Source organism: Hibiscus syriacus, unplaced genomic scaffold, assembly GCF_006381635.1.
Source record: "Hibiscus syriacus cultivar Baekdansim isolate YM2019G1 unplaced genomic scaffold, ASM638163v2 tig00116959_pilon, whole genome shotgun sequence".
Lineage (NCBI taxonomy): Eukaryota > Viridiplantae > Streptophyta > Magnoliopsida > Malvales > Malvaceae > Hibiscus > Hibiscus syriacus.
Window position 1 is genome coordinate 524,041 of NW_024063485.1, and position 72,089 is coordinate 596,129.

A 72,089-nucleotide genomic window follows, 5' to 3' on the forward strand; every position below is an offset into this window, starting at 1 on the left:
GGTCAATATTTCCATCTTGATCCGGCTTACATAGCCAATGCCTTAGGCTTGGATAATGAAGGTTTATCAAATGAAAAACAAGTTTTAGGCTCTCGATATAAAAAAATGATAGTGCAGTTTCTAGATCTTCATGAGTGTTTTTCTTTATCTCATGACTTGGTGGTTTCGACTATCCGGGGGTCGATATTCTACTCTTAGAGCTTTAGATCTTTGGTGGTTGCATTATTTTGAACACAATATAAAAATAAACCTTTCCGAGATTATCTTTGCTGAGATTGTTGAAACCGTTAACCTAGTGCCAAATAAGAAACTATGTTCTTCACTAGTTTACGGTTGTATCCTTAGTAATCTTTGCTAAGCCGAGCTTCGAGTTGGTCTAGATGTCTTTTCCTCTTAAGAAACAAATCATCTTCTTTCTTTAACAAGAGCGGGATGGGTCAAAGATAAAGAAACCGATGATGGGTTCGTCTTCTCTGCAACTACTCCAGAGCTAGTTCTTCACAACAAGCTCCACTCGAAGCTGACGAAGATCCAGAGTTTGAACAATTAATGAGGGATATCGATGAAGCCAAAGATGAGCCTGAGCAACCGGAGCACGCACACAATCGACTCAAATGCCTCCATATTTTCATCCTTTATGGAGACATTTGTTTTCCGATATGCGATGGACTCGCGCTTACTTCTATAGAGTCCCATTATCCACATGGGAGCTCAACAATTAGAGATTCTCTGAGAGATGCGCACAAACAATGCTTCGATGAATGAACGTATTGATGCACTCTCACACGAGATGGCCGCTATGCGAGCTCGTTTTCCTCCTCCGATCCGGATGTTTGATTATGTGTTTAACTTTAAAACTTTGAACAAAAAGAATATTGTTTCAACATTTTGAATATTTTGGATTGTTTGATTTTGTGGAGTGTTAGACTTTGGATTTTTTTGAATTTATATATTTGGTTTAGTTAAATTTATTGCATCATTTACATCATTATTAGCAATATGACCATTTGCATATCACATTGTTATGAATATTGATTATGGAACTAATGGCTAACGTTTCTCTTGATTGATCTTAGCAGCTTATGCATACATATACCTAATCAATTTGCTAAATAATTTTCACATTTCTTTGACTCTTTTTGATTTAACAAAAAGGGGGAGAAGTGTGTGTTTTAAGTGTGCTTTAAAAATGATAAATGGGAGAAGTGTTAAAGTAAGGGGGAGTAATTTCAAAACTTGATTTCAAAATCTTAAAATTACTAAAATGTTTTGTTATATCAAAAAGGGGGAGATTGTTGAAAAAATTTTGATATTTCGATATAACAAATTAAGTTAAATGAATTTTAAGATTTCCAAATGATTTTCTAAGTATATTCGATATATTATTCGAATATAAAAACATTACTCCAATATTTCAAAATCATTTTTAATCCTTACTTAAGTGTAAAATTAAGTTTTAATCTTAAACATTTCAAATAATTTTACAAAGTATTCGAACCATTTCAAAGCTAAAATTCCAGATTGCTCAGAGGGAATCGATTCCCCCCAAGGGGGTACCGATTCCCCCTGAATGGTTTGGCTCCGAGATTTCCGAATGCTCGGAGGGAACCGATTCCCCCATGTTCAACGGTCAAATATTTGAATTTTACACTTAGGGAACCGATTCCCTATGAGGGGCACCGATTCCCCCACGCTCCAAGCTTTTTATTAAATGTTTTCACACTTAAACGGTATATTATCTTCACTAATCATCCCCAACGTTCAGAAGTGATTCAAGGTGTATTTAAGCAAACTTAGAAGCCATTGATCAACAAACAAAACATCAAGCAACTAGAATCAAGAGAGAATCAAAAAAAGCATCAAACCTAAGTTTGAGCATTTCAAGCCTATTTCATTCAATATTCATTTGCTTTCAAGAACACATATTGTGCTCAATTTTATTCATCTTTGAGTGTTCTTTTCTTTGTTCTAGAATTGTGCAAACAATCTACCTTGTGAGGATTTCCTTGTAAGTTTGCAAATTTGTATTGTTCTCTTTGGGAGAGAGTTTTCTCAAGAATTTGGGGTATAATTCTTGAGGGTTTGTAAGTTACTCTTTGTCCTCAAAAGAAAGACAAATTAGTGAATTTGTGAAACCTAGTGTGGATAGCTAAGGTAGTGGACGTAGACTTGATTGAGAAAGTTGAACCACTCTAAATCGCTGTGCAAATCTTTTCAATTTTCTGCAAAAGCTTCCACCAAAATTTTTATTGCCAATTCACCCCCTCTTGGCCGATTCCGTCGATCGATTAACTCAACAATATTGTACTGCCCTAAAAGTTATGGAACATAGCTTAAGTAGGTCGACCAACGCTAATTCTATGTCAGTACCTGAATGGCATATATACCACTTGAATGCTTGTTCGTCTCCTCAAGTTTCGATCAATGATAATTTTGGAAGTACTCAGCTCAGCTCAAATCTAGAGCGCATTCAGTACTAAGACGTGAATATTCATTAGACAAATCAACCACGAATACCAAAATGACTTTATTATATGACCAAATTGAACTGAACGGAAGTACAATATGTATCCGAAATTCAGAAACGTCTGAATTACTCTGAAAAACTCTGAAGTAACTGGGATAAACTTGACTACTAAATGAACTAAGTAACCTCAATGACTAAGGATTAAGTAAGTGATTTGGATGAGTATGAAATGTTGATGAACTTGCATGATGTACTATCCCTATGGGTCATGAAACACTAATTAAGTACGTCAACAATTCTTGATATTGTTGCAATGTGAAAATGAAATAAAGATCAATAGAATATCTGTTAGTCTCCTTAAGATCTATTCAGCGATGATTCTGAAGATGATCTATGGACAAGAATTTTGGTATTAAAGAGTGAATACCCTAGAAGGACAATGAATTGACCAGTCGACAAGCATCAGTTCTAGGAGTTGTTCAGCTCGAGTTGTTAGATAATCCGATCGATCGACATAGATTGTAAATGTTCTGAATCTTCGTTTCTCCCTTATCAGCTCAAATCACTATGAATTCTCCAAGAACCTAATACCCAAAATGCCTATGATTTTCCTGAATAATAGAATCACTCCGGTCATATCTGAACACACAAGTAACTTAGATGCAAAGGATTCTGAATACCCTTCTGATTACTTAGAGCCTCCGAAAAATGTCCGAATAATATATGATCCTGATAAATCACATTCTGAATAACTGATGATTATGTCAGCTAATGAACTCTTCCGATAGTGATTCTAACTTCCGGCATTCTATCGGTATACTAAAGATCCGTGTTTCCCCTGCCGATAATATTAGCATGTACCTCCGAATAGTATCTGGAACCTCTAGTGTGTTTCCTGATGGTGCTACCTTATTGTTTTAAACTATTTATATGATATCTGATTTACCGCATATTTTTGACATGATCTCTGGTTACGGTATTTTTGTACCTGGTTTCTGAATATGGATTAATTATCATTTTCACTCGAATACATACATGTTTATTAATGTCATTGGGGGTATTGTTGGAGGAAGTATTTCAGGCCTAGTCTATGACTTGTAAGACCTTACCGTTTCCGCAGGCTCCTCGACTTTGTGCTCAGGGTTAAGTCCTTACTGCAGGCTTCTCTGCTTTGTGCACAGGGTAAACCCTTACTGGGTGTACATGTGAGTGTATGGTTCTGGGGAACCTACACATTCTTGTGATGGGTAGTGTTCATGTTTTAGTGACATGTATTGCTACTATCTTGATATATTTGTATTACCAATATTTTGTTCCATAAATGTTTTATACAATTTTATGCCGTATTTTTATATGTATATGTTTTATACAATTTTTTGTTCCACAAATTATGACGCAGGCTCTCCCACTTTGAGGAGACTTAAGCAAGCACTTCGAGGGGACCTTAGGCGAACACCCCTCCTATGTGCAATAAAGGTCACTACCCTAGGCCATAGACCTTGTGTTAAAAAATCAATATTAGTCCACACCCAAATTAATTTAATGTCATTGCTTACATCAATTAGTAATAATATCTTCACCTAACTAAATTGATATAGGCAATGACATCAAATTAATTTAAATGTAGGCTAATATTAACTGCTCAACACCTTATTGATCACCCATTAACCCCGTCTAGGTATTTATGTTGTAATGTTGCTAGTTGGCTCTTATTTATGAAGGCTTGCTCGTGCTCCTTTCTTCCTTAGTCAATGTGGGATTAGTGCCTTGTCATAAATAGTCCTGTATATGAATTTTTCCTGCTGACGGGTGAGACTGAATGGAGCCACGGTGGTTTTACAAGATATGGAACACTAATAGATTATTAATCTGTTTCATTTTTCTTTTGCTGATCAAAATTGTTTGTAAATAATACATGAATTCGCTGTTCAATGTCCATGGCAACGACCAAGCATAGCTTGCCTTGAACTCGAATGATCAGAGAATGTTGAGACTCTAGGCAAATTGCTTCAGTCCTCTTTTGCTTTTAGCCAACTAATCCAAGACAGTATTTCACGATCACCAACATAAAATTCCAAGGAATAATCTTGGAGAGTTCCAAGAAGCTGCTTTGTTTCTCAGCTCAGATACATTAACCCTTTGAACAATTTTGCTTCAAAAATAATGTGTTGAAAAACCTCTAAGCTTAATATTTGTCCAGTAAGTTGAGAAAGAAATGGAGGAGAATTTCACTGCCAAAGATGTCACTGAAGTAAGCTGTTTTTCATCTTCTTTAATGATTTTTATTGGTGTTTAAGAAAACAATTCATAGCATTGATATTATTGAGTCCATAGGTGTCCATTGCTGTTGGAAACATGAGTTAAGCAACATAAATATGAATCTAGAGAACAAATATTGCATTTAAACTGCAACTACACATTGGAACCATTGAAAGCTGAGGCTTCTGAATTGGCTGTGTTTATTAATTAGTAACTCGGGTTTTCTTATACATCTGCGTTGCTGCCGATTGTATAATTATCAGGAGAATATGGCTCAAGCCTCAAGCTCTTGGAATATGGCTTCAACTTTTTTGAAAACAACCGGTCTTCTTACAGTGTTGGGAAGTTGTTCTATAAGTCGGGAGTTTTCGATTTGCAACCCCTCTCGTGGACTTATGTACTTTGTAGCAATGCTCCCCTCCTTTCTAACTTTTCCTTCAGGCAGGTGGTAGCTTTGGTTTTTGAACATGTTGTCTTCTTCGAGTCTCTTTCAGCTGAAAAGTTTGATATTTGCAATTTCATATACATCAATTTGTTAAATTCTGTATGTCTGTCCTGGACGTATGTGAATATGAGATTCATCAATCATTCTATCATCCCTTCTAGTAATAAGAGAGCTTTTATTGTATCTTAACGAGTATCAAGATGTCTTTACCCTAAAGAAAGAAGTGCAACTTCATTGCTTACAAAGATGCCCCAACTCAACTTAGGGATGAAATTATATAAAAAGTTAAATTTCTCCTTATTAGTCTCTCTCATCCCTTCTAGTAATAAGAGAGCTTTTATTGTATCTTAACGAGTATCAAGATGTCTTTACCCTAAAGAAAGAAGTGCAACTTCATTGCTTACAAAGATGCCCCAACTCAACTTAGGGATGAAATTATATAAAAAGTTAAATTTCATCCTTATTAGTCGAATTCAATTTAAACCTCATTTCATTGATTTTTAAATTTTAGTCCGTGTTCCATAGCCGCTGTCATCATCTTTGGCAGATTCAACGTTCTGGATGATATTAGCAATTTTCAATGCATCAATTTTAATTCCTGAATGTATCGAACAAAGAATGAGCAGTAGAGCAGAAGATTATTATAAAGTTCGACCATTTACAATATCCAATGCAGGCAAGCAAAATTTTTGAAATTACATTGGACGAGGGCCTCACGAACGCAGGCCCCCACTGCCATAAGTTAGGTAGGCTCTCCCACGTGGGGAGTCCTTAGGCAAGCGCCTCTCCCAAGTGCAATGGAGATCACTGACCTAGGTCATGGACCTTATTGATCACCCATAGACCCCATCCAGATAAGTATGTTGGACCGGAGCGATGTGCCTCTAAATAAAACTCCAGCTCCTGGTCCCTCCTCTTTCTCACTTGCTATGGGATTGAACTTCTCCTGATTCTCCACTCCCCAAAGAGTATAATTTGATTCCTTCTTTCTTTCTTTTTATCTCACTAATTAAAAATGACTGAAGATCAAACATTTACTATCTTTCGATTCATCATAATCCAAATGCGATGTAAGAGTTTACAAAAGCTTTCATCAGTGGTATTGGGGGGGGGGGGTTTGTAACAAAGTGTTCCAGTTCAATTACCATGGCAATATTCAAGCTCTTCTTAACTTGAAAATGAATGTTTATAGAATGTTGAGAATTTGGACAAATTGGTTTCAATCTTTTCTTGCTTTTTGCAGTGAATCAGTTCGATGTCCATGAAAACAACTCAGCATAGCTTGGCCTGAACATGAATGGTTAGAGAATGTTAAGATTGTGGGCAAATTGCTTCAATCATCTCTTGCTTTACTTGTCCAATAGAGCATCTCAGCTTAGTTCATCCATTTTGCTTCATAAAACATGCGTTGAAAAATACTGCCTTTCTTTGAAAAAACCGTAAGCTTAATATTTAGCTGTTCTGTTTTTTTGTTCATTAATGGATAAAACAATTTCCGGCATCGTACATGTTGTTGGGTTTGAAATGAACTGTTGATTGGTAAAACACCATTAGTACATATATATGAACTAAGTTGTAGATGGATGTGTGGTACGAATTGCAGCAAAGTTGGAGTCAATGGAAGCCTGCTCCAGTGTCAAGGACAGGTATTATCATAAACCACTGTAATCATGCTTCCGTACTTTGTCCTAACGAAAGGAATAAATTGCTTTAGCTTATCTTGGTGTTTAAAGTATGAAACACAACAAAAAGTGATATAGGTCCACAGAATAACCATTGATTAAAGCAAAAGAAAGAAACAAAGGAAATTCAAAACTATGCTTTCACCAAACAACTTAGTTTGGAATATTACATTCTTCCAGAGATTAAACGTGAAAGTGTAATTTGTTTATGGTTAGAGAATAATCATGGTATCTTTTCATATTATATCATTATCTAATATGAATTGGTTCTTTTCCTACACAGTTTTCAACAAGGTTGATGGCATCTTTGATTGCACAAGTAAACTGAAAAGTAATGTAGGTAAGGAATATGATCCCAAGCTTTGCATGGTGTTGAGAATTATGATGAAATGAATAACATCTGATATTAGTATTATGCTTAATGTGCAACTACATCACAACCAGCTTATATAGCAGCTATGACTTCAAGCTTACTCAATCTCTTAACTTCCTATAACAACACTCATAACAGAATCCAAAACGTCCTTATCCTTAACAATCATAACAACTTACACACACACTCAATGCACACATTAGCAGTGCATGCACACGTTACACATTAACAATGCATATTCTAGAATGCATATTCTAGAATGCATATTCTAATACATGGAGAGGACGAAAAGAATGTTCCAATAACTATTTAGCATTAAGGAAGAGATGAAGGCTTCCTCAATCCTTTCTCATTCCACTTTTATCTCTCGTCATATTACAGCAGTTATCATTTCCAACAGCTCTTTAGTTTCTTTCTCAAACCTTCACATTTTTTCATTAACCATTGTTTCTCTTTTCCTCCACACCACACCAAATACCCAAATTTCCCCCTTTAACACTATCCATTCATTCCAGACAAAAAAAAAAACCATTGTAAGCTGGCCTGTCGTCGTTTGCAATTGTTCTAAATTTTTTCTCTTCTCTTGTTTGTTCTCCCGTGCAGACCTGTTGTTGTTTCCTGTTTTGTCATTTGGATTATTTCATAGTTGTCTTTCTCTTCTAAAAGAAGAAAAAAATGCAATCTATTATAAGCAGTGCCGCCAGTACAGTTGCCGAATACACGTTTGGTGTCCTCAAACGTGGGATTGGGTACGTAATATATGTTGAGGACAATGTCCAGGATCTGAAGGAGCAAGTTGGAAAGCTGGAAGATGCTCGAGAAAGAGTGCAAGCTGGAAGATGCTCGAGAAAGAGTGCAAGCTGTAAGATGCTCTAGAAAGAGTACAATATTCCGTCGATAGGGCCATAAGGAATGCAGAAAATATTGAAGCAGATATCCTCAAATGGTTGGCCAACGTTGATAAGAAGTTGACTGAAAACGTTGGGGAAAAATGAAAGCAAGATGAGGAGAAAGCAAAGAGAAATGTTTCTTTGCCCTGTGTCCGAATGTTAAGTCTCGCTACCAAGTTGGTAAGAAAGCAATGGAAGAGGCTCAGGCTATCAGTGAACTCCTGGTACAAGGGAGATTCGACAAAGTTTCATATTCTCCTGATATGGAGGGGGTAGTAACCAAAGGTTACAAGGCATTTGAATCGAGAAAAAGAGCCATGGAGGGAATTCTGGAGGGCTTAAAGGAATCAACTCTTGAAATAGTTGGAATACACAGGATGGCAGGAGTAGGCAAGACCAAGCCAGAGTAAAGGAGAAGCGCTTGTTTGACAAGGTTGTAATGGTTGTTTGTTGTTAAAAGCCAACAATTCACGACTAGTGAATTCGGTGGTTTCAACAATTCACGACTAGTGAATTCGGTGGTCCAAGTTGGCAGCAACTTTTAGTTGAAAATTGGCAAGGGAAAATTATCCAATTTAGTCCCTGTACTTTAGGGTATTTATAAAATTAGTCTTTAACCTTCAACTATAAATACCCTAACACATTTAGCTTCAAAACCATTCCATATCATTCTAGCTTTCTCTCAATACTAGAGAATTTAGAGAGTTTTCTTGAGAGTTGTTTTCTCTTTTTATCAAGAGAGAATTATTATTGTTTTCTCTTTGTTAGATCGAGAGAAGTTATAATTCATATTTTCTCATAGTGAAACTCTTCTACCTTTGCCCGTGGTTTTTACCCTATATTATTTAGGAGTTTTCCACGTAAAATTTGTGTATTCTTTATCTTCATTTTATTTTCTCAAATTATCAGTTGCGATTTTGCTCTATCCGATAGTTGTATTCTGCAACAATTGGTATCAGAGCCAGATTTGAGTGTGTAATATCTACTTATTGTCTTTGTGGTTGCCACCAAAAGGTGGATCCTCCAACATAAGAAAGTAAGAAGGTATTACCCATTCTTTGAAGGTTCCATAGAACTATTCACGATATTGAAATAGTGGGAGCTATCAGTAATAGAAGCTATAAAAACGAAATTTGATATTGAAAAGTTCAATGGGAGAAATTTCTCATTATGGAAATTGAAGATGAAGGTCATCTTGAGGAAATACGGTTGTCTAACTATCAGTGAAAGGCCGATAGATTTCATAGATGACAACAAATGGATCGAAATGGACGGGAATGCTATGGAAAACTTTCATCTAGCATTAGCAGATGAAGTATTGTCAAGCATCGAGGAGAAGAAGACAACTAAGGAGATATGAGATTATCTCACCAAACTGTACGAGGACACATTGTTGCACAATAAAATTTTTCTTAAGAGGAAATTGTACAATCTCCGTATGCTAGAATCTATTTCAGTGACAGAGCACTTAAACACATTGAACACTTTATTTTCTCAGTTTACATCCTTAAGATGTACAATAGGAGAACAAGAACGTGTTGAAATTATACTTCAAAGTCTACCTGATTCGTATGATCAACTCATCATCAACTTGACAAACATATGGTAGATCAAAGTAAATCTGCAATAAGCAGAAGCGTTGACAACGATGAGAGGGAGATCAACAGAACGTGGCCAAAACAACAGTAAAAAATATGGTAGATCAAAGTCGAGAAACAAGAAGAATTTAAATTGCTACAACTGTGGAAAGAAGGGTCACTTGAAGAAGGATTGTTGGAGTCTAAGTAAAAACTCCAATCCACAAGGCAATACCGCAAACACTTCAGATGATGGAGATGCTCTATGTTGTGAAGCATCAATCACCGTGGAAGGTAGAAAAAGATTTACAGATATATGGCTTATTGATTCCGGAGCAACATATCACATGACCTCAAGAAGAGAATCGTTCCATCATTATGAACCTGTCTCAGGAGGATCTATGTATAGTTGCAATGATCATGCCTTAGAAAATCATTGGCGTTGGAACCATCAAATTAAAGATGTATGATGGAACAATTAAAGCTGTTCAAGACGTGCAACACGTGAAAGACCTGAAAAAAATTTATTATCCTATGGATTGTTGGATAATAATGCAAGCAAAATTGAAACACAGAAATGAATCATTAAGGTGTTTCGTGGAGCACTTGTGGTGATGAAATGTGAAAAGATAGCAACAAACTTATACATACTGAAGGGAGAGACTTTGCTAGAAGTAGAAGCCTCTGTTGCCTCATGTAGTTCAGATTCTGTAATGCTATGGCATCAGAAACTTGGACACATGTTGAACAAGGAATGAAAGTCCTTGTGGAGCAAAATCTACTTCTAGGCTTAACAAATGTATCACTTACTTTGTGTGAGTATCGTATAACAAGTAAGCAGGACCGGTTAAAATTCAACACGTCAAATTCTAGAGGCAAAAGTGTTCTAGAATTGGTTCATTCTGACGTATGGCAAGCACCAATTACATCCCTAGGCGGAGCAAAATACTTTGTCTCATTTATTGATGACTACTCCAGGAGATGTTGGGTGTACCATATTAAGAAGAAGTCAAACGTGTTTTCAACTTTCAAAAACTTCAAATCGCGGGTGGAACTTGATTCTGGAAATAAGATCAAGTGTTTCAGAATAACTAATGGAGGAAAAATACACAAGTGAAAAATTTGATGACTTTTACAAGAAAGAAGCTATCAAAAGACAGTTCACAGTGGTAAACACTCCTCAACAAAATGGAGTGACAGAGCAGGTGAACAGAACCTTGTTAAAAAGAACAAGAGCAATGTTGAGGGCTGCAGGCCTAGAAAAATCATTTTGGGCATAAGTAGTCAATACCGAATGTTATTTGGTGAATCGAGCTCCATCAACTGCAATAGAGCTGAAGACACCAATGGAGACATGGACTGGTAAACCAACTGATTATTCAAACCTCCATGTATTTGGAAGTATTATGTACGTGATGTACAACTCCCAAGAAATTTCAAAGTTAGATCCAAAATCTAGGAAATGTAAATTCTTAGGGTATGCTGATGGAGTAAATGGGTATCGCTTGTGGGATCTCACTGCCTGTAAAATGATCATTAGCAGGGATTTTATCTTTGTAGAAGATAAACTACAAAGAAAAGAAGAAGATAGTAGTGTTGAAAAGTCAGAGACTATACAGATACATGTAGAAAAGGAGTTTGAACAAGGAGATTCTTCTGAAGTAGAACCAGCACATGATGAACAAGAACCAGAGTGTTCTGAAGCTCCAACAACTCGTCAATCAAATCGTGTGAGAAGACATCTCAATTTGCACTCAGATTATGTTATAGAAGGAAAAATTTCATATTGCCTTTTAACAGAGGACAGAGAGCCATCAACATAACATGAGGCAATAAATAGCTCAGATGCTTCACTGTAGATGATGGCGATGCAAGAAGAAATTGAAGCCCTTCATAAAAATAATACATGGGACCTTGTGCCATTACCACAATGAAGGAAGCAAATTGGTAATAAACGAGTCTTCAAAATTAAGAGAAATGGTAACGATCGAGTTGAGAGGTATCGTGCAAGACTAGTGGTAAACGGATATGCTCAAAAAGAATGTATTGATTTCAATGAAATATTTTCTCCTGTGGTTTGACTAACAACAGTTCGAGTAGTTTTGGCATTGTGTGCTACATTGAACTTACATCTAGAGCAGCTAGATGTTAAAACAACTTTTCTTCATGGAAATCTTAAAGAAGAGATTTACATGCTCCAACCTAAAGGTTTTGAAGAAAAAGAAAAGAAGAACTTGGTTTACAGGTTGAATAAATCTTTGTTCGGTCTAAAGTAGGCATTGAGGTGTTGGTATAAGAGATTTGATTCCTTCATTATGTGCCTTGGATACAACAGACTTAATGCAAACCCTTGTGCTTATTTCATGAGGTTTAGTGATAACGATTTTGTTATATTGATGTTGTATATGGATGACATGTTGGTTGCAGGACCCAACAAAGATCATATTGAAGAATTGAAGGCACAACTGGCTAGAGAATTTGAAATGAAGGAATTGGGATCAACAAACAAGATTCTAGGGATGCAAATTCACCGAGACAGAATTAATAAGAAGATTAGGCTTTCACAAAAGAATTACTTGAAGAATATCTTGTCGCGATTCAACAAACAAGATTGTAAGCCAATTTCTACTCCTCTTCCTATTAACTTCAAATTATCCTCCAGTATGAGTCCTAACAGTGAAGAAGAGAGGATGGAGATGTCTCGAGTGTCGTATGCATCGGCAGTGGGAAGTTTAATGTTCGCTATGATATGCATGAGACCAGACATTGCACAAGCAGTGGGAGTGGTTAGTCTATACATGGTGAATCCAGGAAAAGAGCATTGGAATACAATAAAGAGGATCCTGAGATACATCAAAGGGACCTCAAATGTTGCACTATGTTACGAAAGATCAAACTTACTTATCAATGTGTATGTCAATTCTGACTATGCAGGGGATTTGGATAAAAGCAAATCTACTACAAGATATGTGTTCAAAGTTGCTGGTGGAGCTGTAAGTTGGGTTTTCAAAATTGCAGTCAGTTGTGGCTACATCCACAACAGGCAGAATATGTAGCAGCTACACAGCCAATAAATAAGCCATTTGGTTGAAGATGCTATTGGAGGAGCTTGGGCACAATCAAGAGTATGTCTCTCTCTTTTGTGATTTCTCTTGTGGTGTCAAAAACGTAAGAAACATGAAGGTACAAAGTAGAAAGAATGGTGTGAAGATATGATTATTCCAATCAAATCTTCAAGTGGGAGATTGTTAAAAGTCAACAATTCACGGCTACTGAATTCGGTGGTTTCAACAATTCACGGCTACTGAATTCGGTGGTCCAAGTTGGCAGCAACTTTTAGTTGAAAATTGGCAAGGGAAAATTACCCAATTTAGTCCATGTACTTTATGGTATTTACAAGATTAGTCCTTAAGCTTCAACTATAAATACCCTAACCCATTTAGCTTCAAAACTATCCCATATCATTTTAGCTTTCTCTCAATACTAGAGAATTTAGAGAGTTTTTTGAGAGTTGTTTTCTCCTTTTTAGGAGAGAATTGTTATTGTTTTTCTTTGTTAGATCGAGAGAAGTTGTAATTCTTATTTCTCATAGTGAAATTCTTTACCTTTGCTCGTGGTTTTTACCTTAATTATTAGGGTTTCCACGTAAAATTTGTGTATTATTTATCTTCATTTTTATTTTCTCAAATTATCAGTTGCGATTTTGCTCTATCCGATAATCGTATTCTGCAACAGTTGTCACTCATAATTCCGACATCAGAAAAATTCAAGGAGAAATTGCTGACATGTTAGACCTACATTATGAGAAGAAGACTGTTCGTGGAAGAGCAATGCAGCTACACCAGCGGTTGTAGTCCGACAAAAGGATCCTTATAGTTTTGGATGACCTATGGCAGAAACTTAGCCTCGATGAGGTTGGTATCTCATTTGAGGATGAAGCTGGTAAATGATCTTCTATTGCAGGATGCAAAATACTGCTGACTTCCAGAAGCCTCGACGTGCTTCGCCTCATGCATGCTGAGCAGAGTTTCAAAGTCGAAATTTTATCACAAGAAGAATCAATGATTCTTTTTGCAAAAACAGTGGGTGACATATCTGGTGATTATGAATTCAGAGTGAATGAATTGGTGAAAAAATGTGAAGGGTTGCCCGTTGCTATCTTAGCAATTGCAAATGTTTTGAAAGCTAAGGACCTCACGTCTTGGGATGATGCCTTGCTGCAGCTACTGTCGAAACGATTTTTTCTTAAATGGTGAAAAAGTGAGATTTAAAAAACCACATTAATTGTATTTACCTCTTTCAATTGAGTTCTATTTTAAAAAACAAATGTGTTTGAAAACCTCTCGTTTCGAAAAAAATCAGATTTCCTTTATGATCGAAAAATATAGTTCAAAGAGTCGCCACCAATCTTTGATTAGGGTGTGATTGGGCACCCAAAAATGTTGTTATTTAAATAAAAATTAATTTTTATTAAACAACAATTGAGGTCTGCTTACCAAAATCCGAGTTCGGGAGTCGGTACGTGGGGAAGGATTAGCACCCCCACAACCCCTAAATCGGTACCTATCGATTAATAACGTTTTGCAATGAACTTTACAATTCGAAATTAATTTGAATTTTGATCCCATAAAACAAAAATGTAAAATTAAAAACATTCAAGAACACTCAAATGAGTTAAATTAAAATTACCAAGCCATTTTAGAAAGATAAGAATGTTCGATTATTTACAAATATCGAGACAGATCTTAAAGATATAACAACCTTTTCTCGATATATTTAAATAAACGAACATTCTTTTTCTCTCATTCCCAAATTTTAGTGATGAATCAATTTTTTTTTGGTTCACTTTCGGGATACACTTTTAATTAAAATCATAAAAGCGGACCTCAAATCAGTTATGACTGCCCACTTAAAATAATTTTAAATTAAAAGGATATTACCCTTATCCAATTGTAATATGTCGAGTTATGCAAATGAAGCTATCATGCAATTTATAAAAGTAGTCATACCAAAAATTAATATGCAAAATTTAAAAATAACATAAAACATGACATGCGGAAAAAAAAATTTATATACATACGTTTTAATATTATAACCAAAATTAAATAAGCATGAAATACAAAGATCAAATTAATTAAGAAAACAACATATTGGACTTAAAGACTAAAACGCCAATTAACCAAAATTACATGCTAAATGCGAAGACAACAAAAAGAAAAAATAACATAAACTGATGACTAAAAAGAGACACTTACAAAATGAAAATCAAATTAAAAATATGGAATCCCAATTAAGTGATTAAAATTAAATGAACGAAACAATGGATAACTAATTAAAAAAAACAGAAAAGATTATATTCATCACTAAGATATAACATGAAAAGAATACGAGCCAAATGTAAGTAAAGGAAAATAAATATACTAGTGTCCAGGAAATTCAAATGTTCATGAAATAAAAGACTAATAAAACATAAAAGATTCGAATTCAGGACCAAAATGCATGACCTTGAAAGTGAATGGCTCACTTTGTGGATAACCCACACATGAAATGAGTACTCTAAACACCTAACGACGTCGCTTTATCCCTGTTAATTAAAACCTAAGATTTAACCTACAAATTAAGCCTTCTTTCTGTTAAGCTCAACCCCTACAACGTCGCAATGCTCCCTCTTCTCCCTCTCCCTGCGCAGTTCTCACCTCTAACTCACAAACCCACACACCTCTCTCGACCACTCATCTCCTTGAACCACCGTGATAGTCACGACATGAAGCACCCGAACGACCTAATGAGCCTAGACCTCTCTAGCCCTCAACCAAAACGAACGACCAACACACCTATGGACCCGAGGACCAGAACCGGCGAGATAAGCTAAGTTGAACCTTTCTTTAACTTTTCTTCTGATTTGCTTCTAGCTAAACAAATTTCAAAACGTATGAAACTAACATGACTCAGTGTTAAACCCGTCTCAGACCATGAACTCGAGAGCTTCGGACCCTAAAATCAAGAAAATGAACCAAACGGGACAGAAACCCAACCTTGACGCAGCAAAACCGACCTTGACATCAATCAAAACGGACCAGAGGTAAATCTTACCGTCTATTCTATTTCCTTATCCTTATTTGTTTCTTTTTTTTGTTTAGAATAAAACACTCATACAAATTACTAGAATTGAAATAAAAGAAAATATACCAAAAGAATGCTCTTTGCTTGTTATTGCTTTCCTGAAAAACGACGATTCCTCCCCTTGTTACAATGCTTGGCCTTGTAATAAAGAAATATTCCCTGTTTTCCTTTTTTTGTTCTATCGTATAGTAAAAAGATGGTCTACCCTCCCTCCTAATGCTCTCTAACTCTATTTGTCGTGTAATTTCTCTGCTCTTTTTCTTTTTTTATTTGATCCTTTTCCCTTTTTTTGATCCCCCCTTTTTCTGTGTGTAATCCTTTGATTTATTCCTCTGGTGTTAATTCCCAAAACTGAACCCTTTACGTTTTCTTACCCCAGTATCGTGCTCCTTAACTACCAATAATGGCTCCACTTTTTTAACTGCCTTCACGTTATTTCTGGTTTTAACTCTCCAGAACTGCTTTCATTTGAAAATGGTAAAGGCCCCAGACAAATTAAACATCTACAGCTGCCCCTCTTTGCTCATTGTTGTATAACAAGAAGGGCAAAGATCAAAAGATGATCGAATTTGTCTGGTCATGAGAACGTTACGTCAGGATAAATGAGACTTGAAACATCTTCAAATGACGAGCCTGCTCCCTATTCCTCAGGAAGTATAAGACTCGAACAATCTTCATAAAATGTGTCTGCTCTCTATTCATTCAGAGTATAAGACTTGAATAATCTTCAATAAAACGGTCCGCTCTCTATTCCTTCAGAGTATAGAACTCGAACAATCTTCATAAAACGGGTCCGCTCTCTATTCCTTCAGAGAGTATAGAACTCGAACAATCTTCATAAAACGGGTCCGCTCCCTATCCGTTCAGGGAGTATAGAACTCGAACAATCTTCAAAAACGGTCCGCTCCCTATCCGTTCAGGGAGTATAGAACTCGAACAATCTTCAAAACTTGTCCGCTCCCTATTCATTCAGAGAGTATAGGACTCAATCTTCAACGAACTTGTCCGCTCCCTATTCATTCAGAGAGTATAGGACTCAATCTTCAACAAACTTGTCCGCTCCCTATTCTTTCAGGGAGTATAGGACTCAATCTTCAACAAACTTGTCCGTCCCTATTCATTCAGAGAGTATAGGACTCATCTCAACGAACGAATTTGCTTCACTACTCTTTCGTGAAGGCTTATAGATGATTTGCTTCAAGGGTCAACCAGTTATCTTCATCTCGATGCTTCAATCTTCAATCTCCAACTATCATTGGGAAACCTGCAAATGCTTAAGTCATCATGCAATTATGAATGCCATGATCTTATTCATGCCTAAATGTATGCAAATGCTATTTGATACATTTTCTTCTTTGAAAGAACTCTATCTCTTTGATCTCGATGGAACTCAGCTTCATCTTGGCACAGAAGTTTGACCAGTTCACCCCAGTTGACAATCTCAATCCCATCTCTCGCTTAACATGACCTTGACTCCTTTTTCTTGAAACCCCAGTATCCATGACCAACTGATTAATGGTAACCTCATTGGGTCATCTTTTAATGGCTGAGATTTTCTTGAATTTGAGGATTTAATCTCCCATGGCCACACAAGCTTACATGTTTAAACCATTGTCAACTTCAGAATACCTGCATTTTCCAAAACCTTTTGCATAATAATACAAATGATCATGTACTTCAAGTTAAGCCATATGTTTTAACCTTTCAAATAAGATGTTTGCAAAAGGGAAATTATCAGAAAAGACATCTCTTTATTGTATAAATACAGAGAATTTTAGGCAACTAAATGGCAACTTTAACTGGAAACATAAAAGAACAAAGAGTAGGCGTCTTCAAATATCAATAATGCAAATGCTTTGAACTGGCACGCCGTAGAATGTCTCGAATGTAGCTTCTCAAAGGATCTCCAAAATTGTGATGCTTAAGAGTATGAAGCTACTTCTAAACTCCCCAAATCTCTATCATTGGATGCCCTAACCAGTATTGAATCTCATATGCATTCAATTTCTCTTCTGGTTGTTTTCATCGAGACTCATTAATCTTTAGTCTCATCCTTGATCACCAACTGTCATTGTTACTATATTAGGAGCTCTTTCCACTTCCAAAATTGATTCAGAACCTCCACCATGCGCGAATTCTGAATTTCAAATTCAACTCAGTCCCTTTGCGGGTTTTCAACTTGAGACCCCTTTGGTTCCAAGACGCCCTTTCGGGTTTTCGTCTTGAACCCTCCTTTTATTTCTCTTTTTTCATTTTTTCTTTTATTCCTTTTTCCATTTTTTCTCTTTTTTTTTTCGTTTTTCCATCATTTTTTCTTTTTCTTATTTTTTCTTCTTTCTCTTTTATTTCTTCTTCAAGCAAAATATCTCTTAACAGCATCGGAATTCACTGGATATGGTAATTCTGATCCGTCCATTTCAGTTAGGACTAGAGCTCCCCAGAAAAGGCCTTCTTGACAACATAAGGTCCTTCCCAATTGGGCATCCATTTTCCTCTGAAATCCTTCTGAATAGGCAAAATCCTTTTAAGCACAATCTCCCTCATGGAATTCTCGAAGGCGAACTTTCTTACCATGTGCCCGTATCATACGTTTTTGGTACATCTGACCATGACAAATAGCTTTCAATCTCTTTTCTTCAATCAAATTCAACTGGTCTACCTAGCTTGGACCCATTCTGCCTCATCAAGTTTTACCTCTGACAAAATCCGAAGTGAGGGAATTTCCACCTCAATAGGTAAGACAGCCTCCATCCCTAAACCAAAGAAAACGGAGTTGCCCCAGTTGAAGTCCGCACTGAAGTTCGATAAGCAAACAGAGCAAAGGGCAACTTCTCATGCCAGTCCTTATAGGTCTCAGTCATTTTCTCTATGAGCCTTTTGATGTTCTTATTGGCCGCCTCTACTGCCCCATTCATCTTTGGGCGGTAAGTGGTGGAATTATGATGCTTTATTTTGAACTGTTTACAGACCGAGTCCATCTATTATTTAAATTCAACGCATTATCGGAGATAATCCTCTCTGTAAACCATATCTACAAATGATCTCCTTCTTCAAAATTTGCATATTGTAGACTGGGTAACATTTGCAAGAAGCCGCTTCTACCACTTGGTGAAATAATCTATGGCTACCAGAATGAAACGATGACCATTTGAAGCTTTGGGTGAAATTGTCCAATAACATCCATGCCCCACATTGAGAATGGCCATGGCGCTGTCATTACGTGCAACGGATGAGGAGGAGTATGTATCCTATCTCCATAAATCTGACATTTGTGACATTTTCGGGCATAATTGATACAGTCTGTTTCCATAGTTGACCAATAATACCCAAATCTCATAATCTGCCTAGCCATAACATGCCCATTAGCATGGGTACCACATATTCCCTCATGCACTTCTTCAAGAATAAATTTGGCTTCTTTCGCGTCCACACATCTTAACAAGACCTGATCCAGACTTTTCTTTATAGAGTCTCACCATCAAGCACATACCCTGATGCCATTCTTCTAATGGTTCTCTTATCATTCTCAGTAGCTGTTCTGGATAACTCTGATACCTTATATATTGTAAGATATCATATACCAGGGGTTTCCATCTTCTTCTTCTTCAATATTAAAACAATGGGCTGATACTAAGCCTTCATTTCAATGGGCATCATATTTGAATGCTCGTTCATCTTAAACGCTGCTGCCAGTGTGGCTAAGGCATCTGCCATTTGATTCTCTTCTCTGGGGAGGTATTGAAAGTTATTTCTTCAAATTCTTCAACAAGCTCCATAACCAACTTACGGTATTCTACAAGCTTGGGATCTTTTGTCTCCCATTCTCCTCTGAGCTGGTATATTACCAAAGCTGAATCTCCATACACCTTGAGCATTTTTACTTTGCGTTCAACAGCAGCTCTAAGACCCAGAACACAAGCTTCATACTCGGCCATATTGTTAGTACAATCAAAATTAAGCCGACTGGTGAAAGGATAATGCTCTCCCTCTGGTGAGACAAAAATTGCCCCGATTCCATGTCCCAAGGCATTCGAAGCACCATCAAAGTTCAACTTCCAATATTTGCTAGTGGATGCCACTGCTTCTTCTACCGAAATAGCCATTAAATCTTCATCTGGGAAATCAAAGCTCAACGACTCATATTCTTCCGAAGCTCTGCTTGCAATGAATTCCGCTATAGCACTTCCTTTAATTGCCGTCTGGTTTACATACTGGATGTCAAACTCGGACAATAAGATCTGCCAACGAGCTAATCTTCCAGATAATGCAGGCACACCCATTAGATATTTCAAGGGATCAAGCTTGGATATAAGCCAAGTAGTATGATACAACATATATTGCCTAAGCCTTCGGTAGCCCATACTAAGCGCAACACAAATTTTCAATGGGTGAGTATCTTGTCTCACATTCAGTGAACTTCTTGCTGAGATAATAGATAGCCCTTTCTTTCTTCTCAGTTTGGTCACGTTGCCCCAACACACACCCCATTGAATTTTCATAAACCGACAAATACAGAATCAAGGGTTTGCCTGAGATGGGTGGTGCTAAGATCGGAGTGCTCGACAAATATCTTTTCACTGCTTCAAAAGCTCTTTGACAATCCTCACTCCATTCCCCTGAGTTATTCTTGCGAAGAAGGCGAAATATGGGATCACACTTTTCTGTCAGCTGTGAAATAAACCGAGCTATATAATTTAATCTCCCCAAAAATCCTCTGACTTCCTTTTGTGTTCGTGGGGCTGGCAAGTCTTGAATAGCCTTTACTTTATCTGGGTCTATTTCAATTCCTTTTTGGCTTACTACGAAACCCAATAACTTCCCAGATGTCACCCCGAAAGTACATTTATTTGGGTTGAGTTTTAGCTGGCATCTTCTTAGCCTTTTAAAAAGCTTTCTCAAATTCCCGATATGTTCTTCCTCTGTCTTGGCTTTGACAATCATATCATCGACATAAACTTCTATCTCTTTATGCATCATGTCGTGAAATAACGTCACCATGGCCCTTTGATATGTTGCCCCTGCATTCTTCAGTCCAAACGGCATTACTTTATAGCAAAACGTTCCCCACATTGTAACAAATGTCGTTTTTTCCATATCTTCAGGGTTCATCTTAATTTGATTATAGCCAGAGAAACCATCCATAAAAGAGAACAAAGAATTTCCAGTAGTATTATCCACTAGCGTGTCTATATGTGGCAAAGGAAAATTATCTTTTGGACTAGCTCGGTTGAGATCCCTGTAGTCAACACACATTTGAACTTTCCCATCCTTCTTCGGTACTGGGACAATATTAGCTACCCATTCAGGATATTTGGCCACTTTAAGAAACCCGGCATCAAATTGTTTTTCACTTCCTCTTTAATCTTGAGCAGCATCTCAGGTCTCATTCTTCTCAGTTTTTGTTGTACCGGTTTACATTCAGGTTTTATTGGTAGTTTGTGAACAACCAACTCTGTATCTAAACCCGGCATATCTTCGTATGACCAAGCAAACACACATCTTTGTATTCTTGAAGCAATTCTATCAAATCATGTCGACCTCCAACTGACAGAGTGGTACCAATCTTTATTTCTCTCTTATCCTCATCCGTCCCCAAATTCAAACTTTCAGTAGACTCTTTATGAGGCAAAATTTGCTTATCTTCATTCTCCACCATTTTCAGCAATTCAGAAGGTAGTTCACATCCCTCATCATCATCGCAATCTTCGATCTCCCCTTGACATATAGGCTTTTCGAAATCAATCTCCGGGTCAGAGTCATTAGCATTCATATTATTGATATCTGAGCTCCTGAAAAAATAATGAAAGAGAAGATATATATACATATATACATATGGGAGGATCTTTTCCCATATAAATAAATAAAAAGAAATAAATACATACATATATATACAACAAAGAATGAATGAATGAAATGAATGGAAAAATGTTTGCCATTTGGAACTAACAGAATGCATCTTTTATTGAAAACAAGAAAAAACAAACAGCTTAACCCTTTACATAAAATCACCTATTGCCCCAGGGTATGAACAACAGGGAGAAAGTTCCAGTGCATTACTCTGTAACAGATTTGTAAACTACAGGCAGTTCTTCCGCGGTCCAATTGTTCAACATGAAGCCCGGTGGTGCAGGATAAATGCCCATAGCTCTCATTTCCTCGGATTCATCATCAGTTATAACATTAATGCCTAAATCTCCCAAGGCATTCTCAACCATCGTCTCAGTATTCCTTGAATTCCCTTGAAACATATGCCCCCCAGACATGAAAATGCTACTCAACGGCGGGAAGGTCATGGGTTCCCAGCTAAGGTCTTCACCAGCCAATCTGGCCTTTCTGATTTCTTGGCCCTTCTTAATTCCCCTCATCTTATCCCTCGACGTTGGCTGATATCCCAAACCAAATCGATCTTTTTTAGTAATAGGGCATATGGGATTCACCGGTCCTTGTAACTGTCGGCCTAAACCCTTTCCAACTTTTGCTCCTCTTCCAAGAGTCAATTTAAGCCCCATCTTGGTACAGTTTGACAATCGAGGCTTTGGTATCTTCTTGCCTTCGGCCACAAACGTAGCATTGACAAACTCCAACGATCTGAAAGAACACTCGACCGCTTGCTCATCCACTTCAATGTACGGAGCAGTTGTAGAAACAGAAGCAATAATATCCTCTTCAGCATGAATACATACCAACCTTCCATCAATCACAAATTTCAGTCTCTGGTGTAATGTGGACGGAACTGCACCGGCCTGATGAATCCAAGGCCTTCCCAACAAACAATTGTATGTAGGCATAATGTCCATTACGAGAAATTCCACTTCATAAGTTGCTGGACCAATATTCAGAGGAACATCAATTTTGCCCAACACTTCTCTTTTAGTCCCATCGAAAGCTCGAACCACACTTTGACAGGTTCTCATAAGTGTACTATCTAATGGAAGCTTCCTTAGAGTCACTAAGGGCATCACATTCAAAGCTGAACCATTATCAACCAAGACCCGGGACAACACATGCCCTTTACATTTAACTGTGATGTGCAAAGCCTTCTGACTACCAATCATCCCAGAAGGGATCTCATCCTCAGAAAAAGATAAAAAATTATCAGCTTGTATATTAGAAACTAACCGATCCAACTTTTCAATGGGTAACTCTTTCGGAACAAAAGTCTGGTTCAAAACCTTTAACAGAGCATTCCTGTGGGCCTCTGAACTCAAAAGTAATGATAAAACAGAAATGCGGGCAGGCAACTTGTGTAACTGTTCCACAACACTGTACTCACTGTGCTTCAGAAACTTTAAAAATTCTACCGCTTCACTCTCGGTTACTGGTTCATTGATAACAGGCTTATCCTCTTCTATCTGCACATCAAATTTTTTCCCCTTATCAACTACAACCTTCTTCTCAGACTCTTTAGGTGGATTAAGAGAATAACACCTACCACTTCTAGTAAAGCGTCCCACCTCATCTACTTCCTCATTCTCTTTTGTTACATCTCCCATCTGGCAATCATATCTCCAAGGCACTTGTTTATTATCCCGATATGGGAATGGAGATGGAGGTGTAATAACTACTTTCGGGGCTACCTTCTCAACAACTCGATTTTTGGGTGTAATAATTAGAGGACAACTGGCATTGTATACCCCTTTAGACGATCCTTCGGAAGCGCAAACTTCCACTTCCTCTTCTTCAGCAATCTCTCTAAAGAACTCAATTTCTTTACTGTCCATCATGTCTTGTACCAAAGATAGGAAGTCAGGACATTGCTGAATATTGTGTCCCTCACTGTTATGATACTGACACACCTCTCCACTGTTAAACTGTTCACCCATCAAACTGGGTTTCAACAATCCTACCTTGACCATCTGGCACCACACCCAACTCATGGGTGATACCACCTCACCAACATTCCTTACAATTCTCTTTCCTTTCTCTTCAGTAATCGCATTAACTCCTGCCCCTGCATGGCTTGGCAACGGATTCTGAGCTATATTTGGCTGCTCACTGTCACCAAAGTTGATGACATTCCTCGTTCTCAAAGCTTGGATAACCTTCTTAAAAGCAGTACAATTCTCAATGGAATGTCCAGGGTTCCCTGCATGGTACTCACATTGAGCACTAGCATCATACCATTTGGGAAAAGGAGGTTGCATTGGTGTCACGTGATACGGCGAAACCACATGTCGATCATACAAAATCTGAAACAATTCCTTATAAGTCATCGGAATTGGATCAAATTGAGGCCTCTCTCTCTCTGGTCCCTTGCCCCTTGTCTATTATCATTTTGTGTTGATGACCCTGCTCCTTGAGGACGGGAAACAGTAATGTTATTAGAATCGTACTGCCTCACATTACTGACTTCGTTTTCCTTTTTCCTCGTTGGTGGTCTCTTACTAGACTCTCCTCCCTCGAGCTTCCCACTCTTAACAGCCATTTCAATCATTTCTCCTGCCGTAACTACATCAGCAAAACTTCGATAAGGATTACCGATAAGATGCGAGAAAAAAGGAGCCTTTAAGGTGTTGACAAAAAGCATATTTGTTTCCTCCTCTTCCAATGGCGAGTGGACTTGCACTGCTACATCTCTCCATCTTTGAGCATATTGTCTAAAACTCTCGTTAGACTTCTTTTCCATTCCTTGCAACATCATCATGTTTGGCCTAACATCTTTTACATGTTTGTATTGCTCAAGAAAGGACTTAGCCAAGTCTTTCCACGATTTAATATTAGCTTTACTCAGCTGGTTATACCACCGGATTGCCGAGCCAGTTAAGCTTTCCTGAAAGCAGTGTATCAACAATTGATCGTCCCCTATATATCCGGTCATCTTCCTACAAAACATTGTGATATGTGCAGAGGGGCACCTGGTACCATCAAACTTTTCAAAATCAGGAACCTTAAACTTTGGAGGCAAGACCAGATCGGGAACTAGACTTAACTCCTTTGCGTCAAATCCATAGACACTGGTATCTTCCTTCATGGCTCTGACCTCTCTTTCTAACTGCTTCCATTTCTCTTCCAACAAATTGTTTTGGTCCTTCTTGGCTTCTTCATCAAGGTCCGGAACTTGATGATAATGATGTTCTTCCTGATACGAACTAGATCCAGGCTGTACGTTAACAGAAGCACCGACTGGATTAATGTGCACCTTCCCGACATGAACATGAGTCCCTTGAACGTTCTGAGATTGTTCTGGGGTTAACCCTGGATGATGAAGTGGGTCTTCAGTTACACCTTCTGGCATAGGGCTTTTCCCATGTTCTGGATTTCTTCCTTCCAACATACTCGCAAACTTGGCAAACATCTCCTTTTGGGCATTCATCATATCTTCTTGCATTTTCTTGATATTATCTTGTAACTCCGACTGAGCCTTCTCAATTTGGGCAAGTTTGTCTTCCATAACTTTCTTCCTGGTTTTGTAGATATACTTGGGATTTTCCAGTATTACTCTGTCACAGAGTCATTTTGTTATCGTTGATATTTATTAATGAATATGAAATATATGATTATGAATGAATAAAATGCGATGCAAAAATTAAATGCATTTAAAAAAAAAAATGCATATGCAAAATGCAGGGTGTTGATCTTGGAACGACTCCTTAGAACAACTCTTTATATTAGAACGACGTTCAAGTACAAAGTTGAAACATATCACAAATAAATCTGCACCATCTCTCCTATTTCTTGTACGTGTGCTAGCAACTCCACGATCTTCTGGTTTTCTTCAGCCTCGGGATCCAGTTCTTCAGTCACATCAGCAGCTTCCTCAGATAGAATGACCAAATATTGAGCTATTCCCCGCGCGTGGTTTAGGTAACAAGCAATAAAATCCTCTATTTGCTTAACTCTCGCCTGAGCTCGCTCCCACCGAAAACGCCACTGTATATCCCCCTCATAGGGAACTATCGATAACTCACTTGCTTGCCTCTGAAAATCCTGAACCATGGCTTCAAGCTCACTCACTTATTTTTTCAGACTTTCAACCTCTCCCTGGCTCGAGCTACCTTCCTTGTTTCGGTATCGTCGTAATGCAGTCTCTAAACTTGAAATTTCCTCCTTCAACTTCTCATTCTGGGCTTGACTCTTTTGTAACCGCTGCTCTAAAGAATCCTTTTCTTTCGATAAAATTTTCACTTGGTGCCTGCTTTGCTTGAGCTCTTCTTGACTCTCTCCGGCTACTCTTTTGAGGCTCGCCACCTCTTGCCTCAATTCGACAGACTTACTCGAGCTAGAACCTACTTGAGCTTTTACCATTCGCTGATAAGTTGACCGAAGATCGTCAAAGTCTAGCCGAAGTTGCTTCTCTACTTTTTCAATTCGATCTGCTCTACTCTTCTGAATGTCAATCTCCAATCCTTTTTGATACACTTCATCTTCTAGCTTCTGCAAAGTCATTCTCCATTGTCTTCGTTCTGCTTCGAAATCGCGCTTGGCTAACTCTAATGGAGATGGCACCACTCTCAACTGTTCCTCCACTGGCTGAATATTTTCAGGATTCACCATCGGGATATTGTCATTTACTCGACCGCTTCTCCACTGCTCGTACTCTTGAGATAACTCGAGATCATAAGTGAACAGATTCACACGACGAGTTTGCTTCCAAGCCTCAGCAACCCCTTTAACTTTAACCTTATACTGATCTCCTTTGAATGCAAAATCAGATCCTACCAAGTCCCACGTGGCTGGGATGAACTGTCTCGATCCATACTGTCTGGAAACTAGTAGCGGTGCATACCCAACAGAACCCCATATACCTGACAAAGGAACCCAATCTCGCTCTCCACATCGGTAAAGTATATCCGAAGAGGTATTCCACGAAGCTTGCCACAAAATATCTCCATCTCTGATATCCTTGAAGATGACCATCCATTTTTCTTCAGTAAAACCCCCAGGCCACTCTTTAGCAAGAAAATCCTTCAAAGGTGAGAAACCGTCTAGAAATACTCGTCCTGGTGCTCTTTCAACATGTTTGAAATGACTCAGAATCCACACTAGCAGCAAAGGCGCACATCCTATAAAGCGTCCTTCTCCCTCGCGCCTACAAGAACTCAAAGACCGAAACGTCTCAGCTAGAATAGCTGGAACAGGATCCACGTGCTTGTCTAATCTTTCAAACAGGTCAACAACTGATACGTCTACATATCCTAGCACTTTTGGAAAAATAACAAGCCCATAAATCCCTAAAGCAAACAAATCAAGCTTCTTTCTTTTATCAGGATGATGAGCAATTACTTCTTTCAGAGCAGCCCAAGAGATGCACTCACTGTCTCCCTTCTTCTTAATGTTTCTGACTACCCAATCTTCACTCATTCCGGTCATCAATAGTAATTTTTTCTTAAATGAAGGAGTGACTGGCAGCTTGGTATATATTCTATCCACTTGGGACCTCGGACAACGGACCAAAGCTTGATACTCCTCTATTGTTGGTGTCAGATCTACTCTACCAAATGTGAAACAGCTATAAGCTGGGTTCCAGAACTGTGCCAATGCTCTAAACAAATTTCGGTCAATAGGAACATCCAGAAGACAAGGAATATCGCCGTACAACTGATAAAACATCTCCTTATCGGCTGCTTCCCATCTTCCCCATATTTCTCTTAGCTCACTCAGATCATTCTGACGTACGTTGATGTGAGTGTAACCAAATAACTCTGACACATATCCAGGCATCACGCTGTCTCCATTGGTCAACTGGGACTGCTCCGACCACCTCAGAACATCTGCATTGTCCTCAACCTCTTTCCGAACCGTTCGTTCCATATTACTGGCCTTCTATATGGACATCGACCCCAAATCAACACCATGTAATGGACAATGCAATGCAAAACAGAAAAGAAAACAAGGCAAAAACAACAAAAGATCGGTTAGTAAACATAAAGCAATTAAGTCGGGATAATAATTTATTCAAGAATCCTACCCACATGCTGGCTACCCAATAATGCTTTATCAGATCCTACCCAACATGATATCTACCCCCATGCTTTGTTATCCACAAAAAGAAATCCTAACCGCATGATATCTAATTCGCATGCTTATTCAAAAATAAACCTAACCGCATGATATCTAGTTCGCATGCATTTATTCGAAAAAACGAAAATAAATGACTCAAAAAAAAACTTTTCCTTGTGTACCCTCCTCACGGGATTCTTAAGGTTCGGGTTTGGTTCAACCTAAGTTCGGGCTCTATGTTCACTATATGCCGGGTTAGGTTCTAAAGTAATAGGTTCTCGAATTGTCCTTGCCGGTGCCCCATTGGGCTGCCGAACCCTCAATCCTGGCCCATCACAGGCTTTAGGGGATCGAGTTCAATTTCGAGGGAACACACCTCCTTATGTCCATGCGGAGGTGATTACCATCACGAGGACCATAAGGCGTGAGCTCCAGGAGCGATCCACTATCCCATGCGGAGGTGAAAACCACACGAGGGCATAGTCTCTCACTCCTACTTAAATAGGACGGAGCGGGGTTTTAGCTCATGTTATGACAATGCAGCTGTGCAGTGTGTGAGGAAAAGCGGAAAAAAACAAACAATAAAAACACTCAAAATTTCCTAAATTCACACAATTAAACTGAAATCATTAACAAACAGATCAGTACAACTATTTAATTGTCAATCAAATTAAATTAAAGAAATCAAAATACAAACAAAACTTATTAAAAACCAAACAAGGGATCAAAAATCAAATTAAAACGAATTTGTAATTTTCAATTGCAAAGACAATTAATTAATCGACTATCGGCTTGACTCTCTAAAAAAGTCCCCAGCAGAGTCGCCAAGCTGTCGAAACGATTTTTTCTTAAATGGTGAAAAAGTGAGATTTAAAAAACCACATTAATTTGTAATTTACCTCTTTCAATTGAGTTCTATTTTAAAAAACAAATGTGATTTGAAAACCTCTCGTTTCGAAAAAAAATCAGATTTCCTTTATGATCGAAAAAATATAGTTCAAAGAGTCGCCACCAATCTTTGATTAGGGTGTGATTGGGCACCCAAAAATGTTTGTTATTTTAAATAAAAATTAATTTTTATTAAAACAAAAAATTGAGGTCTGCGTTACCAAAATCCGAGTTCGGGAGTCGGTTACGTGTGGGGAAGGATTAGCACCCCCACAACGCCCTAAATCGGTACCTAATCGATTAATTAACGTTTTTGCAATGAACTTTACAAATTCGAAATTAATTTGAATTTTGATCCCATAAAACAAAAATGTAAAATTAAAAACATTCAAGAACACTCAAATGAGTTAAATTAAAATTACCAAGCCATTTTAGAAAGATAAAGAATGTTCGATTATTTACAAATATCGAGACCAGATCTTAAAGATATAACAACCTTTTCTCGATATATTTAAATAAACGAACATTTCTTTTTCTCTCATTCCCAAATTTTAGGTGATGAATCAATTTTTTTTTGGTTTCACTTTCGGGATACACTTTTAATTTAAAATCATTAAAAGCGGACCTCAAATCAGTTATGACTGCCCACTTAAAATAATTTTAAATTAAAAGGATATTACCCTTAATCCAATTATGTAATATGTCGAGTTATGCAAATGAAGCTATCATGCAATTTATAAAAAGTATGTCATACCAAAAATTAATTATGCAAAATTTAAAAATAACATAAAACATGACATGCGGAAAAAAAAATTTATATACATACGTTTTAATATTTATAACCAAAATTAAATAAGCATGAAATACAAAGATCAAATTAATTAAGAAAAACAACATATTGGACTTAAAGACTAAAACGCCAATTAACCAAAATTACATGCTAAATGCGAAGACAAACAAAAAAGAAAAAAATAACATAAACTGATGACTAAAAAAGAGACACTTACAAAATGAAAATCAAATTAAAAATATGGAAATCCCAATTTAGTGATTAAAATTAAATGAACGAAACAATGGATAACTAAATTAAAAAAAACAGAAAAGATTATATTCAATCACTAAGATATAACATGAAAAGAATTACGAGCCAAATGTATAAGTAAATGGAAAATAAATATACTAGTGTCCAGGACTAAATTCAAATGTTCATGAAATAAAAAGACATAATTAAAACATAAAAGATTCGAATTCAGGACCAAAATGCATGACCTTGAAAGTGGAATGGCTCACTTTGTGGATAACCCACACATGAAATGAGTACTCTAAACACCTAAACGACGTCGCTTTATCCCTGTTAATTAAAACCTAAGATTTAACCTACAAATTAAGCCTTCTTTCTGTTAAGCTCAACCCCTACAACGCCGCAATGCTCCCTTCTTCTCCCTCTCCCTGCGCAGTTCTCACCTCTAACTCACAAACCCACACAGCCATCTCTCGACCACTCATCTCCTTGAACCACCGTGATAGTCACCGACGATGAAGCACCCGAACCGACCTAATGAGCCTAGACCTCTCTAGCCCTCAACCAAAACGAACGACCAACACCACCTATGGACTCCGACGAGGACCAGAACCGGCGAGATAAGCTAAGTTGAACCTTTCTTTTAACTTTTCTTCTGATTTTGCTTCTAGTCTAAACAAAATTTCAAAACGTATGAAACTAACATGACTCAGTGTTAAACCCGTCTCAGACCATGAACTCGAGAGCTTCGGACCCTAAACATCAAAGAAAAATGAACCAAACGGGACAGAAACCCAACCTTGACGCAGCAAAACCGACCTTGACAATCAATCAAAACAGGACCAGAGGTAAATCTTACCGTCTATTTCTATTTTCCTTATCCTTATTTTGTTTCTTTTTTTTTGTTTAGAAATAAAAACACTCATACAAATTACTAGAAATTGAAATAAAGAGAAAATATACCAAAAGAATGGCTCTTTGCTTGTTATTGCTTTCCTGAAAAACGACGATTCCTCCCCTCTGTTACAATGCTTGGCCTTGTAATAAAGAAATATTGTTTTCCCTGTTTTCCTTTTTTTGTTCTATCGTATAGTAAAAAGATGGTCTACCCTCCCCTCCTAATGCTCTCTAACTCTATTTGTCTGTGTAATTTCTCTGCTCTGTTTTCTTTTTTTTTTTTTGATCCTTTTCCCTTTTTTTGATCCCCTTTTTTCTGTGTGTAATCCTTTGATTTATTCCTCTGGTGGTTAATTCCCAAAAACTGAACCCTTTACAGTTTTTCCTTACCCCAGTATCGTGCTCCTTAACTACCAATAATGGCTCTCACTTTTTGTTAACTGCCTTCTCACGTTTATTTCTGGTTTTAACTCTCCAGAACTGCTTTCATTTGAAAATGGTAAAGGCCCCAGACAAATTAAACATCTACAGCTACAACGGTCAAATCCATCAAACATAGAGGGGATGCAAGACAATGTATACTCTACAATTGAGTTGAGTTACAAATGGCTGAGAAATGAGGAAGAGCAAGCTTTGTTCCTGATATCCGACCTACATCCTCAGAGTTTTGATATCTCTGTCTGTGATTTGCTGCAATATAGCTTTGGTCTAGATCATTTGGAAGGCATCTACACGCTGGAAGAAGCATGAAAAAGGATAGATGCACTAGTTCATAAGCTCAAAGAGTCTAGCTTACTACTCCAGGGAAAAGATTACAAATGGGTGAAAATACATGATCTTATACGCGATGTTTCCATTTCAATTGCATCAAAAAACAAGGGAATGCGGGTCGTAAAGGATGGAAATCATCTGAAGGAATTGTTGAAGAAGGGGAATCTCAATGGTTGCACTGCTATCTCGTTGCCAGACAGCAACATCGCTGAGCTTTTTGATGTGGACTGTTCAAATTTCGAGTTACTCATGTTGCAGTCTTACCAAGTCTCTGGCACTTTTCTCAAAGGCATGACTAAGCTGAAGGTGTTAAGCGCAACTGATATGAATTTTCGATATTCTTTGCCTTCATCCTTTGGTTCATTAACAGACCTTCGTACTCTGCGTTTATGTGAATGTGACTTGTGTGATATAGCCATCATAGAGAAGCTGAAGGCATTACAGATCCTCAGCTTTCAGGGTTCCATCATTACGAAACTGCCAATAGAGATTGCACAATTGACCCAACTAAAGTTATTAGATTTGAGTGAATGTTCTAAACTCAAAGTCATCCCAGAAAATGTCATAGCAAAACTGTGTAGTTTAGAAGAGTTACTTGTTGGCAATAGCTTTCGTGGATGGAATGTTAGAGGTAATGCTCGACTTGATGAGTTGAATAACTTATCGTCTTTGTCGACATTAGAGGTATCCATTCCGGATGGCGGAATGATGCCAAAAGAAAACTTGTTATTGAGAAAGCTGGGATGATACAAGATTGTTACAGGAGAAATTTATTAACGTTCCCGTTTGCCTTTAATCTAAAAATCCTTGGTTACCTTGAAGATTGTCATTTGCAGGACCTAAGACGGTGAAACTTCTTACAAACAGGGAGCATATGGGGTTTAGGTAATTTCAAGGAATTATCACATTCTTGGAATCGGTTTATTAAGCTTAAAAACATTTCATTGATGATATTTCACTGTATTTAATGCAGTAATATCAATGACTTCCCTCCAAGTGACACTGTCGATTTATTGCCAGATAATCTTGTGGTAGCTCTTTTTCTGGCTATCTTTCCATTGTCAGGAGCTACAATGTAGTAAGGGTATTTTAAGAAATCGTCTTGAATCGATAAATCTTATAACATTCTCTCTCTCTTTTTTGCAGGGCAAACCGATAGTTGTGAAGTATGTGAAGTTACAGAATGTCCATAGGTATGTTTATAGTTTACACACTAAGTACCGTGTTTAGTCTTTATCTTCAATTCATTAAGTAAAATAATGTTAATTTTACTTTATTATGTTAATCAGCTTGACAATATTTATCGAGGACAATCAGTTGGGTTCTGAAATCACTAAAGTTCAGAAGATCTTGTATGGATCAACGTAAGTTCTTAATAATTACAGTCGTGGTTCTCTGCATTATTTGATGTCATTTCATCTTTAATGTTGCTGAACTTCTATAAATTCTAGTTTACTAGTTCCTTCTTAGTATCAACATATTGTTCAAGGCATGGGCTTATGCTTTAGTCACATTGTCTTTCTTCTGTTCAAGGAATAAGAGTAATTCTTTCGTGTGAGTTGTCCCTCTCACACCCGAGCTTTCGATTTCCGAAACCATTTGAACCAAGAGCTTGTCTGCATTAGCTAGAAACTAGGAAAGCAAAGGGAAGCAGATGTAGCATCATTTACAGCATATCCTCCCTTTCTTTTTAGCAACTAGCTTTGGTTTTTTTTTTATCTGATGTAACTACGAGTTTCTAATCATCTCGAAGCTAAGATGCAAGTCCTAAAGGAATATCCTCCGTCGTGTGATTTCAATCCCTCTCTGTTCCCCGATTTATCACTGCTGGTTAACGACATAAATTTATTGTCGTTGCACAAAATAATATTTGGCATGCGGTATATCTCATTTGCATTTGCTCTCGTTGTTGTAGCAGTAACGAGGTCCGACTTGCATTATATACAACACTGACATATATGTGCATATACATATTGAGTGTGAAATATGTTGAAATTTTGTTGGTAATGCAGGGTGGAAGCGACAGACATGAAGGGGTTGAAGAAGATCGAGGAACATTGACCCTGGTAGGGAAATTAAGAGCATGGATGAACCCTTATTGGCTTTGGGACTCTATTAACATTTGTTCTCATTTTCTTGTTTTAGTTTTCATCACTAAACTACTTTGGAAAAAGAGCACCTGAACTGTGAAAATACTAATTATGTGACAGCATCAACACTTTTGGAATTGTACATGTTTTAAAGTGGATATGAACTTCTATGATTGATAACTAGAACCCTTTAAAATTTTAGTTTGATTCATATTGTTCTATCATAGAGATTTATATTCATGTTTTTTGAAGGGTAAATATTCATTTTGGTACTTGAACCAAATTTTAGTATATAATTTTTTTATCCAATTAAATACCCAAGATAAATTTTTTTTGTCACTTGATGTTTTAGTTTAGCTACTTGAAATTGACTTCAAGTTTTAATTTGGAAAAATAAGTATAAAATTAGGGTAAACTATGCTTTTAGTATCTAAACTATAAGTTTTGATCCGTTTTAATATCTAATTTTTTATTTTTTTTCAAAATCATATCCAATTTTTTTTCAAAACTTAACGTTAAATTTTGAATAGGGTATTGAAATGAAACAAAACTAAAAGTTGGGTATGATTTTGAAAAAAAGTAAAAAATTAGGTACTAAAACAGATTAAAATTGATAGTTTAAGTACTAAATTTATAATTTACCCTAAATTATTATTTTTGTTTCACTTTGATACCTAAACTTTATTTATTTTCAAAATAACACCTAATGTTTAGCTTAGGTTTCATTTTAGTAACTCACTATTAAAATTTAACCGCGATGTTGATGTGCCATTACAAAGTAATGTCATGCAATCATTGAAAAAATATCATGTTTATGTATTTAAGTATGATTTTGAAAAAATATAAAATTTAGATACTAAAATAAAATAAAAATAATAATTCAAGTATTAAACATGTGATTTACCAAAACAAATCAGGGCTTAATATAAAAATAAGTGTATAAACTATATTCAAAATTAATTTTAAGTGCCTAAGGATTTTTCTTTAAAAATAAATATCTAAAGTTTTCTCCGTTATACTTTTAAGTGTTTACAGTTAAAAAAAATCATTAAGTGACAAGTGTTAAGTCTAATTTTTTTAAAAATAAAATATTATTTAAAAAATATTTTTAAAATAATCTAAATGTGACATATATCACTTAACTGTTTTTTAAAGATAAACACCTAAAAATATAACAAAAAAACTTTAAACAGTTATTTTTAGTGAAAAATTCTTTAAATACTAAAATATTTTTTCGATATATAATTTAAACACTTATTTTTATATTAAACATCAAGTTCACTTCGTGAGATTCAATGGCGTTGTTTGTGGCTTGTCTACAGTACCTTTACTTTTATGTGTGTTGTTGTCATGGATAGTTTTGTACTGTTATTAAAAGTATTAAGCTTAATAGTTACGAAAGGGGGTTTTAACAAGGCCTTTACCTCCAGAAAAAGGTAATCATCAAAGTCAAATTCAAATATCTAATTAGACAAATAAATTTAAACACCAAACAAATACTCCACTGAAGCCAGATACTTGATTACAGCAGGAAAGCCAGGAATGCAAGTTCTAAACTGTTTGGCTCCAGTTACGTCTCAATACCATCAGCTTTGCCTTGCATACAGGTCAACGCTACCCACTTGCAGCCGTGGGTTTGTTTCCGAGTCTCTGACCGCCAAGAACCGCAATCTGCCATCCATGATATCGCTAATAATAGGATCGGTTCAAGAGCGTCGAACTTAAAAATTGCATCAAAACAGCCTAATAAGATCAAAAAAATTAGTTCACCTGAATATATTTGATAAGAAACCTGTCGATTTGACATTATATGTTTTCCGCTGAAAACGTTTATCGAACATCTGTGATCTTCGTTCATCCAGAACACGCCAGTTTGATCCTCCGTCATTACTTCCTTCCACCACCCTGTTAAGATAATGACTAAAATGTTAATAGGATCAAAGATCCACATGATCTACATAAATATTTTTACCTATTAAAGGTAAAACTACAGTTCAGGGGGGAAAAACAGAACTTCAAAACAATGATCTCTCACTAGACTTAAATCTCATTTTCCGTAGAAAGTCGTAGAAGAAGAAAACATAGATGAAAGTAGAGGTCATTTCATCACTTTTGGAAAGTTTCGTTTATTGCAACCGATTATAATGACGGTAATGATCTTTAGTAATAAAATCCTTAAAAACTTGATCTTAACTCGTGAACCGACATAGGCGTGGAGGATCATTATAAATGGAATGTGGTACTTAAAATTAAAGAGAATGCTTAGAGACCTAAGCAGATCATACCAATCCATTGGATCTCGTTCTGGGGCATCATTGGCAGACATTAACTCATAGGACACAAGTTCCTGCATGTTGCCTGATAATTTGTACATAATCCAACAACCTACAAGACGAAGTTCAAATACTAGGAGATGATATTTAATGAAAACAAATCTGCAGATTAGCCTGCCTGAGAACATGCTAGTATTGCATAGCATTAAGCATTAAAACCTCAGGTCATATACAAATAATAACTGCAAGAAACTATGCTCGTTATTCATAGTACCTTTAGCACCATTAGGTTCCTCCCATTTAGACATGCGAGTTCCATCAAATGCTGCTGTGGCCTGAAAATTCAGCGGAAATTTTAGGATAATTTCTATAGCACGTGTGGACACTTCATATTCAAATGTTTGATATAGCCATTATTACTTACAATCCAAAAGGAAGCTCCTCGCCACTCGAAAGGACTGCTCCAGAACATATTCTATTCAATCTTAGAAGCGGAAAGGTTAGTGAACCTTTACTAAAGTTCTCACATTTGCTAAGATCGCTGATCAGTTCATCCAAAGCGTGCAAGGCAACAGGCAATGCTAAAGCAGTTGGAACAGGGTCACTGGCTAAGCATACGGTTACAGTGCCATTGCTATCCACTTCACTCTTCAGTGAAAGAGCATTAAGAAATTCCTTAAAGGAGGGCAGCCACCGATGCAACAAAGATGTGCCAACAATTGAGTTTGACTTTAAAGAAGCTCTCCTTTTTTTATACGGTAATCTCTTGAGATCTACAACGGTTGCTCTAAGAATCTTGAGAACTTCAACACCTTTTGAAGCAATTACAGATTCTTCAACAAACTTATGAAGTATAGAAGAAAAGGCATTATAGATTTTTGTGACGTGCTCGTCTCTGCATATGCGAACTTCACAAGCAGATGAACTCAGAGAGTCAGTCCCAAATTCTGATCTTGCAATGCGCCATTGCTTATCCCCACTTTTCCTCCCAGGTAAGGAGATCGGAGCATCATCAGTAGAAAGTAAATCTCTGTCTAGAGCTTCCCTTTCAATTTTGTCACGGTCTTCCAATACTGAAAGAATTTGAGATGTAAAGTTTCTTCGGCATTCTTTGGTCATTGAAGTGAGAGCAGACACCAGAGAGGACTCTCTGGTAATGGTTCGTCGAGACAAAACCTGTAAAAATGGTAATGAACAAAAAGATGAGTTTGGGAAGCGAATCATGTTTCTTCATAACAATTCATAGATAAGCAATACTAAGAATAAGATGAAATAAGCATTAGAGGCAATAAAGTGCTAATTTTTTTATCATAATTACCTCATTCCAATTCCGTGTGTAACGTTTAGTGACATCATAAACTCCATCTTTGCAATAGCAATTACATAATTTAATTTCTTTTTCCACCTGTAGAAAGGAAGCATTTACTAACTGTAGTATCAAAATAAAGATTTTTTCTTGAAAAAATGGATAATAGCATAACTTAGAGTACCCTTTTTCATATAGTAGCGGTCTGTCATAGATTGCTTCACAAGGATCAAGATGCATCCACCTGTACAAAAATGAATGAATAATTAGTTCGTGAAATGACCACATAGTTTAGCCTCTTTGCTACATAATAGGGATCCTTCCCAAATGAAGATTAAAAGGCATCAATTTGGGTTTTTTTTTTTACCTTCCCAGGGCTTCTGAATAGCACTCTGTCCAAACATGGTCTGTAAAATCAAGGACCTGGAAATGAAGAGTTGGTGCAAATAAAACATCATCTCAAGCAAGCAAATTATCCGAAGTCCCATGGAATGTCATCTTTAAACAGCTAGAGCTAATAAAAATGTATGCAACTATGCACGCATTTGCTGTTAAACTTAACGTACACAATTCTAGATACATTCCATGCCACCATAAATATTGATTTCATATACTGCAGAATCAATAACTTCAATTTACACAATTATCAGCAAAGGAACCAGTGAATCACTCATTTATAAAGCTAAAAATGGGTTTCATTTACAATGTCAAAGACATCAAAATATTATACATAAACAAACAAACCATTTCAAAATTCTTTAAATCTATCTTGAATATGTTCTTTGTTTGGCAGACAATACATAATCAAAATAATCCAGGTCAAACATTGTCCTAACTTCAAATAAAAGGTTTATCTTCACTGAATTTCCAAATCCTTCTGTTTAGTGGACTGGATATTACAGATATCCTGTCATCAAAAGTTTCAGATCGAAAGAATAACAATTCCAGGTCCATATATACCACATATATTCATTGCAAGTACAGCAGTCGGAACAAATTTCTTTCTTATTATAAATTAGCTTAACCATCTTCATTTTAACGATAGAAAGAGTTGTGTTTTAGTCGGTTGGATTTGGAAATTGAATTGGCATATAAATGACTAACCAGACGAGAGTCATAGCCAAAAGCACGACAGTACAATGTGAAGCAATTGGCCCACTCTCCACAACGCCCCTTTCTTGTTTCTACAAGCTGAAAAAAGAAATGGAGAAAATTCAACAATTAATACTTGAACCCCACACACAAGGAAAAGAAAAAAAGATAATGTAGAACGAAGTATTACAGCTTCATACCTTCAGTGGGTCATTGTAGCGAGGAACCGTGTAACTCTTGAACAAGAATTGCAACTGCAGTTTTTCACCTAAGAATTAACTTTACTTTCTAACAGACAATTATCAGAAACCAAGTTATGATGTAAATGCAACAATGGAGAGAATGGGGCTCAACCAAGACTTATCAACCTCCTTAATTCCATCGAGGTGATGGATCAAGACCTCCATTTAACCCCCCCACCCAAAAAAAACACTAAATAATGGAAGGATAGGACATGATGCTAGGAAAATAACTCAAAAGAACCACTGAGAAAAATGATTAGTTATGTGTAATGGAAAACAATAGTACAGAAGGCGCTATGAACAAACTGTAACATGATGCAGAATTCAAATCTTCCCGAAATGATATTTGTAGGTATAAATTACATCAACTTAGTTATATGTATCAGGCTTCAAGGAAAGACTTAATGGAAACGTGAATTAAAAACAAGGGATTGCAAATTGACCATTAAGAATTAAACAAGATACAAAATGGTAAGAAAACTTTTTTGCACACACTGACCGATAAAGTTCAATTCTAGTTGCTCCGTACTGAATTTCTGAATGGAGTGCATCACCCATTCCTTGACCTGTGGTTTCATTGCCACATCCATCACATGGAGGTGCATTAACCCAACTGCAACCCCAGAATTGAAGAATCAGTAATGTATAGAATTAGAGAACACACTTTCTTTCAATTTGGAATTACAAGCATCATTCTGCCAGCTTTGCATGAAATCCAAATATGCACTGAATAATCCCTGAGAAAAAATGCAAAGCTAAAGAGCAGTCTTGATCTTATATACTCCACCCAATAAAAATGCGAAAAGGATGTTACTGAAATTAACAACACAAAAGCTTATGGGAAGTAAATGTTCTGTTGAGTTTGTGAGAGTTGAAAAATTATAATTGTAAAGCAGAAGAAATAACCTGAAGGATCTTTTGAACCAGAAAAGTAGCTGGAGCAGGAAAGCATGATCTTGTTCGATTTTTGATGGTTTAAGGTTCCCCTCCTAAAACATATTTAGCAAAATCACCAGTTTTCATTATGTCATTGCAAAATAAAATCTAAAAATATGATAATTATCGAACTCGTATATAGAGAAACGCAATGCCTATTTTAACAGAAACAAAACCCCATTCTGCAATGCGAAGGGCTCTCAAATACTTCCTGATTGAAAATCAATATAGGACCATTGATCTAATATTTTGCAGCAAATCAGTATAAATTTTAGGACAGTATCACACATCTTCTAAATTACGCAAGTCCAGACAGCCCTCACCTTGGCCAAAGAAACAAATGCTTTTTCCTCAAGATTATCCACAGGAACCGTCTTCCGAGCTGCTTCCTGGCGTGCAGGATCTTCATACTATATCAATAGACAAAATAAACAATAAGGAAAATATCCCATCTTCTCATTAGCATAGTATTCGGTAAAGTCAGTTATCCTCTTTTCGTAGCAGCTAAAGTATAACATTAAGAAATTCAACTTCTCCTGCAAGGTTAAGAAGATAAAAGCTCATAATCAAAATAGCTTTGATGAAAGATATTACAGTTTCCTCCATTATCCAAAAACTCTTCCAAAGAGAAAGTCAACGAACTGAGTATCCAGCAGTAAAATCAATAGAGTATTTCTACATTTTCTCATAAACTAAATTAACCAATAACCTTATAAATAAACCAAATTTGCACCAAAAGAAAGAAGAAATAAATTATATTACCAAGAGAACTCGGCTAATATAGGGCCGAACTTTCTGTTCAAATTCCCTACTATTGTCAGTAGCTACATATTGCTGAAGCATAAGCGCTTCTTCCTCTGCCTGAAATTGACCAAAATCAAACCAAAACTAAATAATTTCAAAAGAAAAAAAAAACCCAAAACTTTAAGCCAGTTCATAGCTAAGAACCAAATTCCTTTAATTAATTCAGTATCCAGAACTAAAACCTGCAACATTCGCGCCAATTCCTCATCGGACAAAACGCTAGCGCCGGCAGTGCTACTCGTCGTTTCTTCTGGTTTCTCCGGCTTTCTCGCATCCTCGTCGGAGATTGACAGCAATTGCAGCTTCTCCGAAACGGCGGCCAGATCGGAGTCGTCTGATACGATACGGTCATTATCTTCCCCGACGATCTGCACCATGAAAAGCCAATTTTCAAAACAAGCCTCATTAGAGAGAAAGAGAACCATCCGAATTTTGACCTTTTGCTCATCGGGAGGAATTGAAGTGAGGGAGAAGAGCTGGAACTGAAACACCTGAAATTATCAAAGTAGAGAAAACAGTTGTAGAGAGAGAGAGAGAGATGAAAGGAAATGGAAAAAAATTAAAAAAAATGTAGAGAGAGAGAGAGAGACTTCAAAACCGTCGTCTGTGTCATAATCGACGGTAAACGTAGAGTCGTCGTGGCGAACCAGGAACTTGCGAGCAACCATTTTCTTTTCTTGTTTTCTTATTATCAGTTTCAGTATTCTTTTTTTGGATTTTTATCTTGTTTCATCATTATTCTAAAATTTGTTAATTCCAAATTAAAAATCTCTTAAAGAAAATTAAGAAAGAAAAGGAATATTGTTTGCTTTTTCTCCCAATTGCCCTTTTACTGTTCTTGTGTTTTCTTTCCCGGAAAATGAATCATGGCTGGGCTCCATGGTAGTAGGCCTAGGCCCGTCAACTTCTCCAACAGTCCAACAATATTTAGAGGCAAATACTAACCACAACCAGATTTTGATTCTATAAAATTTTTCTATTCTCTCAATTTAAAATTGGAGAGAATAAATTACATGATCATACAACCCTTCACTATTGTATCCAGAACTTACTACTACCATGTCCCGTACCAAGTTATGAACTTCTCCTAGTCTTTCAATGGTTTCAACCGTAGAAGAGTCCGATCAATCAAACCTCATTATTTTCAGTGAATCAATGTTACTGTCAAGATTCTTGATACTTTCGGTTGGTTCGGTACGTACAGAGATTCAGGCCAATTATACTACTCGATTTAAATTATAAGCTCTTGTTTTTGTCCAAGTTCTCTGCTTGAAACCTTGGGAAATGTGGCTTCAAAGTAGAAGTTGGCAATCAATTTAGTATGCAAAGGTTCAAGGATAGGTTGAAGACAAATAAGTTGGTTTGCCATACCAGAAACTATTTTCCGGCAAGGTTTCCACCACAGAAACCCCGACCGAGGGGCTATATGGAACAATCCCAGTTCCAAGTTGCCTGCATAAATGAACACATTTAGATCGGCATTCACAACGGTTTGGCTTGCACCGGTGAAGGGAGTAATGGTTGAAAGCATGAGTTTATTGAGTCTCAACCAAAGAAATGAGAAAGGACTAATAGGGTTAGGGTTCGGGTTTGAAGTTAGCTTTTCTTTTGTCAATTCTGATGATTCAAGATACACAAACAAACCTACAAAGGGGGAATATTTGTTCCTCGATATCACAAGTCCACGGCGACCATTCCGTCTGCAAAGCAGTTATTCAGATCAATCAACCGCGAAAGTTCAACCAGTTACAGTATGAAACAAGAAATATATGACTTTGGTATTATGCATGTGTAGAAATAATTTTATGATTCTTTGAATTGCAGCAGTTACAGTATCCTCTACAGGAGTATTGATGCGAACCCTATGCTGGTAGTCGAGATCGATATAGTCCACATCGAGGCACTTCAGGTTAGCCTCCTTGCACCAGACGTGAATCAAACCCAGGTCTATCCCATGGCAGGGTACTATTCAATCACTAAACGACCGGTGCTTCCTTTGGCCATATGTTTTATTAAAAGTTAAACGTTCGATTAAAGTGCTATTTTAGATCGTTATTCTATACCCATTTTAAAGGAGACAACAGAAGAGATCAAGAATTATAATGAACTTTAGCAGCCGGTAACAAGTAGCAGCCTGCTACAATGATACTGCTGTTAGTAGCAGAAACGACAGTACTTATTTGTTTTTATTTAGGTAATGCAGGCTCCTGCTTTCACTGATCCCTTTATTAATGTATCCGAAGCTTATTACTACTCGTCGATACGAACTTCTAGCTATGGTTTCAGTTGTTGGAGAGTCCAATCACCCAAAGCCTCATAATATGCTTCAAACTTTGCATTCATGGCTATTTCAAGTTGAAGCCTTGCATCCCTTTGGTGGTGCATTACCAAACTTCCAGTGCATTTGATTTAAACCCTGTGGCAGAAGATCGCCGGACACCTCATTTATCGGAACCGCGTCGGAGATTTTTTTCCAAATATAAACTCTTGTTTTCATCCAAGTTCTTTACTTGAAACGCTGGGAAATGTGGCTTCAAAGTAGAAGTTGGCAATTAGTTTGCTATGCAAAGGTTTAAGGATCTTAAAGACATAAAAAAGCCAGTCCAATACCAGAAAACTATTTGCAGGCAAGGTTTCCATTCTACCACTTCTTTTCAACCAAATAAACCGTGGCGGAGGGGCTATATGGAACAATCCCGATTCCAAGCTGCCTGCATAAATGAACAAATTTAGATAGGCATTCACCATGGCTTGGCTTGCAACAGTGAAAGGAGTAATGGTTGATAGCATGAGTTTATTGAGTCTCAAACCTAGGAAATGAAAAAGGAGTAGTAGGGTTAGAGTTTTGATTTGAAGTTTTAACTTTTCTTTTTTTCAATTCTGATGATTCAAGATACACAAAACAAACCTGCAAAGGCGGGCTACCTTCAGATAAGCCAATGTACCATGGCAGGGTACAATTATACCACTAGACCACTGGTGCTTCGTTGGACATGCTTCAGATATATTTTTCACCCATGTGCAAATGTTGCAACTAAGGAACTCATTTATCCTGAGGATATGCTCGATGCTCTCAACATCTTGCAGCCTGACATCAAACCCATTCACTATTAGATATAATTCGACCCTAACAAACTACCCAAATGAAGATTTTAATCCTTTACATTCCCTGATATTTGAATAATTATAGTCCGAATACTATTATCATCCCCATGAGAGGATCCCATCCTCCTGGTTTAACTCAAAAATTTCTATTTGATGCCCATTACCATCCTTGGGAGTCTGTAATTTCAGAATTTTCTACAGGATTAATCGCAGTGAGCTTCAATAGGACTGAACCGGGCAACAAATGTTTGGACTTTCTCCGATTTAGATTCACCATTAGAGTTCATCATATCACTCTCACTATGATCCTCAATAACATATCATCTTTAAATTGCATTCTTTAGAGGAGCAATATCGCTCACTAATAAATAATTCCAAAAGTGGACAGAACTCCCGTCCCTGAAATTCCATGTGATCCATTCTTTTTTCAATAATAAAAAGAACACAACCTTCATAACGATTAACGAAGGCTTCGTTATGGCATTCTATACATTTGACATTCTTCAGCGGTTTATGGATATCCTCCAGACCCCAAAAAAGGAGTTCAGAATAGTGCGATTTTGATCATTGAAGATCATACAGCGTGATGACCCTAAACCACCACAACATCTTATCATCATAGCTCCCCCAAATGCACCAGCCAGGAATCGAATCCGGGTCTATACCGTGGCAGGGTACTATTCTATATCTCCTGTTTTATATACGTGTTATCAATGTTGATCTAACCCTCAGGTTTAGATGAAAGAAAATAGAGTAATTTACATTGCGTAGTTAATATCCTTTTTTTTCTGAAATAGTTAATATCCGTTTTTATATTGTCCATAAACCTTTAAATTTAATTGCCAAGTTTAATTTCAATTTTCATGTAAATTAAAAGAAAATTAATTGATTGAATTACAAGTTTAAAGATTATATCATGAATAAATTATGCCATTTAAATTGATTCCATTAAATAATTGTAGTGTAAAAAACTGATTTATCACGCTTAAACAAAATTTTATGTAATTGTTCACCATGGTACTATTCTATACCTGGGCGACTGATGCTTCTTTGACCATATGCTTTGATAAAAATTATAAGTTCGATTAATGATTAATCTTTTATTTCTTCAATTAAAGCAGCTGATAACAAGTAACAACCTGCTACAATGATACTGCTGTTAGTAGCAGAAACAACAGTGTTCGGCTGATAAACAACCTGTTTGATAATCACTCACAAAAATAATACAACCCTTACTTGTTTTTATTTTGATAATGCAGGCTTCAGCTCTCACCGATCCCTTTATTTATGTATCCGAAGCTTACTACTACTCGTCGATACGAACTTCTAGCAACGGTTTCAGTTGTTGGAGAGTCCAATCATCCAAAGCCTCGTATATTCTGCTTCAGACTTTGCATTCATGGCTATTTCAAGTTGAAACCTTGCTTCCTTTTGGTGGTGTATTAGCAAACTTCCAGTGCATATGACTTAAACTCTGGCAAAAGATCGCCAGACACCTCATTTATCGGAACCGCGTTGGAGATTTCTTTCAAATCTTCTTTGGTGAGCTTTACTTTCAGTGAATCGATGTTACTATCAAGATTCTTGATTTTGGTTGTTCCTAAAAAACAATGGAAGAACGATTCAAAACTTTGGTTCTGGTGATATTATCCAAACAAGGGGAAATTTAGTCTATATGCAGGTGTTTGGTACAAGATTTTCAGGCCAATTATGCTACTTCTGCAGTGACTTCTAGTTGAAATGTCCGCAAGCGACTCACCGGGAATCGGTACTACATCGTCCCCTTGATGAAGAACCCAAGCAAGTGCTAATTGTGCAGGGGTACATCCATATTTCTCAGCCAACTTCTCAATTTTCGCATATAAGATCTTGTTTTTGTCCAAGTTTTCTCCTTGAAACCTCGGGAGCATAGGCTTCAAAGTAGAAGTTGGCAATCAGTTTACTAAACAAAGATTGCATAGGTTAAAAACATACACACATTACTTCCCATACCAGAAAACTATTTGCAGGCAATGCTTCCACCACTCCTCTGCCGCCAAAGAAACCGCAACCTATAGGGCTATATGTAACAATCCCAATTCCAAGTTCCCTGCATAGATGAACACGTTTAGATAGGCATTTATCGAACTTAGGAAACGAAAAGAACATCGAAAGTTAGTAAACTATGCTTTGTCTAAGTCTAAATGGTTCGAGATACACAAACAAACCTGCAAAGGGGGACTATTTGTTCCTCGATATCACGAGTCCACAACGACCACTCCATCTGCACAGCCGTTATCGGATGAACCGCATGTGCTCTCTTTATCGTCTCGGGGCTAGCTTCAGATAGTCCTATGTACTTTATTTTACCCTCTTCCACCAACTTCTTGAGTTCAGACATCTAAAGACAAAAAGTCCCACTATATGAATATGGAACGAATTGAAGAGCGAATCTTATGATGCTTTCAACTGCAGCACTTACTGTATCCTCTATAGGAGTATAGGGGTCAACTCTGTGCTGGTAATAGAGATCGATATAGTCCACATCCAGGCGCTCCAAGCTAGCCTCGATACAGGCACGAACATATTGGGGAGTACCGTTTATTTGGACACCGGTTGCATCAAATTTCGCTATACCGAATTTCGTGGCTAACTGTACCTTCTCTCTTGGTAGTTGCTTCAGTGCCTGGTAAAAAGGATATCGGTTACACAGATTCATGAATTCCTTTTAACAACACAAGAAGCGTGATAGAAACATGAAACTAGTAAGTGTTTGTCCAAGCAAGTTTACCTTTCCAAGCAAGATTTCGTTAGTTTTGGGTCCATAGAAATCAGATGTATCAAAGAAAGTGACTCCTCGATCGAATGCAGGCTTGATGATCGATATGCCGACATCATCAGCAACGGGATCATTGTAAGCTCCACTAAGCCCCATACAGCCATACCCCAACTTCGAAACCTACACAAAAGAGACGAAAAAGAGTTAACAAATGAAGACAGTCAAGTAGATCATGTATCTTAAGCCACAATTCAACAGAAAGTAGAACAGAAATAAACCTCAAGTCCCTGAGTTCCCAGTTTCACTCTGGGAATCTGAATCTTCTGCTGCTCATCGGCCATCTTTTGTTCTTTTTTCTGTTATTTCTTGTTAGAGAAACTATGAATGATTTAGCAGAAGGGTATTATAAATATTAGCAGGCTTTACTTGATGATCACACCACACTACTGTATGTCATCCCATAGGTAATCCTCTTCACTGGTTTTTTTTTTTTTTTTTTGAGAAGGTGTTGAAAATTATGCTTTTAAGAACTTAAAATATTAATAAGGACAAGCATTATTCCAAAGTGGCAGAATAAACAAGTTATATGATAGACGCCATTCAGCATTGTCAATAATGGGTGGCTGCTATATTTTACTTTATGTTGCTTTCACTTGGTGTGAATTTTAAAGGACTACCTACATTATATTATTGATCATTTATTGTTTGTATTTTATCTATATTTTATTATTAATTTCAAAAAATAATATATGATTAATATTATTTTTATTTAATTAAGATACCGTCAGTTTCGTTTTTATTTGATTAAGATATGATCATCATAGATTAACTGCAGTTAACAATTAACAAATTAGGTAATATGTTATTTTGGTATAATCACATATTTGATCTCTGTTATTTACATATTCTCTCAATTTAATCTCACTTTTAATAAATTAAAATAAATTTAATCCTCCAATTGAATGATGTCATGTGTCATCATTTGGTTGGAGGATTATCTTTATTTTAATTTAGTCATACTTTTAATATATTTTATGTTAAAATATTTTCAAGTTAGGATAAGAATAAAATATATTAAATTAAAATAAAGTTAGTCCTTCAACCGAATGGTGACATGTGACACATCACGTGACACCAATGACACGTAACATCATTTGATTGGAGGATTAAATTTATTTTAATTTATTAAAAGTAAAACCAAATTAAGAGAATATGTAAATAACATATACCAAATGTGTGATTTTACCAAAATATTTAAAAACAACTAACTCGGTAATCATATCTTAATTAAATAAAAACAAAAGTGATCATATATTAGTTTTTTTGAAATCAATGAGAAAAAAATAGACAAAACACAACCATAAGTAATCAATCGTGTAGTTAATCCAATTTTAAAATATATATCCTCCACCCGACCCGAACTCAACCTAACTTTTTGAGATAAAATCCGAACCCGATCTGACCCAACCTGAAATAATAAAAAACATTATTTTTATTCAATAAAAATAATAATTTAATTGAAAAATAATATATAGATGTGTATTATTGTAATTATTTCTAAATATATAAGGTAAAATTAATTTTTTTTGTCAGGTATTTTCACCATAAAGCCGAATCTGACCCGACCCGAACATTATCTTTAAAAAAATCTGACCCAACCTGATCCGAATCCGATTTTAAAAAAAAAACCCCTACCCAACCTGTCGGATTCATGTTCCATGCCCATCCCTATTCTTAGAGACTACAGTTAAGGAGATCAATTTTTCTTATATTTTTATACGTTGTTGTCTCAACTTTTCATGCTCTTGCTCAAACTCATCGCCCACCATTATATTTTATTTATGATAATCATAAATGTATTTATCGGTATGCATATAACAAGCCATTGCGCTTGCCAAATGTATCGTATTGTCTCAAGTAAATATGAATAAAAAGTGTCGTGAACAAGTACAAAACATTGTACGAGTCATTAAAATTTATTTAATGTACCATTATCTTTTTGTTTTAATTGTTTTTCAATATTCAATAACATTCTCATATTATACATTGATTTATTGAATGTATTAAATTTTATGATTTTCCTTTAGATGTTTTAATTTTGTAAAAATTGATCCTACGTTCAAAACTTTGAGCTTCACCTCACCCTTGACATCAATTTAAATAATTTCATTATAAAATATTATTTTATTATATTATCATTTTCAAGATATAAGAAAAATATTTTTGATACAAAAAATTAATAATTATATGTTATTAAAAGAATATAAAAAAAATTCTTCTATGATACTGCAATTTGCAGAGAAATATAATATCTGCGAATTGCCAAACTGCGACATCATCGAAGAACTTTTTATATTTTTGTCTTCTACAACCGGAGAATACAACTAAACCCAATATTCATATAGAACTGTCATTTTATAGCTAATCTTAGTTTCTTAATAATTCACAAAATTCACAAAATGAACCGATGTGTACTACAAATATAAAAATATGATAAAATTCATAAATGATCGGTAAATTTTTTAAAATAATTTCATTTGATATTGGATTTTTAAAAGTTATAAAATAAACATTAAACTTCAGGTTTTATTAAAAAAGGTAAAGACTGTAAAATATTATTAAGGGATGACGTGACATATAAGTAGAATTTTATTTTGATATTTTTTTAATAACTTTTAAATAACAATTTCAAAAAATTTAGAAAATACAGAATTAAAAAAACAATTGGTTGCAAAAAAATTGAAAATAATATCTTTTTAAAAAATATTTTTGAAACTTTTTCATTCATCAAATTATTTTATAACTATTTATTTTTTATTGTTGTATTTTTAAAATAAAAAATAATAATTTTTAGATCCAAAAATTTTAATTATCAAACGATATAATTATATTTTGTTAAATGATGTGATTTAAGCATTTGAATTTTGCTTAAGAAGTTTAAACATAATTTAAAAAAAATACATTCAAAAAATTATAGTATATCATTAATAAGAAAAATACATAAAAACTTAAATAAAAATTATTTAAACAATCCTTAACTTTTAATAATATTATCAAGTAATTTATATGATAAAATTCAATATTTATAATATGACGCTGAAAAATAAAATTTAATTTATTTATATCTATTTTGTTTTCAATTCAACGAATATAATAAAAATTATTTTAATTAAAATTAACAATAAAATAAAATTTTAGTTAGGCCAAATGAGATATTTTCTTACTAATTTAGAATGTCACATCACCTTTTTAATGATATATAACGGTGTTGTGCCCATTTTATAATAAAATTTAAAGTTTAATGCTTATCATATAAGTTTTAAAAATTTGGTATATAAAAAAAGATCATTTTGATATAATTTAATGTTCATTTATAAATTTTATCTTTTATAAAAAAGATCATTTTGATATAGTTTAATGTTTATTTATAAATTTTATCTTATCAAATTAGTTGTCGATATCAATGTTTGACATTCATTTTAGAATTTTCCGGTTGACAAGAGGATGATCCTGGCTCCCAATTTTCAGTTATAATTTCATTTTATTTATACGTTCATATTTTCTTAAAATTATTTTTATATTTTTTCATAAAATGTTTATACAATGATGTTTATCATTAATGTTATGCATTGCTATCCACATTATTTTAAAATTATTTCAATAATAAATTACAGGACATGTTATTAGTTGTTATTAGTGTTTGATTCTCAAACACTTAATCCATGTTCATGTCCATATATAGATAGAGATAAGACATGTTAATGTAATATAAAATTTTATAATTTTATAATTTTTTGGATGGTTTGATGAGTAAAAATTAATAATAGGTATTAAATAGTATAAAATAAGTATATTTTTATTGAAAAAATGAATGAATTATTTTTAAATTCAAACCTTAGTTTGCAACCATTAAACTCAATAATTTAAATTTTTTAAAAATATCTAATTTAAATATTTTATTATGTAAATAGATCTTTGACCCATAAAATTACAATTATCATCTAGAATTCTTTTCTATTGAATATATTAACTACATAATTTTCAAGAAACAATTATATGAAATAGGAAAACAAATGTTTTTCTTTTCAAAATCTATAAAATTAAAAGTTAATTCTTCTATTAGTCTCTACACTATATTCAAGTAGTGGATATAGTGTCTATGTTTCTTAAAGTTTTGTTAATTTAATTTTTATCTAACGGCTAAATTTGATACGTCAAATCATGTTTTTAATTTATGGATTATAATGTAATCATATTTGTTTGACTAAAATTAATCAAAATTAAATATATAAATTAAATCCATAACTTAATAAAAAAAGGAACAAAATTATCCAATTACCTTATCCATTTGGAAAATTTGAATAGGCCCACGTTTCAATATTAATTAAAAGTAACAAAAATTCTGACACAAATTCTTAGGCCGGTAAATGAACCGAACGTACACGAATGGAGGGTATTTATGTTCATTATTTAATAAATAACGAACAAAAACATAACGAATAATTTTTTTTTTGTTCATGTTCATTTATTAAGGAATATAACTTGTTCATGTTCGTTCATTTAATAAATAAACGAACATATACGAAACACGAACAAAACGAACACGAACATAAATGAACAAAAACATAAACGTTGGAGACCCTACAAACCATCGTTCTTTCATGAAAAATAGTCGACAAAGCAAAAACATACATAAATCATAAATAAGCTATATGAACATAATAAAGTCTTAAAGTTAATTTGTTCAATAAAATAATCTTCTTGAAATCTAAACAACTTCAATAATATTCGTAACATATTCAACTTGCATTCATGATCAGTCGTTAATTCATCATCCATCTTGATCAGAATCAAACAAATAAAATTATATTAAATTAAAGGAGTTATAACAAAAGATGAAAAGTATACTAAATTAGCGAGGTTATACCAATTCATTCATCCTCATTTTCAAGGAAGCTCAACATGTATGATATCTTCGTTTTGCTACAACAAATCAAAAAACCAAAAATATATTAGTCATTGTAAAATCAAATTCAATAAAACTTAAAACATAAAAATCCATTGTTTTTATTTTTCTCCAACCCATAGTATTGACGATACCAATCAGCTCCACAAACAAGAATATCTGCCATATTAGTTCCTAAATAGGATATATGTGAATCAATAACCCTCCCACCAGTACTGAAAGCAGATTAAGAAGCAACAATAGTGACCGAAATTGCCAATATATCAACAACCATTTTTGACAAAATGCTAAATTTAAGATTGTTCTCCTTGCACCATCCCAAGGCATCAAAATATACAACAAGCTCACCAATTAAAACTCTTTCCTCCAAATAAATGTCCAATTATGACTTGACAAATGTAAAAGTATCGACACTTCTAATATGTTGGTCATATTTAGATGTGTCAGTTTTAATACCTTTACCAACCCGACTGAATAAGGAGCTAACACTACTCTTAGAAGTACCTCAGTAGTGAAGTAGAACAAATAACAGGAATATCAAACCCTTTTTCGAATAGGGAGACAACGAACCTCAACCAGAAATTGGTACAGTGCAAATATAAAATATATAAAAACATAGAACTAAAGCAAGAACTACATTCTGCCTTAATTGCAATTCATAGAGCAACCGATCTATTCAAGCGAACTCAACAAGATTGATAAAGCTCTTTGAAATTGAATGCATATGATCTAACAAGGATAATTAAAAATAAAGATTCAAGCATGAGAGAGAGTGAAGATGTAACCTTGATTTAATAGACCAAAAAACGATAAAACCCACAAAAAAATCCCTAAATTCACACTAAAAATTAACAGACCAAAAAATTTTTAAATTATTTACCTTATGAAATCACGTTCAAGATGCCAAGATGAAGGAAAAGAGATGAAACTCTGTCAAATCGTTGCAAAAATGAAAATTGTGGAGAGTGGGGAGAGTGGAGAATCAAGAACGGTGAGTGACGGGCGAGAGAAGAGTTGAGAAAATATTACTTTTTAGATTTAGGGTTTTTTTTATCGCTGCTTAATTGCTTATGGGTAACGAACATAATCGAACGTTCACGAATGTAAATGAACGAACAAGACTTATGTTCATGTTCGTTCATTTAATTAAACGAACACAAAATCTTGTTCATGTTCGTACATTTAATAAATAAACGTACATAAACGAACTTCCCACCGCACGGTTCATGAACGATTCATGAACGGTTCAGTTCATTTACATGCCTACAAACTCTGAATGCCAATCTATTTGACTCGAATCTGAATCAGCAGTTGCATAAAACGACCAAAAAAGCAACCACCGAACCACCAAATCAATTACAATGGATAGAGATTTCTCTGTCGAAGACATGTCCGAACACTTCTGGTCCTCATACGCCGCCGGCGATAGAGATAACAAACCCGGTTCTAAAATGAACCGCAGTGCTTCGGAGTGGGCTTTTCAGCAGTTCCTTAGAGAAGAAGTTGATAAAAATGGTGGAGATCATAACGAAGAGGAGGAAGCTGAGGAGGAGCTGAAAAACGAAAATGGGTGTTTTGAGAATAATAATAACAACAACAATGTTCCTGCAGATTTTGAGGATTATCAGGCTGTTCTTAGGAAGAAGCTTAACTTGGCTTGTGCTGCTGTCGCCTTGTCAATGGTAAGTCTTTCCCATTCTTCATTTTCACTTTATTTTTTGTATTGTTGGACGATGAGAAAAGGTTTGGGTCTCTAATGGTGTTTTGTTTTCTTTTGCAAAAGATGGGATTTTTTTTCCTGGGTTATGTTTGGTTACTGAGAAAATTTAAAAGGGTAATTTGACATTTTGATATTGCATTTTGGCTTACTAAATAGCTAGAATTCCTCTCCTTTTTTTTTTTTTTTTCTCTCTCTTTATTTCATTTATTGTGATTGGTATTGGATTTTCTTTCATCTAGATTTTGGTTAGAATTTGCAAAATTGGAATAAATTTGCCAATTTGGTTGGACTATATTTTTTTAATGATTTTTGAAGGGTATTTTATTAGAAAAGTGTGTATTTCCTTAAAACTCCTTGTACCACAAAGAGCTGGAGATTAGTCAAGTATGGGCTGTACTTAGCTTGCCCTGTTCATCATCATACCATGATACAAGCTATTGACTCTGTAATTAGCTAGGAACTGTAAACATGTTCTACAACTTGTGTTCATTTCTTGTATCTGAAGAGTTCTATCCGATGAAACGAAAGCGAGTTTTATCCGATGAGCCGAAAGCCGATGCATGCATGTCACTCTTTTCTCAAACTCAAAGTCCACCAAGCTCATGTTTATAGTTTTTAATCTTTTATGCATCTGTTCAATGCTTCTTTCATGTTGTTTTGTCATCAGTTTAACATCATGTGAATCCCTTTCGCTCTTTAAACTTTCTACTGGGTATGTTATGCACATTTCAAGCAGGCATCTATTGTAAAACACCAAGATTCTGCTTCTAGAGCAGACAGTGGATCACAGGCATCTAATGCTGCACAATTGGGATCCAAAATCGTTTCTAAAGGTATAAAATCATCACTGAAGCTTCTTACGAGCAACAGTTCTTTTCTGCTTTCTTATCCGTTTTCGATTTTCATAGTGGCGTGTGAATTCGAGTTACCAGAGTAATGCAGTCTTATGTGTTATATTCCTGTTTTATTGTATATATAGAAGTTGGTAACAAGGATGATAATTACGCGGTTGGAAGTTCTTTTCTGAATGGAGAGATGAAACTCGGAGCTCAGGTGAGGCCGAGCACAAGTACGGGATCATCAATAGAACAGTCAGATGACGATGAAGTTGAAGGCGAAAACGGAACAATGGAGAACATGGATCCTGCAGATGCAAAACGTGTAAGAAGGTAACCATTGATTCTTCTTTTAAGTTGCTGATATTTTACTGGGTAACGAAAGGCTGAGATGCATTTGGCATAAAAAACATTTCCATTAAACTTCATGAGTATGTTTCATCAATGGAACAAATTAAACCATCATATACTTACTTTGTTGTGTTTTATTCCCACCAATTGATCGTATGGTGGTTCAGGATGCTTTCGAATCGAGAGTCGGCCAGGCGTTCACGAAGAAGAAAGCAGGCTCATTTGACAGAACTCGAAACACAGGTTTTTGCTTATCCCTTCCCTTTGTTTTGTTTTCTCCGCTTTTCGTCTTGTTTCGATTCATTCTTCGAGTTTTGAATGTCCTAATCCATTATTTGTTGTAGGTTGCTCAACTAAGGGCTGAAAATGCAAACTTATTGAAGCGTTTGAATGACATTAGCCAAAAGTACAATGAAGCAGCTGTTGACAACAGAGTTTTAAAAGCTGATGTTGAAACATTGAGAGCAAAGGTAAGCTAATCATCAGCTGTACACAAGATGTTTTGGAAATCACTTCTTAATACAATGTCCATTGGTGACTTCTTTATATAGGTAAAAATGGCTGAAGAGGCTGTCAAAAGAACAACTGGTTTGAACCATATGTACCTTGCGTCACCCGAGATATCGACAGTGGGCGGAAGTCCTTCTGATACATCAACAGATGCTGCTGTCACAGTGCACGATGGTCCAAGTCATACCCTCCTTCATTCAGACAATCCTGTCTCCACTCGTGACCAGAGAATCAATGATGCACTTGCAGATGTTTCTTCAGTTGAAAACATACAAACAAATTCCGGAGGATCTGCAGTAACAAGAAACAAAATCGGACGGACGGCTTCTCTGCAGCACGTGGCTAGTTTGGAGCATCTGCAAAAGCGGATCCGTGGGGGTGTAAGCCCTTGTGGATCCCAGTCGAACGGGAAGCAATAGGAGCAAAGGGCAGAAGCAGAGCCTGACGAGAGTTACTGAAGAATGTCTTGGAATTTGACTTAACTATGCTATTATTCCTGGTTTAACTAGGGGAAGCAATGCTATTCTTTAGGTTAATTGTGCAGTAATGGAAACTGCTAGATTAAACCTTTCATTTAATCATGTGATATCTGCTGGAAAGTGACTAATCTATATGGTGGTCGATTCTACCACTGCCATTTCCATCATGCTGTGGACTTTCCGATACATCTTGTTAGCCTTTCTTGGAAATATGCTGTGCTATTTTTTTTTTCATTATCGGTTGAACTAATCATGGTGATTTGCTGATGGTCTGTATGAAACTACCACCAGGTTTGGTTTCTAACCTCTTCGACTTCTTTTTCTTTCTTACCATCTCCACTTGCCGCCACCTTCCGGCAGAAGCATAAACATTTGATAAAGCTTATAATCTTCACTAGTAACAGGCACATGTAGAGAACTGTTTGGTGGCTCTAGCCGAAGCAGAATCTTCCCCACTTTCTCAGCCAACGCAAGATCTCCATGAACATTACAGTCACTTAATAAACTCCGCCACAATATGGCATCGGGTTTGATTGGCATCTCTATGATGAAATCGTAGGCTTCGTTTAGATATCCCGCCCTGCCAAGTAGATCAACAGTGCAGCAATAATGTTGTATCCGAGGTTCGATACTGGACTTCTTCCTCGTATTGTGAAACAAGTGAAGTCCCTCTTCAACTAGCCCTGCATGACAGCAAGCTGAAAACGAGCTAGTGAAAGTCACTGGATTAGATTTAATACTAGAATCCTCCATTGCATCCAAAAGCTCCAATGCTTCTTTTCCTCTCCCATGACCAGCCAAGCCAGTTCCCATGGCATTCAAAGTCAGAACATTTTTCACTCTCATTACCCAAAAAACACACAGAGAACTATCAAAGCATCCACATTTTGCATACATGTCAACAAGACCAGTTCCAATAAAAACATCATTCTCGCGCCTGCAAATTGTCCTCTCTATAAAACCATGAACACAAGCCCCACTGTAAAGCTCTCCCAATTGAGAGCAAGCTGAAAGAACACAAACCATGGTAGAATAAGTCGGATTCTGCCCAGAAACATCATTCAACACGTCTCTAAACAGCACCAAAGCTTCCATGCAACATTTCTTAGCTGTCTCCCTTTGTGAAATATAGCCTTTGATCAAGTAACACTACTTCTCTCAGTCATTTCATCAAGCACCCTTCTTGCTGAAAAAATATCCTTATTACTCGCATAGAAATGAATCAATGTAGTCCTTACCAAAAGATTTTACATGAAACCAGATTTAAAAGCTTTCACGTGAACTTGTCTTCCTAACCACAGTGTTGACGACGATTGCGATCTAGCACAAGCTCCAAGCACGAAAATATAAGTGAAATCATCAAAAACTAAGTGCCCTTTTGAAACCCAGTTGGCAAAGTAAAGATTGAGTCCCCGGGTTTGCTGCATCTTAACAGAGTGTTGAAAAGGAACAAACTTTGGTTGTGAAAGTGTTGGAATATAGATCGTGCATATTGGGTATTTTGTGGAGAGGGTGAAAAGCAGTAGTTTTCAACTAGTTTGGCAAGAAAGGAGGGATCTTTCAGGCCATTGGTGATTAACTGGGCATGGATTTGTTTAATCTGGTGTGAAGCTATTGATTTTTTGAGGTTTAAGAGAAGCAGGAAGTTGAACATTGGCAGCGACTGCATGTGTTGGGGTAAGTACCTTTTTTAAGGGATTTGAATGACAGATTATTATCATCTTGCTCTTTGGAATAGAGTTATCACCAAAATAAAATAGTACTGATAAATAAAATTAAGGATTAAGTAGATGGATAATCATTTATGTTTATGTTTTTTCTATTTTTGGTCATTAATTTTAAAAATCATAAGATATGATCACTTAATTTTTTTAATTAAGATATAATCACATTTGTTTTTATTTAATTAAGATGTGATAATCATGGGTTAACTTCTATTAACAATTAACAGAATATGTGACGTGATAGTTAATATAATCACACATTTAGTCTATATTATTTACATATTATCTTAATTTAGTCATACTTTTAAATAAATTTTAACATAATATATATATATATATTTAAATGAAAATAAAAATTAAATATTTTTAAATTAAGTTAATAATAAATTTTATTTAATAAGTTAATATAAAAAATATTATGAATTTAAATATTTATACACTAATATACAAAATATATACACCATGTTGTTTACTTTAGGCTAAGCAATGGTCTTGGCTTAATGATTAGATTTATGTTTAGTTTACTAAGTGACTAAGGTTTGAACTATTTTTTTGTCTCGATTTGTTTTCTTTCAACCAGAGGGTGACATATGTCACTCTTTGATTGGTGGAAATAAATGTATTAAACTAAAATAAAGTTAGTCTTCCAATCGAATAATGACACGTGGCATGACATGTGACATCATTCGATTGAAGGATTAATTTTATTTTAATTTATTAAAAATAAGACTAAGTTTGGAGAATATGAAAATAACATAGACCAAACATATGATTATATCAAAATATTTAACTCTTGTTAACAACAGTTAACTCAGGTGACCACGTCTTAATTGAATAAAAACTAAAATAAACATATCTCATGTTTTTTAAAATAAATATAAATCGACAAAATACAAACTCAAGTGATCATTACTATAATTAACTCTAAAATTAAAATAGGTAATGAAAAAAGGTAATAAAAAGGACAACTTTTAGTATCCATGGTAATGAAAAGGGACAAGAGAGAAGAAGAGTTATATAGTTTGGACTCTGTATTTTTCATTTTGTGTTTTGTTTCACATTTACGTTCGACATTTGAATTATCGAAGTAGCTTTTAGTTTGAGAACCTCTTTTGAATTTATTCGTGTTTCAAAACATAAAAATTTTATTACGTTATAATATTTATTTACGTGAATGCTTATTTTTATCTATAAAATATAATTTTAAAATATTTTGTTATTAAGATTTAAATTTTATTAGATTTACAATTCTATATGATATTTACTTCTTCTACATATAAGTATGGAGTATAGAATAAAATATTCTACACAATTTAAATTGAGATATTAATATAATATTTTCTTTTTATTCTCTTATCTCTTCTTTTTCTTATTTCTTCATTCGGCTTATTTTACAACATGATATCATCATATCAACACGACTTCCTTAGAAACAATTATTTTTTTATTATCAAATATCGGTTTTATAATCCATGATTCTTCATTGAAGATCTTATATGATAAAAATCGAGTTTTCAATAATACTAATACACCATAATCTTAGATTATGTAGCACGAGTATGATAACTTAGTGTTGTATCAAGTACCCAATACGTCCTCAACATGGGTACGGGACATGTACAATTTGGATACATATCAAGGACGTTTCATGTTTAAGGGCTACGACTGAAATTAATTAGGGACGTTGAAGAGATTTTTTTGGGACATATCAGTGATATTTGATATTCAAACGTGTACCCAAGATTACTTTTAAGATTTAAATTAAAAAAAAAGATATAGATGAATTAGAATATGATTTTATTTTTTTAATTGGGATATGAATTAGGATTTACTTTCCCTTATAAAAAGATATTCTTCGGATCTGAAAAGTTGGTGGGTTAATATTGTGTCGAAACTCCATTGCTCTAATCTTTGACTTTCAAAGTACTAGGACAACTTACTTCATCCTTTTGTTATGAAAGAAATTAGAGTATTTTATAAAAGTTATAGGATATTGTTTTGTTGAGTCATTAACTATTAAAAGTTATAAAATGATCATTCGACTATAGAATATTACTTTATTGAATCTCTGGACTATTATAAGTTATAAAATGGTCATTAGACTATTCATATGTCCCAAACTTGTCCTTTTTTTTAATTAAAAATTTGATGACAGTCTGAGCTGGACGTTAACCTGTTTATTGAGATAAAATAGTCGTTTGAGATTTTTTAGATCAAATTTTATTATATCACATTCAACATGCTAACATTCATTTTATATTGCCGTCAATTTTTTTAGCAGAAAATGATGAGTTTAAAACATATAAATAGTTGAATGATCATTTTGTACTTTTTAATGATCGGGACTTAACAAATCAATACCCTATAGTTAAAAAATTATTTTATAATTTTTAATAGTCTAATAATTCAAAAAAGTAATGTCATGTAGTCAGATAACTATTTATGTACTTTATCGAAATAAAGCCTAAACTTAGCTCATATAATGAGCAGTCAGGTAGCAAATTTACACCAAAATTAAATTAGAAAAACCAAAATCTATTGAAATCATGCAATTTGAATAAATTAGATGCACATGGATCAGTTCAGCGAAGGTTTGTGGATTTTCATAAAACCATACACTGAATTTTAATAAACAATATTTATGTTTACCTTTCATTGTTCATTTACTTGATCTAATTTATTTGTTTATGAAAAATTACAAGTCTCATCTTATTAGTTTACTCTATCCTATGAAGTGAATGTGACATCTTGTAACATATTAAATAAATACCATTCTAACAATCGTGGTCATGATAGTGGACGTGACCATAGTCATGGTCATAACCAAAGATGTGGAGGATATGGTCATTTTAAGAATTACACTCGCTAGATGTGGAATTATAAAATGACAAAAATAACAACATTTAATTAAGGAAGTAAAATCTTTCTGTTATGAATGTGGAATTATAAATCATTTAGTTTATACCTGTGATACGCCAAAGTCTCTTATGGACTTACATTAATAATCATTAAATGATAAATGAAAGAAAATTAAGATAAACTTTGTTTCAAATAATGACGAAAATGCCTTTAACATTGTTAGTCCAACTCAATTGGAGTTCATCGATTTCTTCCCAACCAAAGGAATAATTAAGCTTTTAAATTATTTTTCTTTTGTTTTAGGAATATATTTTTATGTCATTTTATTATTTTATTAAATATGATATTATTATTATTATTTTTTTTTAAATTTATCAAATTTTTATATATTTATGCGATAATAAATCAGAGGTCTAAAAAATTAATAAAATTGAATCACAAATTATGGTAAACCATAAGTTTACAAGTTTAATGAGATCGAATCATATGGTAAACAAGAAGTTTACAAGTTTATATAAATTAGAATGAATCACATGTTATGATAAACTAGAAGTTTAAATGTTTAAATTTTAATTAGTTTGCATGATTGATTAGACCATCCCAATTAAAAATGATACGAAAATTATTGAAATTTAGATGAATTTAACTCCTTAATCCAGTCCGACCCGAAGATCCATTGATTACAATGTCACACGGGACCACCGAAATGGTCAACCCAAAAATTTCTTTTCAAAATAATTTATATAAATATCAAAATCATTCATCATCATAAGCGAAAACGAATTTAAAGTTTACAAAATATGAGAGTCTCCCAAATAAGTACAAATACAACCAATGAGTTTAAAAGAAAATAGAGTTATGACTCTAATAATACTAGGTCCATATAGTATGCATGCCCTCTAAATATACTCAAGACATACTCTGAAAATCGTCTGGTTTGGAATGTACTGATGCGATAGGCTCCTCAACGATCCCTACTAACATGCGCACGGAAATACATTCCATATGCTGAGTTGACAAGCGAAATGCCATAAAAATAACTATGCAATACTACATGCATCCATTACATGAACATGTCGGTGTGCAAAGTCATAAACATGCAGAAGTACATAACAAACATGAGATAGGTTAAGTAGTGTGATCGGAGGAATTTACGTGCATCTTGGACAACACACTAGCATATACAGAACGTGATAGCATTGGGTAATAACCAAAATTTACGTGCATCGGAACTTATAGCCCTAGTCTATCTTGGATATCCGAGAGGTCAGAGTGAGGACCATAATTTACGTGCATCAAGAGCTCATATCTTGGACCTATTGAAGTATATGGTATGATTCAAAATTGACGTGCATAGGAAGCGTACCAATATGATCTGGAATTTACATGCATCATATATGTACCAAATCAAACAATGTTTGGATATTTCACAAACAGAGGATGATAATCATAACGCTAGAGTAACTCGGGTGTCCTAATCGTTTCCCGAGCGTAACACAAAGTCCAATCTTATGTCATCCTATATTGCTTGATTTCTAGGTGAGAATTTATTGATCTTGATTGTTTTCACTTGTATCTTATACTTGAAGCTTATTCAAACTCAAAATATCCAAGCCTGGACACCCAAACCGATTGAATCAAAATTGCCCAAAAATCAATGGTGGTACTGATAATGTTTCAGCGGTATCAATACCGACCCTTGGGTACCGATACTCACCATGAGTATCAATACTAATAATAGCTTCGATGTTTTGAAAAATGCCTTGGTATCGATACTCTTATGGGGAGTATTGGTACCAAATTTGGCTACTAGAATTTGAAACTTTCCATCAGTATCGATACTACCCTCTGAGTATTGATACTGGACCCCGAGTATTGGTACCCCTTGAGGGAGTATCGATATTGTCTTTAAAATTTTTCCTTTTTCTTACATTTCCCAAAGAACAGTATCAATACGATTCTTATAGTACTGATACTGACGACCTGAAGTGTCAGGTTTTGGGTACAAAAATGCATCTAAATCTCACCCATACACTCCCCTAATACTAGCAAGGCTTATTAAAGTCTGATTTGAGGGCTTAGAGGTCAAAAGGTACTAACTTTCATGCTTGCAAACAATAAATAGGGAATTTACCATGAAATTACTCTAGCATGTTTTCATGAACAAAATATACCATTCATGCGCATTTAATGACATATATGTGGTATGTACAAGTTAGAATCATGTTACGTTGAAGCTAGGTGACTGAAAAACATCCTTGAATCACCCAAGAGTTAGCTTATCTTTGCTCTTTGCCTTAGAGCTCTCACCCTTCTCTTGCACTAATCAAAACCATGGAAATGAGTATTAACTCATTTTGGAACTTAATAAGGTGTTACAAATGATCCTACAACTCAAATTTATCCTAAAAACGGATTGGAAACTTAAGATTCATAAACCCCATTAAAACCCACTCTTGGGAAAACTAAGCCAAATCTTACAAATGGGGTTTTGAATGAAAGCTTTGAAGATGAAGATTGTAAATCTTACATTGGAGTTTCAAATGGATGGTTGAAACTCTTAAAGTTCAAAGTTTTGTAGGGTGCTTGGAGAGAAAGGAGATGAAGATATGATGGAGAAGAAAATAAGAAGATTATGAAAATGAGGATCAATGGTTTAGACATGATATCATCCTAAATTAATGGATTCAACCTTTAGTTTAAAAAATGGGATAAATACTTCCCTAGTTCCTGCATATCTAGGTCCATATTAAAAGAACTATTTTTAACACTTGTTGGGCTCATCTCAAGCCCAAATCAAATGCTGGTTGGGTCAAACTCGTCATGGGCTAAGAGATTTATTCTAAGGTTCAAATCAAATATACTAAAATTCGAGGCCTTACAACTTTCCCCTCCTAAGAAGAAATTTAATTCTCAAAATTTACCTGAATATAAGATGTGCAGATACTGAAGTTGGATATCTTTCTCGGGTTCCCATGTCGCCTCATTTGCACTATGATTTCTCCACAGAACCTTTACTAATGGTATCCTCTTGTTTCTCAGTTCCTTGACGTCTCTGGAAATGATTCAGATTGGTTATTCCTCGTAAGTCAGGTCTTGCCTCACTTCTACTTACTCAAAGGGAATAACATGGGATGGATCAGATCGATGTCTTCGAAGCATGGAAACGTGGAACATATTGTGGATACTCTCAAGCTTCGGAGGCAATATCAATCGGTAAGCCACTGGTCCAACTCTATCTAATATCTCATATAGTCTAATGAAACGCAGGGTCAACTTACCCTTGCGTCTAAATAGAAGTACCTTATTTTATAGGGAAACCTTAAGAAATACCTTGTCTCCTACTGCGAGCTCTATATCCTTACATTTCATATCGACATATGAACTCTGTCTTTCATAAGTCTCTCTCAAATGACTCTTATTCAACTGCACTTTCTCTTTGGTTTCTTGGATCATATCGAGACCTACAATCTTACCCTCACTAAGTTTTGTCTAACATAATAGAGTCCTACACTTGAGCCCATACAAGGCTTCATAAGGATCCATTTGAATACTTGTCTAATAACTGTGATTGTATATGAATTGCATCAAGGGTAAATGATCCTCCCAACTACCTTCAAGGTCCAAAATGGTGCACCTAAGAATATCTTCCAAAATCTGAATAACGCGCTCAGATTGTCTATATGTTGAGGATGGAAGGCGGTGCTAAATTACAGTTTAGTTCCCAATGATCCATGTAATGCCTTCCAGAATCGAGAATTGAAGCGTGGATCTTTGTTGGATATGATTGAGATAGGAACTCCATGTAACCTCACAATCTCGCGGATGTACATTTGAGCCAACCTCTCTAACGCAATGACCATCAAAACCGAAAAGAAGTGAGTGAATTTGGTCAAATGGTCCACTACAACCTACAGGGCATCATGCTAAAATCTCATAATCGATAAACCGGTTACGAAGTCTATCGTTACTCTCTCCCATTTTCACTACGGAATCTAAATTGGATGCAGTAAACCTGAGGGTACTTGATCTCCCACCTTGGCTTGTTGGCATACCAAGCACTTAGCAACAAACTCATATACTTGTTTCTTCATTCTCGACCACCAACACAATGGTTGGAGCTCTTGGTACATATTGTTCCTACTCAGGTGAACGGAAATGGGATTATAATGTGATTCATGAAAGATCTTGTCGCGAAGCTGTCTGTTAGTTGGCACGCACAACTATCCACGGAGGTACATTACACTCTCATTGCGTAACTCAAAACATTGGGCTTCTCATCGGTGGACTTATTCTACTCAAGCTTTCAATAGAGCATCCGAACTTTGCAATCTTTTAATTTTTCTCACTAACTTAGGTTCAACCCGCAACTAAACCAACAAACTACCCGAGTTTTTCAAACTCAGACGCGATAGTAAAGCTCACAACTCTAACACAGTCTTCCTGCTTAAGGCATCTACAACGACTTTCAATTTTCTTGAATGGTAGTCGATCACACAATCATTGTCCTTCAAAAGCTCTACCCATCTTTGTTACCTCAAGTTCAACTCCTTCTGAGAAAGTATATACTTAAGACTCTTGTGATCCGTAAGGATGCGACTCTTCTCCCCAAATAAATAGGGACTTGAAATCTTTAACGTAAAAACCACTACGACAATCTCTAAATCATGGGTCAGATAGTTTTACTCGTGAGGATTTAACTAACCGAAAACATAGGCCACAACTTTTTTTTCTTGCATCAAGACGCATCCCAAGCCATTTGGTGATGCATCACTAAACACGGTAAAGTTTTACCCGATTTTGGTTGTGTCAGAACGAGTGGTTTGTGTAAAGATTTTTTTTCAACCGATCAAAACTCTCTTGGCAATTCTTGTTCCATACAAAAACAACTCCATTCTGAAGTAGCTTGGTCAATGGTGTAGCAATCATGGAGAAACCCTTGACGAAACAGTTGTGGTACCCTAATAGGCCTAAGAAATTGCACACCTTAGTGACATTCTTAGGTCATTCCCATTCTAATACTAGCTTGATCTTTTAGGGGTCTACCCAGATGCCATTAGCTGCTACTACATGACCCAAAAATGTAATTCGATCAACAAAAATTTGCATTTCCTAAACTTGGCATGTAATTAACACTTTCTCAATGTCTGTAAAAGATGCAGAGGTTTTGATCATGCTCTTAATCAAATTGAGAATACACAAGAATTTCATCGATGAAGACCACCACAAATTGAAATAAGTAGAGATGAAAAACCCTGTTTATCAAATTCATGAATACCACTGGGGTATTAATGAGTTTGAACAACATTATGAGAAACTCGTAATGGTCATACCTTATCCTAAAAGTGGTTTTAGAAATGTCAACATCTTTGACATTCAATTGATAATACCCTGACCTCAAATTTATCTTGGAAAACACACACACCCTTAAGTTGGTCGAACAAATTATCAATCTGAGAGAAAGGGTAATAATTCTTGTTGGTCAACTTATTTAGTTGCTTATATTCGATACACAACCTCATCGACTCATCTTTATTCTTGATAAAAATGACGAGTGCTCCGCAAGGATAAATGCTCGGTCGAATGAAACCCTATGCAAAAACTTTTGAATTTGATTTTTTAGTTCCTTAAACCTTTTAGTGCAATGCGATAGGGTGCAATGGACACCAGAGTTGAACCTGGAAAAACCTGAAACATGACTGACTTAAGGTGTTCATGATTGAAGGGAAAACTTGAAGAATGATGATGGAGGGCATGTCGAGGAGTGAGTATATATGTTCATGATTCAAGAAAAAACTTGAAGAATAGCGATGAAGGGCTTGTCAAGGTAATGACCTAGTTTCATACGTTCTAACGTGTATTGCTATCATAGTTGGTAAGTTATTTAGCTCTTTAGGGGGAAGTGATATGGTATTGGGTCTCCACCATCCCCCTCACTCTAAGCTAGCATGCGAAGCTACCAAGGTGTAAGCGACCTTCTCCTAGGTTCATGTGAAATCTAGGTGTGCGGGCATCGGAACCAAGTGGATGGTATGATGTCTATCTAGAATTATACCTAAGGATGGTATAAGGGCCTATGGGTCCTATATCATGCTCTTGATAGAGCAGTGGGGTTAAAACCTAGCATTCGTTAGGCCCCGCAAGATCTCCTTTCCAAGAGTACTTGTGGCTTTGGGAATTATATTGTTGCTTAAGGACTAATACGAGGCTCGTCTATGGGCAGGTTAAAGTGGATTGACTAATGATTAGAGGGAAAAACTTTCGATGAGTTTGGTTTGGTTGCATGATGGGTTATGCTGAGGTAAAGATCATTAAGGAAAAGATTGACTTGTATAGGATGAGTTCTATATGAGTGTCGTACGACTTAGTGTCATCGGTCAGGACGCTATGTCCGTGACACTTGGTATCAGAGAAAAAATGGTTGAAGACAAATAAATTGATCATTTTTATTCTTTCGATGGTTCCTATTTCATGCTAAGCGCTTTATGTATAGAGTACGTAGGGTGGACGGAGTTCATGCCAAGTGCTCCAATGAGTGGAGTATGGAGGATGAATCGAGCTTACGCCAAGCGCTCTAGCATGTGTAGTAGTCAGGGTTAATTAGGGGTGTATGACATAAAGCTGTTAGGTTTCAAGATTGACATACTGAGTTTCTCAATCTTTTCCTAAAGGTACAGATGTTCCAACTCTAGATCACAAAGGTGCTAAATCCTTTCTTGAAGGCACAAAGGTGCCAGTTTTTGGCTGATGCATAGAGGTTACAGTTTTAGGTTGATGTACAGAGGTGTTCAATCATTTCTTAAAGGCATAGAGGGGCCAGCTCTTAGATTGTTGCACAAAGATGCTCAATCATTGATTAAAATCCTAACGTTGTTTATGAGTTTTAACATAGTGGGGCTGCTCTATTTTTTATATGTAGGATCAAGGGCAGAGGTGAATGAACACGATGGTTCGAACATAGCGGTAGATAGTCGAATGAGTTGTGGTGGCTTAAAGCCTACCTTGATATTGGTACTGAAGATCAACAAGTGTGGAAAAACTAGAGGTGGCACTAGTGACCCTAAAAGGTCGTTGGTCGCATGAGATTAGAAGCAGAAAGTTGAAATGGTTCAACGAGTCTTACCTAAGTTAGTTTTTTGGTCTTAGTTTAAGGCAAGCTATAAAGGGTCATGATTTTTTGGGATGAAAAGACTTTCAGTCCCAGTTAGTGTGTCCTAGTGGTAGAGACAAATGTGGTTTTGTCTCCAAGCGAAAGGAATATAAGGCTTACTTTCCCCACTAATGTGCATCAGTCTGCGAAGGACAATGTGGAATTAGATTCGGTGAATCTTACAAGTGTTTCTGAATTATAGTTAAAGGAAAGTTGTAAACTCCCCTTAATCTTTGAGAGTCGAATCATAAGGCTTAGAAGTAGCTGAAGAACTTGTCTCTTTCAGGGTTTTTCAAGATATTTGTGTTGTGGCCTTTGTATAAGTTAAAGAAATGGAAAGTATAAACATGTCAAAGTAAGACATCTATATCATCTCTTATCCATGATTGCTGTTATATCTTCATCTTTGTGGTGCTCGTTTGGATATTAGTGAGGGGAGCTTATTCTCTGTTATAAAGACGCTCATCTTTGATATTCAAGGAGCGACATATTTATGTTCTTTATGCTAGGGCTTGTCCTTAACTGCACTATTGGTCTCTTTTCTATAATATTATCTTGGTCCGTGGACACAGGTTCTTGATGGCACTCTGAGTCTTCATTATTTTATCTTCTATAGGGACTCTTAATCTTATCAGTTTTTAGATGTTTATTTCTTATTTGTCGATGATTCTTGGGTTCTAATACAACCAAGACCTCATGTTTGGTTTTCAGTTGGTCATATCGGATGGATCATTATCTCATGTGGGAACGATAACTCAGTTTTAGCATTCCTTTTATGTGTGGAAGCCACCTTGATCACCTCAATGTTGCGTCAGAATAATGCGATCTAAGGTAATTCAATAAATTGTGAAAATATCAGTTTTGGTTACTCTAATGAGGTACAGGTTCTTTGAGGATTGGATAAAATACTCTTGGTACCTTGCGAAAGCTATATTTTCTAATTAGAAGACCATTCGCGAGGACGTGGAGCTGAGTTTTGGGACAAAACAGGAACTAGAAAGGTAACATTTTCAGTGAATATTTATTAACACCTTACTAGTTGTAGGGAAAATATATCATGAATCATAATTATGTTTGTAATGAGGGCATCACGAAATTAAGTGGGAGAGAATACTGAGGAATGAACAAGTGGTTAAGGTGGATAACATCGTGAAATTAATACAAAGTTACTGGATATGGAGTTGTAAACTATATTGTGATCATGACAAGGACTTCATGAGTTCAAGTGGGGGAGAATGCAGAGTCGCAGAATGCTGATCCGCAGATGATTGGTTTCACCAAGTTATGTGGCAAGGTGTCAACAACTGAGAACCATGAATGACAATAAATCCTAAAAATACTTTGGGTATTTTGGTATGAGGTATTTGGGATCCATATTATTTTTATTTGGCTAACAAATGTGTTTGATAATGGTTATGTGTAGTAATAAAACTTTTATATTGTTATTATTGTGGAATGTGCGAATAAGAATAAAGGCGAATGTGCCTTTATTCTTTATGGTGATGCTACAATGGAGTATCGGTGGCTAGATGAGCCAGGTTTAGATAGTTCACATATGGATGGCCGAGAGGACCAGAGTTAGGATATGTCTAACATGCTTGAATACCCCATGTTAGAACGATATAGTGCCATTGTGAGTGCTTACCTGAACCTTGTCATGAGTGACACATCTTTAGGGATACCATTAAGCGGTAGGTACTCGAAGGGTAACACACCAAGTGAGCCGAGATATGGTTTAAGATGATGGGATGGCGATCAGAGTGTTAGACATACCAATGATAGTTCCTCGAGGTTATATCTTTATAAGTAATCTACTCTATGGAAAACAAGAGGGAATCAAAAGGTAAGTAGGTTTACTCTTCCAAGAGCTATGAGTTTAGTGTCTTATGGAATAAATCATGGTCTTAGTTCTTGAGGGTAAGTGATGGTCCCTAGGAGGATGGTTAACTCTATGCAAAAAGATAACTAAAAACATGGTTTTAGTCTCGATGAGGACATCAACTATAGTAAGTGAGGGAGAATATCACGGAAATCCCATTTTCATGGGATTACCACAATAATAACCCAAGGCATGACCAACTTGAGGTGTTCATGATTCAAGGGCAAGCTTGAAAAATAATGATAGAAGGCATATCAAGGTAATGGCCTAGTTTCATACGTTCTAACATGTACTACTATCATAGCTGGTAAGTTTATTTAGCTCTTTAGGAGAAAATGATCTGGTGTTGGGTCTTCACCATCCCCTCACCCTAAGATAGCATGCGAAGCTACCAAGGTGTAAGCAACCTTCTCCTAGGTTCTTGTTGAATCTAGGTATGCAGGCATCGAGACCAAGTAGATGGTACAATGTCTCTCTACGATTGTACCTAGAGACAATATATGGCATGTGGGTCACATATTATTCTCTTGGTAAAGGAGTGGGGTTGTAACCTAGCATTCGCTTGGCCCCCTGGGATCTCTTTTCCAAGAGTATTTGTGACTTTAGGAATTATACTATGGCTTAAGGACTAATACGAGGATTGTTTATGGGCAAGTTAATGTGGGATTGACTAATGATTCGAGGGAAAGACTTTCGACAAGTGCATTTTGGTTGCATGATGGGTTATGCTAAGGCAATGATCATTGAAGAAAAGGCTGATTTGTATGGGATAAGTTCCATATAGTGTCGCACGGCTTAATGTCATGGGTCGAGACGCTATGTTTGTGACACAATGGACATCGGAGCTGAACCTGGCAAAATCTCTATGTGAGCACAACCTCTCGGTCAAGTGGTAACCCTGATAACTCCTCCGGAAACACATCAGAGAACCCTCACACTGTATGAATATCCTCTAGTGTCAGAACGAAGTCTTACGTATCCACAATATAAGCCAAAAAGGATTTGTACCCTTGACTGAACAATCTCTGAGGCCTAGTTGAAGAAATAATTTGGTAGTGCAACTCGATCTCTCCCCGATCATCACTACCTTAGTCCAATATTCATTATAAAGTTTAAGCCGTCTTGCCTTGCACTTGAGACATACACCATGCTCAGAAAGTCAATCTATGCCTAAGATCACATTAAACTCCCGATACGGTAGTTCTATTAAGTCCACTAAGAATACCTCTCCTTAAAGCTCCACGGGGTAATAGTGGTGAACCTTGTCAACCAAGACGTCTAATCCTAGGGAAATAGACACTCTTACCCCTATTTATAAATCTTCAAAAAGTATATTTCTCTCTCGGACCAGATCATAACAATCTAGTGGTACTCTAATTGTACTGACCTGAAGCAGCTCTGCCACCTTTGGATGACCCTCAACCTCCCTGAATAATACAAGGGCTGAACTCTGAGGTTAGAGACAATATCTGACGAAATAGTCTAAAGACCCACAACTAAAGCAAAATCCAATCCCTCAATAACACTCTCTGAGGTATCTCGTACAATAGGTCGAGCACACTGGATGATTTGGTGCCCTCTCTAATCTGTTGGCTTGAAATTTAAAAGCTGACGATAAGGGTCTCCTGCGATAGTTATGCCTACCTCCACGGTTTGATCTCTGAAATGCCCCTCTAGACAACCCTGATAGAGGTCTCCCTGAACTATAGGGACCCCTGGCATACTTTTTTGATGACTAAGATGGCCTAGAAGTATCTAGAGCCCTCCAACTCTGACCCACTGAGTCGCTCTCTACCTGAGCTTTCTTATACAAAATTTTCTCGACTGCCTTTGCCTGACGAGTTAGCTTCACAAAAATAAGAGGGGTCGACTACCAAATGAGTTTGAATATCCAAGTGAAGGCCTTTGTTGAACCTCTGGGAACGATTAGCCTTTGTCGAGATGAACTATGGCACGTACTTACTCAACCTGAGAAACTCCTTCTCGTACTCAAGTACGATCCTGTTGCCTTAAGTTAGATGTCGAAAATGGTCACTCAAGTTATTGGTCTGGGCTTCTCTGATGTACTTCTCATGGAACTCTAATAGTAATTACTCCTAGGTGGGTCTCTCTGGCTCTATCTCCAGCTCTACATTTTTCCCACCAGTTGATCACGTCACTTTTTAGAAGGGCAGTGACACACTCAAGCTTGCCCTTGAGACTGAGGTCACACCCCAAAGTGGGGGCTAAAATTTTTCTTAAGTAAATTTTTGAATTAAGTTTTATATTTCCATTAAATTCAGGATCGAAGCAAAATTTCGGTTAGTTTCAGACCCAAATATGGAAATCTCAAAAGCTCAAGGACCTTTGGTATTATTTTTCTATTTCCCAAGTTTAGTCCCTATAAAAGTTGGTCAACTCATCTTTTTAGAAACCCATTTTTCTTTTTATTTCTCTCTCTTTCCTATTTTATCTTTCTTCTTCAACCTCATTCAAACTCTATTTCGCCGCCGACCATCGCTCCATTTTCGACACCGCCCCTGCCATGGCATTCCTCTCATTGTCTTGAGTCCACCGGTACTGATGTTATGGCCTCTGTCGTCAGTATTTGAGGGGGTGAGAGAAAGTAAGTTTTTGGTGTAGCATAATTAGGCTCTCCGTCATTCACCATCGTGAACCGAGCTTGGTAAATGACCCCATTACCTTTAAAATAATTTTTAATTAATTTAAAAAAAATTTAGACTGCCTTAGCCTCCGCCGTTGATCATTGACCGGCATTGACTTTTTTGAAAACCTCCCACTTGAAATTTTTCGATGTCCTGAGTTTGCTTTTACGATTCATTTCATCAATTTTTGATATAAAAACATTGAATTGAGCCCTTTTATATGGAAATGCTTAGTATTTTTAGCATTTCTATTTAATTATATAGAATTCAAATATAGAATTGATTTGGGATTGTATTTTTGTGAAAGTACTCGTGATTCCCGTTGTTGACGTATAACTCAATCTAGTGCGTCTCATTTGACTGATCAGCCCGACATACGTTTTTCGAGGGCTACCCGTAGCTTTTCATAAATTGCTTATTTAGGGTTTGTTATTTATTTTTAGACTTGTAACCTAGTTTTCTGATTCGTAGGATCTAACACTTCCACCACTCGTTATAAGCAGACTCACTAGTGGATTGTCGTACCAGACTACTTAGATCGATTCAGGTGTGTTCCCATTAGTGTTATAATTTCATTTTGAACTATCTCTATGAATTGATTTAAAACTTCTGATAATACTAAATATTATGGTTACATGACATCTATTTTACCGCATACTCTGATTTCTAATATTTGATTTCTATATATTTTTGATATGATCTCTGGTTACCGTATTTCTATATTTGATTATGGAAAATTGCATGATTTATTAATTTATTAATTTATTTCTATTTTCACTATCATTGGGGGTATGATGAAAGAAAGAATCTCAAGCATGGTTTAGTCTATGACTACTGTGATCTTCTGTGGGCACATCTGCTTTGCGTACAGGCTGACCTTCTGTAGGCCTTATACTTTCAGTATGAGGTTCTTCTGGCTACACAAATTGGTTTATGGTTCTGGGGAACCTACATATTTCAGTGTTCGGATGGCGGTAGTGTCTATACTTTTAAAAGCTTGTTTTCTAAATAAAAACTCACTGAAATAATTG

At 35.8% G+C, this 72,089-nt stretch overlaps 2 protein-coding genes, 1 non-coding gene and 2 pseudogenes across 3 annotated transcripts; 1 reads left to right on the forward strand and 4 right to left on the reverse strand.

Moving 5' to 3' along the window:
- Nucleotides 1-5,875: 5,875 nt before the first annotated feature.
- Nucleotides 5,876-6,033, reverse strand: LOC120189855. Its single transcript, XR_005522558.1, has one exon. It is a non-coding gene; the product is annotated as a U1 spliceosomal RNA (small nuclear RNA).
- A 28,788-nt stretch (nucleotides 6,034-34,821) lies between these two features.
- LOC120189778 (peptide-N(4)-(N-acetyl-beta-glucosaminyl)asparagine amidase-like) lies at nucleotides 34,822-40,800 on the reverse strand. The gene is given in 19 exon segments (XM_039192970.1): nucleotides 34,822-35,094; nucleotides 35,194-35,328; nucleotides 35,709-35,808; nucleotides 35,971-36,031; nucleotides 36,117-36,872; nucleotides 37,015-37,067; nucleotides 37,070-37,101; nucleotides 37,187-37,246; nucleotides 37,370-37,425; nucleotides 38,107-38,193; nucleotides 38,295-38,320; nucleotides 38,323-38,348; nucleotides 38,836-38,949; nucleotides 39,243-39,325; nucleotides 39,596-39,682; nucleotides 40,035-40,133; nucleotides 40,259-40,444; nucleotides 40,514-40,567; nucleotides 40,667-40,800. Coding segments are annotated over 19 exon segments (2,178 nt in total). The 5' UTR covers nucleotides 40,745-40,800; the 3' UTR covers nucleotides 34,822-35,009.
- A 3,521-nt stretch (nucleotides 40,801-44,321) lies between these two features.
- On the reverse strand, nucleotides 44,322-46,405 carry LOC120189777 (annotated as a pseudogene).
- Nucleotides 46,406-52,206: 5,801 nt separating this feature from the next.
- LOC120189779 (light-inducible protein CPRF2-like) lies at nucleotides 52,207-54,964 on the forward strand. Its single transcript, XM_039192971.1, has 6 exons — nucleotides 52,207-52,587; nucleotides 53,362-53,458; nucleotides 53,605-53,794; nucleotides 53,980-54,055; nucleotides 54,157-54,282; nucleotides 54,364-54,964. The coding sequence occupies exons 1-6, from the start codon at nucleotides 52,267-52,269 to the stop codon at nucleotides 54,739-54,741; spliced, it is 1,188 nt and encodes a 395-aa protein (XP_039048902.1). The 5' UTR covers nucleotides 52,207-52,266; the 3' UTR covers nucleotides 54,742-54,964.
- LOC120189776 lies at nucleotides 54,948-56,470 on the reverse strand (annotated as a pseudogene).
- Between the last annotated feature and the right edge of the window lie 15,619 nt (nucleotides 56,471-72,089).

Coding starts and splice junctions, on each gene's coding strand:
- LOC120189779 (XM_039192971.1), top strand. CDS start 52,267: ATGGATAGAGATTTCTCTGTCGAAGACATGTCCGAACACTTCTGGTCC. Junction 53,459..53,604: donor ATCCAAAATCGTTTCTAAAG/GTATAAAATCAT, acceptor TTGTATATATAG/AAGTTGGTAACAAGGATGAT. Junction 53,795..53,979: donor GATGCAAAACGTGTAAGAAG/GTAACCATTGAT, acceptor ATGGTGGTTCAG/GATGCTTTCGAATCGAGAGT.